The sequence below is a fragment of the Bradysia coprophila genome, unplaced genomic scaffold (assembly GCF_014529535.1).
Source record: "Bradysia coprophila strain Holo2 unplaced genomic scaffold, BU_Bcop_v1 contig_732, whole genome shotgun sequence".
Taxonomy (NCBI): Eukaryota; Metazoa; Arthropoda; class Insecta; order Diptera; family Sciaridae; genus Bradysia; species Bradysia coprophila.
The window spans coordinates 1,821,386-1,876,057 of record NW_023503972.1 but is presented as its reverse complement, the minus strand read 5'-3'; the positions used below and the strand labels follow the sequence as shown (position 1 = coordinate 1,876,057).

The window sequence follows — 54,672 nt, the reverse complement described above, 5'->3', positions numbered from 1 at the left end:
CTGTGGATACTTTCGCTCGTTTCCGGCTTGTCAAAAAGCGTTTTTACAGTACGATGGAACAGACCTATTGTGATGCACAATTATTAATTGAAACTGGTCTATTTTGACATCTATAATTGATATATGTCAAAATACATCAGTTTTACTTAATAATTGTTCATCCAACGCACTTCAAGCATGAGTGGTATTTTTAATAGGGTACTGAAGCTTGACAGTGTGTCATACAACGGTAAAACACTGTAAAAATATTTTCATGGAAAATAGGGTTCTTTCTGCAGCTATGAGCACTTCTGCTTGAAGTGCGTTTGGTTCACCACAATAGGTCTGTTCCACCATTTTTGACCAGCAGATTCTTTTGAAAAACAGCGTACAGAAATCGAACCCACATTGCCCGTTAACTAAATGACCTCAATTAAAAAAAAAAACAAACAATATCACCCATCACTGTCAACTGCTGTGGCTGTGGCGGTAATTTTGTACAGCTTTTTAGCCCCGTACGAAGTACGAAGGGGCTTATAGGATTACGATGCCGTGTGTAATTGATGGAATTCGAAGCAGACGGTAAGGGCAAAGTGTTTGCCTGTGTTCATAGATGACGAATCCGCAATAAAAATTTGGGCCGTCTGTCCGTCTGTCTGTCACGTCGATATCTTGAGTAAATCAAATCCGATTTCAAAATTTTTTTTCCCCTGTAAGATAGTCAAAATAGTGAGGCTAAGTTCGAAGATGGGCATTTTCGGGTCGGCCCTTCGTGAGTTAGGGCCACCTAAGTGATTTAAGGTCTTTTGGTGATATTTATGGCAAAATAAACGATGGAAATGTAAATGACACGGCAAATGATAGGTATTGTCAATACCAATCCAGGAAAAAAAAAGTTTTTTAAAATCGGGTGAGTGGACCGTGAGTTAGGGCCTTAGAAGTGAAAAGCTACTAGGGCCCTATGTGTATTTTACATAGAACTCAAGTAAATTTCATTCGTTTTTCGTAATTTTTGTGTCATTTGGAAGGTAATCAAAAGCCGAATAGAATGTTGTTGAAAAAAAATTAAATTTGGGTCCTCGGACTAAGGCCGCTACCAGGGCCCTATGCGTATTTTACATAGAACTCAAGTAAATTTCATCCGTTTTTCGTAATTTTTGTTTCATTTGGAAGGTAATCAAAGGCCGAATAGAATGTAGTTGAAAAAAATTTTAAATTTGGGTCCTCGGACTGAGGCCGATACTAGGCCCTTCAAAAAAATAAAATTTTAGGGCGATTTGAAATTTTTGTTTCATTTGAAAGGAACGTCGTACGGGGCTTCGTAATTGCGCTATGCGCAATTTGTAAGATGTACATATTACAAAATAATTTTACTTTAACTAGCGTAATACGCATAGGCTTACGGTCAAAGTAGGGTGACAGACGCACTAGGGTCACGTACGCAATAGATATACGGGTTTGTACGGGGCTCAGTCGCAGCAAACGCTCCGACTGTTCTAATGGCTCGTTTTCTCTTTAAACTAGTTGGAGGTCACCCATGAACTTTAAAACAATTTGGACGCTGGTTATGAAATCTGGGCATCGAGTCAGGCTCACAAGTAGACACGAAATATAAAGAAATACTTCCGATTTCTGTAGATTGTTTTTCAAATCAATTCACGAATTATTATTTGTACCTAATATTTTGATGTGAGATTAAGAAACGCTTCTGCTAGACTGGCTATCAATTGTAATAGATGCATTAAATTTAACTGAATTTGAATTGAATACAATGTTGCAGCTATATTACGTCATAACATGGTATGGTATATCTAACTAAATATTTTATTTCAATAAATAATAAAGTCCAAATTGATTGGGTGTTAGTTTCGATAGTGATAACATTGTGCATAAATTTATGAATTAAAATGAGTTAAAACCTTTTTGAAATATTGACGATAGAATGGAATAACGAAATGCACTAAATTTTTCATTTTACCCGTATAAAGTTTGCCATTTTCACACTCGTCCTTGTGTTCTTCGCGAGCACTTAAATACCAGTTTGGTTGTACAAAATCTTATTCCCTCCACTGAAAGTAAGGGTCTTACGACAGAAAAATTTCGAAAAATGTGGTTTACAAAAGTAGTTCGCTATGATTGAAAATGTAGGAAATGTTATGACAAACGTTATGGAAAACAATTTTACTTTACTAGTGAGGTAATGTGGCCTTTCCCACATTAATGAAGAGCCTTTCCCTCGCTCGTAAAGTAAAACGCCATACTTTACACGTGAAATAATTTGATATCTCGTATCTGGATACGAGATATCAAATTACTTCACTGGTATAGTAATGTACTATTTCGTTGAAGACACAATAATTTGAGTAATGCTCAACACATTTGGATGAATTTGTTTTTTTAATACGAGCCTAAGTTCGAATAAGTGGGAACAAGGACAAGAAAGCATAATTTCATCAGTTGATGCCCAAATTTTTGATAGTTTTTTAATCCCTTTATTTTAGCACACAATGATTGATTGAAAAGTGTAAGGAATTTTATGAAAAACGTTAAATCTTTGTAAGCAATAAAAGATGAGTTATTCTCAACCAATTTCTAAATCTTTTTCAATACGAAATTCGTACCTAGGACTAACATATTACACATTTGTCACGAAGAAGTCGAGGCTTGCCGAGACTGATAGAAACAAGTGTGTACTCTATTTTATTACATAAGCGAAAATGAGACAACAACATAGACCTGAAGTGTAATTTTTAGACCCGTACGAAGTACTGGGGTCTTATAGGTTTACGCATACGTTTGTAACACGTCGAATTGGACTCCCTGAGTAAGGGGAAACTTATTGTGGTTGTCTAGAGATGCCAAACCCGCGAAAAAAAAAATGTCCGTCTGTCTGTCCGTCTGTCTGTCTGCACGATAACTTGAGTAAAACGCATCCGATTTTGAAAATCCTTTTTTTTCCGTTTGGTAATGTCAAAAGACAGGCTAAGTTCGAAGATGAGTGATTTTGGATCGACCCCTCCCGAGCTGTGGCCCAATAAGTGCTTTACGGTTTTTCGAAGATATCTCCGGACATTTAAACGTTAAACTTGTAAGTGATACGTCAAATAAAAGGTATTTACAATACCGATCGACAAAAAAAAAGTTTATGGAAATCGGATGACCGACTCGTGAGTTAGACCCCTTGGTGTGGAACAGGCACAGGGCGGCAAGCAGTTTTTGCTTGTAGGTCGGCCACATTTGAACATATTTCGTCTGTTTTAGCTTTATTAGATAGGTATTGACCGTACCAATCAGGGAATTTTTTTTTATGAAATTATGTTCTCCGGAGCGTGAGCTAGGTCTCTTGGAGTGAGCTCTTATCTGGCTACTCGGAAGTACAGTGAACGTGGTGTATTTTGACAATATCTCGAGTAAATTTTGACCGAATTTCATGAATTTTTTTTTGTTTGAAAGGTATTAACGAATATAAAGCGTCGGTACTATTTCCGGTCTCCTAACAAAATGGCTGCCGGCGGCCATATTGGATTTTAGTAAAACGATATAAAGTGGGAAAAATGATGCTTAGAGAGTTTCTGTTAACATGGAAATAATGTGTTAAGTATGAGGTGTTTCAGGGATTCCATATATGGACATCTATATATACCTATATACAGCTATATTGAGCTATATACAGGCATATAGAGCTATATAATAGCATATTCCTCTGTGAAATGTTTATTTACAGTGAAATATAGGTAAATATAGCGGTATATAGCTGTTTTAATAGGAATTTATGAAATTTGACTTCGTACGAGGCTGTCTATATTGCCTCCGGCAATTTAATTGTATATGATAACAAGGCAAAGAGTGGATAATGTAAGTGATTTAAAAGGAAGAATAGTTTTTCAGCAGAGAAGAAAATGAAGTAAGAGAAATGAAGAGTTTCACATTAAAGGCTTTTGATACGAATAGGTGTTTCGTACGGGTCGGCGTTAGCTATGTTTGAATTATTCTTCTAGTTAAGTAATTTTGACATCCGAACACCGTATGTGATAAAAGTTTTTTTAGCATGTACTGCGCGGTAGTTGATTACATTCGGAATCAATTTGTGAACTCGCGAACTCACGCGTGTGTTTTAAGCATCTCGGTTTGAAAACTGTTATTTTCACTTGGGTAGGTGCATACCTCGCCTTCGGCTCGGATATGCAAACTCTACCCTTGTCAAACCTTACAAAATATACACACTTGTGAGTTCCACCAGTATCATTAATTGATCTCTAATGTAGTGAACTACCTCTGCAGCACCCAATGTGACATACTATTCGTCCGTGGTATGAATAGTATTTTTCATATTGGACGGAGAAAAATACTATTCGTACCACGGATCTTTTTTAGCGTGTAAGAAGTTACGAAATGTCTATTACAACTCTCACGAGTATGAAGTTAGTTGAAATCTGCGAAAAATGAACTTTTGAAATGCAAAAAAAAACTCTACCTTTAACATACATTCTACTGTATGAACGATCAAGTAGACTGCACTTAATATGCTTTAACAAATTGTTTCACTTATAAATATATCTTAATAGCCGATTGGTTAGAGGTGTTGCTCGATAAGCATTGAGTTTTGGTGTTGGAAGTTCGAAATTTGGTCAGAGCAGAATTTTTATTTGCTGATAGTGGTTTAGTATGAGTAGTGAAAAGTAAATCCATTTCACCACTAGTAAAATATATATTTAAAAAAAAAACAGAGAAAACAAGACCCTTCGATCGCCACCCAAATCACGCAAGAAAAAGATCAGTTTTCGCAACGCAGTTGTAGAAATGCAATTTTCTCATGGCCTCTTGAGGGGAGAAAATAAGGCAAAACACAACGAGCAAATGAAAAAATAAATTAAATTATATATCGAACTCCTATTATTTTTAGTTTTGATACATACACTCAATTATACGAAAATTTATTTGAAAAATTAAAAAATCATCGGTCCGACATGTTCCCATCTGATTGTAGATAGAGGTGTGCACTTATCGTTTGATAAATTGTATGTTACAGAAAATGGTTTGAATAAAAAAGTACGCTACGCAGTAACAGTGGCTCTTTAGAACTCTAAAACTATGAAAATTCAAGAAGTCCTCAACGTCCTCAGTCTCATTTCTCAAGAAGCCAGACTTATTGAGGATTTAAACAATTGCTTCAACTTTGATCACAATGTGTTTCTGGTGCACTCGTCAGCAGATATCAATCAGTTTGTGATAAACGGAAATCAACCGAGAAGTTTATTCACTTTCGAAAATGCTAACAAAAGCAACGCAGTCTTGAAAAGCCTAGAGGAAATAACGAGTAAGAATACCTTTGTGATTCTCGTTCCGGGGAGTTCAAATTTCGACAGAAACTTCAATTTGCTGAAAGACGTGAAGAACATACAAGGACTGGACATGAATATGAAAATTGGAATATTCTTTCAAAGTTTCATGTCGAAGGACGATTTACGCTTCCATTTTCTATGGTTCAGAGAGCAATCGTTTCCTTACGTATTTGCTGTAACCCACTCAAAGGTTCGACATTCGTTGAACATTTTCGCCTTTCATTTGTTTGAGAAATTCGAAGTGATAAACGTGACACGCAGAGACACTTGCCATGGATTGTTTCCAAGTGACAATTTCAACTTTCATCAACACAAATTCCAAGTGGCGCCCTTTACTAGTACCTTTTACGAACGATTTTGGCTTTCAGTGTTTCAAGTCATGAATGCGACAATTCAAATAGTAAGAACTAATTACAAAACCCCTCTGGAGTACATGCAAAATGGATTTGACATTGTTCCTAGACTTACTTCACTCACCATGAAATCATCGAAGTTTACAATGTACCCGGTCATGTTGCAACACGTGAATATTATTGTTCCCGAAGCCGAGCCATATTCCGGCTTTTACTCTTATCTTCAGATGTTAACGACTAATCTAATTTTCGCTTATTCTGCAGGAGCAATGGCTGCAGTTGTCTCACTGTTAAGTGTTTGTCGCTACATTAAGCGGAAACAGATTTTATTTTTCCAAACTTTAGTGGACGTTGTGAACCTTCTTATCAATGACAACAGTAATATAAAATATCAACGGCTCTATCGTGCTGAAGCACTTTTTATCGGACCACTAACGTTCGTAGGATTTGTTCTTGTGAACGGATACCTTTCAAATTTGCAAAGTTACATCACAAGACCATTTCTGCAGACTCAGCTTAAGACGCTTTCTGATATTTACAAATCACCATTAACTATCACCGTTCCACCAGGGTGGATAGACATAGTTACTGAAGCGGTAACTTCTCGATCAACTCAAGATTGGAGCAATAAAATTATTGCACTTGACATTGAAAGTTTCATCAATCAAATGTTCTCTTTTAGTGCTTCAACATCATACGTGACGGGTGAGTTCGATCTGCTCACTAGGATTCAAAGACAATTGGGCATAGGAGGTTTCTACGATACCGGTATCACAGTCACAAGCAGAATGTCGGTGTTTCCAGTATCAGACTCGATTACATTTTTCGGAAGATTGAACGAAATTATTCACTGGACGCACAGTTCAGGATTGTTTTACCAATGGTTAAAGGAATCTTTTGCTAGAAGAGAAAAGATTATTGTAGACCGCAACCGCAACAGATTAGAATATCTACAAGCTGTCGACGTTGTAGAAATCAATTTTCCAATTTTTATTGTTTACGGCTGGATTGCCAGCATTTTTGTACTTCTAACTGAAATTATGTGGACTAGAGCCAAACCACATTTACCGTTTAAGATAAGAGAGTGGCGAAGATAAAAAGTAGGGTCAGAAATCTTGCAGGTGTTATCCAATCAAATTTATTGTTCTCCCACACAAATTGGCAAAAGTGCCGAAAAATTAGAAGTGCTCTCCCAAAAATTCCTGTCGCCACTGAAACGTATTGTGTGTTTGGTGATATTGGTCTAAGATTCATTAAAGAAATTGGCAGCAAAATTGCAGAGGTTACAAATGAAAAACGTTCAACGTCATTATTTATGCAGCGTTTAAAGTATAGTTTCCACTTAAAAAGAGCACTCCGTTTAGCCTCCGTCTACATGACAGTTGTAAAATAGAACAAAAGAACTGTCACGCAAACGGAGTGGAAATTGAATTTATTTCAATTTTTTACTCCGTTTACGTGACAGTTCCTTTGTTCCATTTTACAACTGTCATGTAGACGGAGGCTAAACGGAATGCTCTTTTTAAGTGGAAACTATACTTAAGTCACAAAGAACTGATAAAGTTGGTAGTACTTTCAGATATTAAACAAATTATAATAGTAGGCATTTGTTGTTTGTAGTTGGAAGATGCGGGAAAAGGCAATAAGAACGCATAAGATTCTATTCAGTACAATTAGGCCGTGTGTCACCGCACATTCTTTAAAAGAATTAAAAAATTCTCAAATAAGTTGACATTTTTAGTCCGAACATTTCTGACAACAAACTTAATGTAAGCCTACACGCCAAATTTTCCAATTTTCAACAAACTAATCCTCGCCGAGTTAATACTGCAAAATACGAATACGACACACAATTTGTGACTTGGACTTTGCCAAACAAAAACAAATTGACAATATAATAGCATTTCAGTTGATCGCTAACAAAAATCGAATACACACAACATTGTGCTACAAGTTCACCACACTAATTTTAACTGAAAGCCAGACTTCCACTTCCAAGGTCTTTAGGCAATATATACCTTGCGCTTTGCGTATTTGTGGGGAACATGCAAAAGTTCATCACAGTAGGCTATTGAACCCACTAAAATCTAATTTTAAATCGCTAGAATAATTCCATAAATCTAAATGTGATACTAAGAAACCACGTGTTTCAATAAGTCCTACGTAATATTACGTAATATTGCAAGGTTCAGTGAGCGAATCTAGCTACTAATACCCAACTTTTTCTGGGTTCAGCAGCGCACTTTGGTGAACTTTTGTGAGTACTTTAAAAGTTCGCAAACCAAAAAATTTTATCTCGCCGATTGGCTTCAGAAATTAAAGATGCAGTTTGTAACGCTACATTACATTACAATGTAATGTAATGTAATGTGCGTGCAATGTTTAATGTAATGTGTAATGTAGATGTAATGTTGGATTTCTTTAGTTATTTAGTGATATTTCTTGAGAGGGCTTGGAAAGCTAAAGTGAACGAAAGTACGCCGTTCATCCCAAAAAGATTAGGTCCATGTCTTCAGGATCGCTCCCAGGATCAAGTTTGTTGTCAGAAATGTTCGGACTAAAAATGTCAACTTATTTGAGAATTTTTTAATTCTTTTAAAGAATGTGCGGTGACACACGGCCTAATTGTACTGAATAGAATCTTATGCGTTCTTATTGCCTTTTCCCGCATCTTCTTGGCACAGCAATAAAGAAATATTTTGATGTTGAGGACAATCTGTTTTTTTAATTCCGAGGCGATAGGTGTCAAAATTTGGTTACGCCAATTTGCACACCTTAAGTCCCAAACTTCCAAGTAACTGATTCCTTGAAACTCTACAATTTACTCTCTTGTTGCCAGGGCCAAAATTTGATTTCCAGTGAGTCCAGTCACAGCATTGCTCCTAGCATGAACACTGAATTGACATATGTCAAATTTGAAGGCTTTAATGATAAGAGCTAGAAGCACGGCAGAGTAAAATAAACCAGGCAGGAGCGGTTCATTTTCGAAACGTCAAATAAGGGACCTAATACATGGGATGAAAATGAACTCAAATGAACACTGACATAAATTGAAAAATTTTATTCGCAAAATATCAAGGGCTACTAGATTATTCAGGTCCCTAGTCAAACAAGCGCTCCTGCCTGGTTAACTTTACTCTGTCGTGCTAGAAGCAGTGCTGTGGTTCAGTACATCCGACAAATTTTCGGCTTGACAGTCTGGTGTCTTGTGCTGTGATAGATATGACTTTTTTATTAGAGATAGCTAGTAGAAAAATGGTATCAACCGAGGGGGAAACAACACGACCGAATGGTGTGACAGTGTTAGGCGAATAAAGGTGGAGAATGAAGGCGAATAATGGGGAAATAATTGGCGAATGGACGAACGGTGGTGCATGATTTTCCAATGTTATCAACTTAACAACTGCTATCCTAATTCGGAAGCGGTCGTTTGGTTGCTACTGATTTCTCCAGTCTAGAATAAAAGGAAGGTATTGGGAGTTAACGTTCTAAAAAAACACGAAAAACGCTGTATACAACTCGGTGTCAAAAGAAGTTACGATGTGTTTTGCCACACTCGGCCTATGGTCACATCTTATGTCTAGAAAAGCATTTAAAAGCACCCGTATAAGCAAGCGTAAGCACTTTTATTTGGTGTTGAGGAATTTGGCGCCGCCTCATTCACAATGATTCACAAAGTGACATTTTCCTTATACAAAATGTGTCATTTTGGCAAATATTGTGAATGACGCGGCGCGAAATTCCTAGCAGCCCAAGACGGCTGCTAGGAATCTCGCGCCGCGTCATTCACAATAATTCACATTTTGACACATTTTGTATAAGGAAGATGTCACTTTGTGAGTTATTGTGAATGACGCGGCGCGAGATTCCCTAACACCCCCAAGACACATAATGCAAGGTTCTTTCAGAACCTTGACATAATGTACGTTTCTCTGCAATGGACAGTACATTGTGTAACATTTAGATTTCAATATTATTTCGAAAAGTTGACTTTAAATTGGCTGTTTGATCAGTTTGTGCATGTTTGCTGTTTTACCTGAAATAGGCGCATGTTTGCATGGAAAAATAATTAATGATAACAGTAATCATGATGATTGTAGTTGTTGCATCTTCTCCATCTCCAAAGGGTGAATGCTCTAATTTAGTAGAATAAATAAGAATTTGGTCCCGTTTTTAATGATGCACCATTTAGCAAGGATCACGATACGCCAAAAATATAATGGAAAAATGAGAGACATGACAACTCGTGATCTTTGCTCATACTTTTTTTTTAATCACGCCCTCTACAGTGCATCACAAGTTCCAATAAATACATGATCGAATGAAGGACTTTGATGGAAATTCAGGCGGACCAAAAACGTTACATTCTCTTACCAGATTGAGCGCCAAAACAACAACTTTTTCTCTCACTATTTCTCTCCCTTTTTTACACTTTTCGTTTCCAGTCACGTCACTTTTCCAATGAAAGTAAATTGATAGGTATGGCCAAACGTTCAAATTTGTTCTAGCCGGAGCACATACGGATTTGCATGGCGCCACCTCAAACGAACTCATTTCTAGTGCAAATTTCCACTAGAAATGAGTTCGTTTGAGGTGACGCCATGCAAATCCGTATGTGCTCCGACTTGTATGGACTGGCCATACCTACTTATCTAATTTCATTGCACTTTTCGTGTCCAGTTATGTAGTCACGTTACTTTTCGTTCCCAGTTATGACAACTTTATTTACTTTATTGAAACAATTTCGGATTTCATTTGTTATGAAGAATTGAGTTAACATTTGCGAAACATTGATTGACTTTGATTGACGACGTAATAGTACATTTGGTACCTTAGGACTAATAGTCTTTTTTAGCGTGTGAGAAGTACAAACAATCGAATGTACTATTCCACTACAATCCGAACGAGTTGAGTCAATAATTAGATGAAAATTTTGCAAAATCTTTTTGATATTGTAGCGAATCAATTTCGTCGATCTTATATTATTGCAGCCACCTCAATCAATAAAGTAGAATTATCCTTGAAAGAACACCTGCATTTGTTTCAGGTTGTGGAGTATGAATAACTAAGTTAATGTACTTCATCTAAAAAATTTCGTTACTTTGCGTCAATCCGTTGTTTATTTAGTTTGTCAGTTATTTACTCTTCAGAATTTTGCGAATGTTTCAATTGAATTGAATTCCCACACGACCGAGTAAAGTTAACCAAAAAAAAGTCAGCAGATGCGATATCCAGGCAAAATTTTGAATTTTTCAATAAGTTTGAAAATGGCGAATTAACTGTTTGCCAATAAATAACTTACGGCTATGGAAAACTCATTAAAGTTTCAATATAAATACGACAGTTGAGACGAACCATTTGTCAGTTGAGTTCATTCTTTAAAATGAATCCAAAAATATCCTTTTTTCTTTGCCCATATTCCAGCCTCCCATTTTTTCATCGCCGCGACCATGGACCAATTGGTCTCCATGAAGATGCAGCATTGAAAAGTTCAAGGTCCTTGACAACGTTTCGATCAAATGTATCGCATACAGTGCTCCAGTACGTTATAACACAATTTGTACTCGCAGCGTCAAGTGTTCGAAAGCTGTGTCAACTGCAACACTCTAATTGCATCTTCGATATTTGTCATAAAAGCGATACCATGACCGTTTGGATTGTTGGTGGCCAAGAGGTGTCTAGTCATAATGTTAGCAATTATATATTCAATCATTAATTGATAGGTAAGCAGAGCCCGCGAAATAATTTGCCTCAAATTTTACTTTCAAATATTTATCATCTTTGGACCGTAAAAGATCGAAAGTTAATTATACAAATTATACACACGACAATATTTTAACCCAGATATGCAGCTGTAGCCTCTACTATACTGTATCCAATGGTGTTATCCACCTTCGGTTTTCTTCGTTTTTTTGGACGATCTGATTTCGGTTTTGGTGGCTTCGAATGAATTTTCACATGACCCCTTAGAGTGGCTCGTTGTCCGAAACATTTGTCGCAAATTGGGCAACGGTACGGTTTTTCGCCGGTCTGAAAGTCGAAGAAAATCGAAATTTGGAAATTTATCTCGAACAAGAAAAGACGAAGTTGCGAGCAGTTAAGCAATTGAAAAACATATTCAGGGAGCTTGAGGAGCTCAACTCTCTTCTAAAACAATGCCATACACCATCAGCTACTATATAACTTACGTGCGTTCTTTCATGTTCAATCCGGTGGTTATTCGACCTGAACCTCTTTTCACAGTAATTGCATCGCACCGGCTTTAATCCGGCATGTTTAAGCAAATGTTTCTCCAATCGTTCTTCCTTACTAAAGTCCTTGCTGCATTGGTCGCACTTGAATCTGCGCTCATCGGGAAACTGAGAATGCGAAAAAATGTCGTCAGTAAGAGTGTCCAGTTGTGTCTTTTGATGCAGCTGCAAAAGTTGTTGAAAAATCCTCAGGGAAATTTTCCCTTTACGAATCGTGCAATTACTTTTGCAGCCACTTCAGGCTGGTGTCCCGTTGCTGTTTTCCGAATGCAAAATTTCGCATTCGCTCTGCTCTACTCACGTGTACTTTCATGTGTTTGACCAGATGACCTTTCTGGATGAATGACTTGTCGCAATGCGTACAACTGTGCGGTCGAATGCCACTATGACCCTTCGCATGCAGCTTCCATTTCTCCTTGGACGCAAAAGTGCGACCGCATTCGTCGCACGCAAACGGCTTCTCATCACTATGGACCCGATAGTGATGGATCAAATTCCGTTTGTTCATCAGTTTTTTGCCGCAGAGGTGGCAAAGCCATTCGGTTTCGGTGTGCACTTTCATGTGGACATTTAGCTCGGCTGTTGGGATACAGGAAATGATATTGAGTTAGCAATCGATTGACCGGTCGATTTTATGACCTCAGACTGATCGTCACATCGCTTGGATTTGACAATAAGCCCACAAATGGTTGGGGAACTCTGTAAGCAAATGCACGATAGAATTGTCAAATCTGAACGATGCAGCCAGACCAATCTAAATCGAGTGGTCTGTTCGTGGAAAGTTTCAACTTCCCGAATTATTCAAAGCAGTAAAAGTGACCTCGGGCAGGGACTTACTTTCTTTGACAAACAAAGTCGAACAAATGGGACATTGGTGGCTTCCTTGCGCAGCCGATTTTGCTTTGGCTTTCTTCTTCTTAATCAAATTGTCCAAATTTTGACTCAAACTGACTTCGGGTCGTTTCTGTGGATGGAAAACTATTGCACTACCGGAAACGAATAAACGACAACCAAGCCACTTACATGGTCTTTCAAATGTGCCTTGAAGTGTATCCTCGTAATAAATACTTTCGAACACTTCGAGCACTTGAACTCCTTTGCGTTCGGTTCGCTGTGGCTCTGTAAATGCTTTTTCAACGACGTGTACCGAGCGAATTCCGAGTCGCACATGCTACACCGAAACTGTTTCGTTTTGAAGTGCGAATTCAAGTGACGAACCATGTTGCTGGCGTCTTTAATCCATTTTCCGCACAGATTGCATTTCGATGTTTTTCCAGTTGTGTGGTAGCAGGTGAAGTGATAAGTTAAATTGCCTACAATGTCGGATGAAGTTAGGTGAGCAACGGTAACGAGACTCTCTCTTAAATAAATATTCCGCTGTTACCCGCCGTTTTCCAGGTCTTGTGACACAAATAGCACTCGAACAATCTTGGGACTTCGGGCGGTTCAATTGCTGTTTCCGCCATAAATGGCACCATCGCCTGAATGCTATCGTTTCTTGCATCTTCCTCTGCTTGGGCACTGTTCTGTCGCATATCATTTACTTCATTCGTAGTCGCTTGCTCGTCATCATCACTATCACTGTACGCATTGTCGTTGAAGTGTTCACCGTCTGATCCGTGCAGCTCTTCCAGTTTTATGTTGACCAAGACGGGTTTCTATTGATTTGTTGGATATGAGTATCCACTTTAATCACATAGCACGTCACAGTGACGCCCTTTTCCTCAAACTTACCACATCCACCAGCTCATTACTGTGCACGAAACTCTTCGTCAATTCAAACACATCGTTAAGCGACAAGTCTTTCTGTTCCGCATACAAATACTCCAGAATCAGTGCATCCAGACCGCAGATGAACTGGTTCAGAACAAATGCCTCCAAATACGTTCCGTAGTCGCATGATTCCGCTAGGACTTTCAGCCGATCGTACCAATTTTCCAATGTCTCATCGCCATGTTTGTTAGCCGAATTAAATTCTTTGCGGTAGCGAATTGATGCGGTTGATATTCGTAGAACCATTGCTTCGTCTTAGCTGCTTATCGTAGCGACGGTATCAAAAGAAAAGAGCCACCAAAAGATGCACAAGACGCAAAATTGTAAATACGAACGCAAAAACAACAAAAATATCCGAGTTGAGTACTTCGTGGATGACAGAACATGACAGACATGGCCAGTACGTTCTGTCAAATATTTCAAACATTTTCGCGCAATTTTTTTTTAATTTCAACGTTTCTTCTGTTAATTTTTAATTGATTCTTTGTTACGGCCTGTTACGTGACCAGTAACCATAATCGTCCTTGCTCAGAATTTTTTATTTTGCAAAATGTGGTGTTTGCCGACTTCCAGTGATGCAAACAGACAAGGCAAAATACAAAGAAGTAGGGATGGCAAGAAATGATTCGTTTTTATCGACAATTTCATTTGAGGATGGCAAAATGGTTGGGGCAGTGATGTTCAGGGATTACCTTCCGGGCATGTTATTGGGAAATTGACGAAAAGTCAACTACATTTACCAAAATGTATCTAACATTTTTAGGTATAATTCAGTTGGTTTTCTGTCAATTTCCATCCATTACCTTTTATCCGTCGCTGAGGGCTAAGTGCTCGTGCTGATATTACGTTTCAAGAGATACACAATAGATTCGTTTAAAAGTTTATTTCCCTAATCAATAAAATAGCTAAATTACAGATAACTATCTCAACAGAGTTATGCATCTGTTGCCTCTACAGTAACTGTAGGGTATGTAGTGTTTCCAATCGAGCTATCTGTCTTCTGCTTCCTCTTCCTTTTCGTTCGATCTGCCGGTGGCTTTGGTGGCCTCAAATGAATATTTCTATGACCTCGAAGAGATGACTGCTGTGCGAAGTGCTTGCCGCAAATTGGACACTCATACGGTCTTTCGCCAGTCTGAAAATAATATTAAAGTAACATTGCAGGTCATTGCATTTGAATCGTACTGTAAAAAAGATTTTTGACAAGCCGAAAACGAGTGAGAGCAACTGCGACGTTTTTGCGAACATTTCGGCAACAACAATTTTTTGGTTATGTTTCTATGGACGACGTTTTGACAGCTGAAATCACCTTGGAACAGACATAGAGGTAGACTCCGGTAACTGACCTATTATAGTTTGAACTGAGAACATAATTAAACGAGAGTCTATACAGTGTTTAAGGAGAGCGAAAACCAGTTAAATTTAATTGGTTTCGGGGTCAGCTGTCAAATATTCATCAATGAAAAAAGAAATTGAGAGTTGAGCCCAGTTTGTATGTGATTTCTCTCATTTTGACGTGTGACCCCGAGACCAGTTTAAACAAAGTGGTCAAAAATCGCTCTCCTTAAACACTGTAAAGGCAAGTGCAAATAACGGTAAATGCAAACATCTGATTGGCTCAAACTATCGCTTGAGAGGCAAATTGAGTTGTTTGATTGGATTGCTTATTCTCTTTTGCTCTCTGCAGTTACGCTGTAGCCACGAGAGTAGTAAAGTGAACAGCAGCTGTGTATGTCGTCTCTCCTTTCTTTACCTATGAGAGTTTTTTGGAGGTGCGGGAAAGCAGGAAAAGTAGGAAAATATGTAGTTTTGCTTGCTTTCTCGCCAATACCTACTGTTGCACAAACCCGATTTTCTCAAAAATTAAATATTTTGTTTCGTCTCGTCAAACCCCTTCATTTAACATATCGCACACCATTTTTGAGCGAAAAGATCCCGAGAAATGCCAGAAAAATTCGTAAAACGCTGTTTTGCTTGCTTTCCCGTCAATCTCTTTCAAGCAAACAGGCAAATACGCCGACTGATTTGTGACCCAACATAAAAAAAAATATGTTTTTACGTTGTTTACCTCTGTTTTGCATGTCCATCTAAATTTCTAGCGTAAAAACGTTGTCTCGACTCAACGGGAGTGCTCCAAAACAGTTTGGAGTCAAGTTCCCGGAACAGTGTTTTAGTTTTGCTTTGCCTGTTTTTCATTTCAAGCATATCTCTGGAAGCATATGTTTTCGCTCGAAAATGGTGTGCGACATGTGAAACAAAAGGTATTGACGAGACGAAAATATTTAATTTTTCAGAAAATCGAGTTAGTACAGAAAGCAAGGAAAACTGCATATTTTCCTACTATCTCTGTTTTCCCGCAGCTCCATAGAATATGCTTTAATCGGAAGTCACTTTCCCATTATTATGCAGACAACTTTCCCTGCCGAGGTTGGTGAAAGTTGATTTATATTCTTCAGCGGGCGAAAGGAGCGGTTCTTGTCGCCAAGGCATGAGAACTACTATTACCCTTTCGTGCAAAAAATTTTTTGTGCATACAGACGAGGAATTATAAGATCCGATCATTTCATCTGAATTTGTTGGATTTTATAATTCCTTCGCCATACTAACGAAATTCTCGGAGTTTTAATTTAAAAAAAAGTTTTCCGCAAATCACTTACATGCTTTCTCTCGTGTTCCACACGAAGATAGTTTGTCTTGAAACTTTTTTCACAAAAATTACATTGCCATGGCTTCGTTATACCGACATGTATAAGCTTGTGTCTGGTCAATTGGTCTTCTTTAAAAAAGTGCTTCGGACATTGATCGCATTTGAATCGCTGATTACCGGGAAACTGAAGAAGAGAAACGAGAGGTAAAAACGCTTCCACTTTGTGTTCATTTTCAGAAATTCACTCCGCCCTCCTCCTTCATCGTATACTCACGTGCACTTTCATGTGATCGGCCAGATGACTCTTTTGGATGAACGCCTTATCGCAATGCGTACACTTATGTGGTCGGTCTAGAGTACCTGCATGGTTCCGAACGTGCCTCTTGCATTTTGTACTGGTGGAAAACCTTTTACCGCATTCGTCACATGCAAATGGTTTCAGGTTGGTGTGCACAAGATAATGAACGATCAAATTCCGTTTGGTCATCAGTTTGGCTCCGCACAGATGGCATAGTAATTTGCTTTCGTTGTGCACTTTCGAATGGGCCGTTAGCTCGCCTGTTGGGGGATAAATTGTTATGCCTACGATCATCAAACAACGTACACTCCTCACACTCAAGGCTCGGAAAAGGTTCAGGTTGACCTGTTTCATCTTGACCTGAACCTGGTTTTTTAGATTCAGGGTCGACCTGAACACGAACTCTTAATTTCTTAGGCCTGATTCAGTTATGACCTAAACCTGAATTCCATTTTCTTATTCGACCTGAACCTGGTCTGGTTTAGGTAACCTGAATTTTTTGCACAAATTTTACACAAAAACTTTCAGGAGCCTTACTCCCACTTTCTGTTGTTGTAAAGTAAACGGAGTGACTGCAATTGCAGCTTAACTCCAGAGACTTACGTTCTTTGTCAAACTGCGTCGCACAGATATCACATTTGTATTTTCCATCTTTGGTCGTTTGTTCTTTCCGCTTGTTAATTAAACTGTCCAACTTTTCACTTAGACTTGGTGCGCGCCGTTTCTGTGGATGAAATAGAAACATAGCTCTAAACTGTCTGAGCACATCCGCAAAGCCTGCAAAGTCTCTATTTTACTTACATGCCCTTCCAAATGCGCTTTGAAATGTATCTTCGTAACAAATACCCTCGGGCATTTGGTGCACTTGAACTTCTTTACGTTCGGATCGCTGTGACTCAGTGAATGCTTCTTCAACGCTTTTAGACTTTTGAGTCCCACATTGCATACATCACAGCGATACTCTTTCTCATCGAGGTGCGAATTCAAGTGGCGTACCATATTGCTACCGTCACTAATCCATTTTCCGCACAGCGTACAGGTTGACGTTTTGCCAATTGTGTGGTATAAGTTGTAGTGATAAAGCAAGTGACCTGAAATATCGGACCAATTTCTAGCATAACTTCAGGCTCTCTTTGTCTGCAAAACGTGTTCTCGTTACCAACAGTGTTCATCAACTTGTGGCACAAATAGCACTCGTACGATCTTGGAGATTCTGGTGACGGTAATCTGATTGTGCGTTTAACAGTGGCTTTCGATGACTTTCGTATTGAGTGACAGCACGTAAAGTGGTAGGTTAGTTTACCTGCAATATGAGAGGAATCCGGATTAGCTACACAATTTCCAATTTGCTGATGATCGTCTTGTTACCGGCCGTTTTAAAAGTTTTGTGGCAAAAGTAGCACTCGAACAGTTGTGGATGTTCCTGCGATTTTCCTGGCTTTTCCGCCAGCAATGGCACAATCGGTTGAATGTTATCCTTTCTCCCACTAATGTTCACGTCGTTTTCCTCGGTTTGAGCATAGTTCAGTCGGGCAGTGCTTACCTCATTTGCAGTGGATTGCTCGTCGTCGTCACTACCGCTGAACGTATGGTCGTTGTAGTGTTCGTTATCCGAAAAATTTAATTCTTCGGATTTTATGGTTACCAAGACCTGTTTCTGTTTTGGAATGAAGTTCATTAAACCACAACATCTCCCGTTTCCTTTTCCACTTACAACATCTATAAGCTCGACACTCTTTGTCAAATCAAACACATCGTTCACTGATAGGTCCTTCTGTTCCGTCCGGAAATATTCCAGAACCAATGCATCCAGACCGCAGATGAATTGGTTCAGAATAAACGCCTCCGAATGCATTCCGTAATCGCATGCGATCGCTAGGACTTTTAAACGGTCGTACCAGTTTTTCAGCGTTTCATCGGCATGTTTGTTAGCCGAAATAAATTCCTTGCGGTGAGGAATTGATGCTGTTGAAATTCGCAGAACCATTGGCTCCTCTGGCAAAACAACAAAATAATAAGAACTAACGACCGAAGGCGTACAACGCTCAAAATATAGCAAATATTAAACATAAACAAACTGTTTAGTGGTGCGTAGCGTACACAGCGTACACAGCGTATAAATGTTAGGTATGACATAACTTGACAGCTGCACGAATACTGTCATTATCAATAGAAAATAATTTGAAATTTCGGCGGAACTAAGGGTGGCCTCACAGTGATTCGTTTTCATTCTATTTTGCCTCCCTTTACGTGACAGTAGTCCTTTAAAACAATGTGCTCTATTGTATGAAATGTGAAATGTCATGTATGTACACGGAATGAAAACGGATGACTGTCAATTCAGAATAACTATTAAAAATCTGATGTGAGGACTTGTTTTCCCTCTAGACCCACCCTCTCCGGACATATAAAACCAGAAGAAATTTGATTCTATAAATACATTAAGAGGCATAATTGTTCCTCCTCAGACACACTCCAACATGATTCTTCTTAACAATTGATACTTGCTCCATCCAATGAACACAACTCAAAACAACTAGGAAATTCGGAAAAGCGCAATAATTTAAATTTGAACACACAAAATTTTGACTAAAATATGTAGATTTTCTGTTATTTATTTACTGAAATCAACTTCTACAATGTATGCACTGGTAATCAGCGTATAATAAAGGCTGAAATCGTTTAAATTATCAAAAATTTATTTTATTATTTAGATCAAAAATTTGGCTGCCCATATGTCCCCTTTACTGAAAGTAGCATTTTAATCGAAATGACATCATTTTTGAAATCATTTTTCAGAAATGATTCGATTTAGTGTGACGCCATTTTATTATATTTTGATAATGATTAAACCTATTGCAGTTTGTTTTTTAACATTTGTGAAATTTAAAGATTTATTTTAAAAATTTGTGACCGCAATTCTAACCGAATCAGTGGCAGGTTTTCATATAATACGCTCTTGTGTTGTGATGTTTTTGGTGTTGTCAGGAAAGTGAGCAGTTTTGTGAAAATTTTAGCTCAAAACAGAGATACTTTAATTTCATTATTTTATCAAAATTTTATTAATTTCTGGAAATGTAAGACCGCAATTCCAACGGCGAAAGTCCATATTACCTTTCTGAAGCATATTCGAATCATTTTATATGACTTCCTAAGAGATACATCGACAGTTTTCGGGTCGTTTTTTCGGGTTTTGTGGTAGGAAAAAGTGCCGATGCCTCTTAAAGCTAATTTTAGGCACTCTAATCACGATACTCGACCACATATTTAATTCCTTCCTCAAAATCTTTTTAGTTCTAGGTTTCCTATCAAAGTAGCTACAAAAATATCGTAGATTGATCTTGATCAAAGTAGCTCTTTGTCTTGTTTTATCATAAATTGTTTGCTCCTTTAATTTTATTGAAAATCAAATTTCAGAATAAACAATATTGTATTTCTACATTTTCAAACAAAAGATGCTGCGGTATTGCTGTCTGCTAAAAGACGCTGTAAAAAGGACGTATTTCTTGCTAAACTCTTGCATAAATTTAAACTCGTGTGAATACGGCCCTCGCTTCGCTCTGGTCGCAAAGTTCACGATCGTTGAAATTTTCTGGATTATAAGACTTATTTAGTAAATAATTCTAAGGGAATATTTTCGTTCGACAAAGTTGTTCGTGCATGGAAATAATGTTTTCTTCCCGGTAACCAAGTCAAAACTTCCCGGTATCCGAAAATTGTGACAAAAATTTCCCGGTGAGTTGACTTCCCGGTGGCGCGAATATTATTTCCCAAGCCCTTTCTAGCCTTTTTGTGCAAAATAAAGTTGAACATTAGTTTTTACAGTGCTATAACCTTTTCGTGACTTTCATCTGCATGAACTTTCACTCATCAATTTGTAGATGAGAATGTTTGTAAAGATAAAACAGATATAAACTCATTGGAATATTATCTTCTGCTCTAATTTGCCAGATATGTTGGGCATAACAACCTTTCGGAAATTCTGATTTAATTTACTTAAATATATAAAAAGAAATTTGCGAGCGGAGCGAGTAAAATTTTTTGAAGATTGACTTTTTATGATGCAAAAATAGTATCATTCTTTGAAACTGTAAAAACTCAAAATTCTAAATGAAACTTTAATTTGAGTAAAAGCGCCGCAGGCGAAGTTATTAAATTCTTAGGTCTATGCACCCTATTAGGAACTGTTTCACCAGAAGTAGTAACTCATCAAAAGTTTAGTTCGTTGAAGAGAATAATTCATCGGGATCGGGATAGTGACGAAAACTTCTTGATAAACTTCTTCCCGCTGATAAAAATTTCCCGCTGATAGAGACTTAACACAACACTGTCCTCTAACAAAACAAAATTTCCCGCTGATAGAATTCCCCTGTTAGAAACTTCCCAATGAGTTCTTCCCGTTGGTAGAAACTTCTGATGATAGAGACTTCCCACTGAACACTGACAAGAAAAAAAATTATCGCTAACAGAAACTTACCAAGAAGTACTTCCCCCGTCGGTAGAAACTTCTCAATAAGTTCTTCCAGCTGATAAAATTTCCCGGAGAGTTCTTCACAGTGATAGTTATTTACGATTTCCCGGTCCCGGTGACAGCTATTTCCCGGTTAGTTCTGAATTCTTCCTGCTTATAGATACTTCCAAGGGAGTACTTTCCGCTGATAGATATTCCCCGTTGTGAGTTCTTCCCAATGATAGCTATTTCCGATTTCCCGGTGACAGCTATTTTTCGGTTAGTTCTGAATTCTTCCTGCTTATAGATATTTCCCAGTGAGTACTTCCCGCTGATAGATATTTCCCGGTAATAGATGTTTCCGATTTCCCGGTGACAGCTATTTCCCGGTTAGTTCTGAATTCTTCCTGCTTATAAATATTTCCCGCTGATATACATTTCCCGGTGAGGTCTAATTTTTACAGTAAAAAAAGAAAAGGCTGAATTTCCCGGTATCCAATTTTTCGCCCCGACGACTTCCCGGTATCTAGGATACCAGGATACCGCATTATTTCTATGCACGAAGTTGTTGTTGGTTTATGTAATTGAAATGATCAAGAAGCCTTCAAACGGTATTGGTTTTAGTATGCTTACTTTGAAATTGTTCATTTATTCATCCTGAAATATTTTATTTTATACGGAGGACGCATTTTCTAATCGCTCTCAAATAAATAATCCTCCCCGGAATCGCGCATAATTAACAGTTGTCAATCGAATCAGTGTACCAGGTACACTGTACCTGAATGTTTTAAATTAAACGGCAAATATTTTCGATGTTTTACCGAAAATTGGCCCAATTTGCTTATGAACAAGGTATGCAACTCGTGTGATTACGGCCCTCGCTTCGCTCTGGCCGCAAAGTTCACACTCGTTCATTTGTTTTTTAGCCCCGTACGAAGTACTGGGGGTTTATAAGATTAATATGCCGTTTGTAACACGTCGAATTGGAAGCAGACAGTAAGGGCAAAGCATTTGGCTATGTTCATAGATGACGAATCAGCAATAAAAAAAATGTCCGTCCGTCCGTCCGTCCGTCCGTGACCCCTCTAGCTTGAGTAAATCACAACCTTTTTTCAAAATTCTTTTTTTCCCCGACTGGTATCGACAAAAGTAAGGTCAAGTTCGAAAATGGGCATGGTAGGGTCGGCCCCTCCAGAGCTAGGGCCCTATAGGTGTTTTTCAGTCTTTGGACGATATCTACCGAAATACGCACGCAATAGCTGCTTGTTATATATCAAATGAAAGGTATTGACGAGTAGAACAAAGTTGCTGAACATTGTTTTTGGGTAAGATGCAACGTGGGCTTGTTGGGAGGGCTCAAAGGTCGTTACTCGGCCCTAAGTGTATTTTGCACATAAATCGAGTAAATCTCATCCGATTTTGCTAGTTTTTGTTTCATTTGAGAGATAATTGAATGCCGAATAGAATGATGGCGAAAAAAGTTTCAAATTTGGGCCCTTGGACTAAGGCCGCTACTCGGCCCTAAGTGTTTTTTGCACATAAATCGAGTAAATCTCATCCGATTTTGCTAGTTTTTGTTTCATTTGAGAGGTAATTGAATACCCAATGGAAAGTTGGCAAAAAATTTTGGGTTTCTAAAATAATGTCGTAAATTGTTGGTTTTACTTGAGAGGTACTTCGTATGGGCTTTCGTAATTGCGCTATGCGCAATTTTAAAAATGAACAGTTTCAGTAAATTTGACAATGCCCAACTTATTGACTTGCATTTTGGTATCAGACGCATTAGAGGGTTGTAGACGTATTAGGGTTCCGGGCTTATTAGGGCTACGGACGTATTATGGTTGCGGACGAAATAGGATTACGGGTTGTACGGGGCTAAGTCGCAGCAAACGCTCCGACTGTTCTGATGCCTTGTTTCTAGCATAGACAGTAAGTTTTCTCGTAATAAATCACAGATTATTACTCCAGTATTTTCAATTAACGAACTTAGCCCGAGTAATTTCAGTACAAAATTTTTTTGGAAAGCTGTCGAAAATTACTCCGTTTGATAAGTAGACTATATAGACAGATGATCTGGTTTCCCTCACGAATTTCATTCTTAGTGTCATTCTTAGTTTCATTCTCAAGTTATCGTGCCATCAATTATTTCTTTTATTACCTATCTTCGATCTCAACCTCAGGAATTTAATTCCTCGTCGGATAAAAGAACTTTTTAGAAATCCGTCTAAAACTACTCGAGTTATCGTGGCATCAAGCGACGAGCCAAAAATTCTTTTGGGAATATCTTAAAGATCATCGGTTCTTCATAGCCCATCTTTGAACTTAACCTGAAGAATTTAATTCCTTGTCGATTAAAAAAAAAGTTTTTGGAAATCTCAAGTTATCGTGGCATCAAGGAATGAACAAAGTGTGACGAACATTTTCTGTATTTAAGGTTTTTGGTCATACATTCCATGTATTTTCAATCATAGTAGTGATGTGACAAACATTTTAGAGTGTTTATCATTCGTAAGACCCATGACTTTCAGTCAAGGGAATAATAAAGGAAAAAATCGTGGAATTACTTCGAAAATTCGTGGGATTGTAGAAATTAATTGGAATTATATTAATTGAATGGCGAATCCGGCAAGTATTGGTGTTAATCCGGTAATTGAAGTAATAAAAGGAATTGAAAGCAATTAAAAGGAATTAGTAATCAATTTGCCACCATTTCGGTCAGTCGGTTACCCCTCGCCAAATCCGGTTCATTTACTTTTGTACAAATCGAATGACTTTAGTACAAATTAAATTCTTTTTTGTACACAAAAAATGACATTTTGTACATACAGTTTCCATTTTGTACCATCCATTTTGTACTGAAAGAAAACCATTTCGTACTTAAAAATTATTTTATGAATACAAAATGTAATTGTTTGTACACTGAAAAACTGGCTGAAATGTGCCACAGTGTACATAAAAAAAACATTGTACCCAAGGTTGGGCTCTCGGACTAAATAACTCCGGACAAAATAACCCGGACATAAAAAAACTCGGTCATAATGGCTGTGTCTAAATGGAACAAATTTATATTTTGCCTTCAAGCTTTCTTCAAGCAGCACACTGATAAAGCGTGTGAATAATCCTTTGAACATTCAAGGGGGATACTCCCCCTTGACCCCCCTCTGCGGGGGCTGCCGCCCCTCGACCCCGCTTTTTTATTTTTCCATTTTCTTCACGGCCTGCGGCGCTGATTCTCCCATAAAAATAATAATATTATTCACATTTGCGATGGTGGACTTATATGCATCAAGTGATTTATAATTACAACCGATTTCTATATCTTCCAATTACAATCGAACTTGATATGATCTAAGCTACTCGATGTAGTCGAATATACCCGGATATAATCGAAAATACTTGGATACAGTTGAATAGTCTCGGGTATAGTCGAATAGTTGAAAATACTTGGATATAATTGAATAGTCAAATATACTCGGATACAATCGAATAGTCGAACATACTCGGATACAGTCGAATATACTCGGATACAGTCGGTTAGTTTGATACAGTCGAATAGTCTCGGGTATAGTCGAATATACTCGGATACAATCGAATATTCTGATACAGTCGAATAGTCGAATCAATACCCTCTCTAGCAACCAAACTTCGTTTTGACGCAGTCAAAATGCCACCTTATTTTGACAAATGTGTCACTGACTTTTTCTCGTAATAGAGTTGCCGTGCCGCGCTCTTTTTTAAAGCAATATTAACGTGACACGAAAAAGACAAACTTTAAACTTTATTTCATTTTTGCACACCAAAATAACGGAACAACACACCAAAAAACAAGTCACAATCACAAATTATTCATTTTCGAACGCCAAAATGGTTAATCAAGACGTAATATTTTCAACACAAAAAATGAAATCGCTGCTCATACTTCATTTAATTTATTTTTAAAAGTGTAAAATTTTCTATGACAGAATACACTGTAAAGTTTTACCACCTTAATTTTCCTAGTTTGGTTGCTAGAGAGGGTATTGGTCGAATACACTCGGATACAATCGAATAATCGGATACAGTCGAATATCCTCGGATACAATCGAACAGTCAGATACAATCGAACAGTCGGATACAATCGAACAGTCGGATACAATCGAACAGTCGGATACAGTCGAATATACTCGGATACAATCGAATATTCTGATACAGTCAAATAGTCGAATAAACTCGGATACAATCGAATAGTCAAATATACTCGGATACAATCGAATAGTCGAACATACTCGGATACAGTCGAATGTCGAACATACTCGGATACAGTCGAATATAGTCGGATACATTTGAACAGTCAAATATGCTCGGATACAGTCGAATAGTCTCGGGTATAGTCTAATAGTTGAAAATAGTCGGATATAGTCGAATAGTCGAATATACTCGGATACAATTGAATAATCGAAAATACTCGGATACAGTCAAATAGTCGAATATACTCGGATACAATCGAATAGTCGAATATCCTCGGATACAATCGAATATTCTGATACAGTCGAATATACTCGGATATAATCGAATAGTCGGATACTGTCAAATAGTCGAATACACTCGGATACAATCGAATAATCGGATACAGTCGAATATACTCGGATACAATCGAACAGTCGGATACAGTCGAATATACTCGGACACAATCGAACAGTCGGATACAGTCGAATACACTCGGATACAATCGAAGAGTAGAATATACTCGGATACAATCGAATAATCGGATACAATCGAATAATCGGATACAGTCGAATACACTCGGATAGTCGAATATACTCGGAAACAATCGAATAATCGGATACAGTCGAATATACTCGGATACAATCGAACAGTCGGATACAGTCGAAAACACTCGGATAGTCGAATATACTCGGAAACAATCGAATAATCGGATACAGTCGAATATACTCGGATACAATCGAACAGTCGGATGCAGTCGAATAGTCGAATACACTCGGACACAATCGAATAGTCGAATACACTCGGACACAATCGAATAGTCGAATTTACTCGGATACAATCGAATAGTCGGATACAGGCGAATAGTCTTGGATATAGTCAAATAGTTGAAAATACTCGGATATAGTCGAATATACGCGATGTACTCGAGTATACTCGGGCATACTTAAATATAGTTGGATATAGAATTTGTTTTCTGATGTTTTCAGCTGTGGCCAATTTTGCCCATACATATACACTGTTATTTTTTATGTACACTGTGGCACTTTTCAGCCAATTTTTCAGTGTACAAACAATTACATTTTGTGTTCATAAAGTAATTTTTAAGTACGAAATGGTTTTCTTTTAGTACAAAATGTATGGTACAAAATGGAAATTGTATGTACAAAATGTCATTTTTTGTGTACAAAAAAGAATTTAATTTGTACAAAGGTCATTCGATTTGTACAAATAAAATTAAACCGCCAAATCCCTGTTCAGCTACTAAACTCACTATTAAAGCCACTGATGAAATGATGAGAATTTAGAGCAAGAACAAAGTGAAAGCTGATGTAAACATGATTATAATGAAAGCATTCGAGAACGTCAGATTTATTGAAAGCTAAATGACAGACATCTGCGTAGCAGTAGCTTGGATTTTCACCTAAAAATATTCTTCGAAACAACTGTTTTTTCCTTAAATCCTTATTTTTCTGCTAAAACCTCCTTAATTCCTTAACAGTGACCAATGTTTCATAAACTATTTAAAGAAATAGCCGCGTAGCGAAATTTTTTATTTAAAATTTTTCCGAATCTATAAAGATTTGCTAAAAAGAAATTTAATTAGTTACATGAAAAAAGAGGACAAAAGAGGACATTTTATGAACATCAATTCTTAGAATCTTTGCAAAAAAGAATAATTCAACGAAAAAAAGAGAACGCCTGGGAACCGTAGATTCTCGACACATAAAAAACACGTCCGGCTTCGGTAGGAACAAATCAAAATGCACGTGTTCTCATGTAGAATCAATAATTTATTTTTTTATTTTTTCGAATACAGTGGGTACTGTAGCCGAGGCTTATGGAATACATTCAAAATACTTTTTTCCCCATTTTTTTTCTTTCTTTTTAAATTAAATTTTACAAAAATAAAATGCTCCCTGGAGAATTATTTACAAAGCAATTTAATAAACGAAAAAGAACGAACACGACCGAATAACTTGGAATTTGTTTGGAACTTTTTTAAAGTGCCCTCTATATCTTGGCTGTTTTTATTCGATCGGTTGGGTTCGTTTGCATGTCTTTTCTCGGTTATCCAATGTGTTTCATAAATTAAATTAAATTCTCAAAATACAAACAGACTAATCAATTAGAACCTAATTTGAAACAACAAAAAAAGGAGAAATTTTTTTTCTCTGCAAAATAGATAAACACACGAAACGAACTCACTTTCTATCACACATAGTCCAGCTGAATTGTAATTTGTTTAACGCCGATCGCTTCGAATATCATACGCGTATGCGACACCACATATTTCGGATCGACATTTTTCGACACTTCCAATTTAATTGCACCTATATAGACATCACTGCACAGCGTCCAAAAATGCGGTTCCTGCACACTGTACACACCAGCCAGCCCTGTCACTTTTTGATAGCACTGCGGCAACGACCGATCCAGAGCCGCCGGCTGACGTTGCAGCAGAATCACAATCGATTCCTTTATCAGACCGAACACACTCAGCGCAACCAATATGGCGATGAACATCGAACATATCGGATCGGCACGCATCCAGCCGAACATTTGCATCAGCACAGCCGACACAATAACACCGAGCGATCCCAATGTATCGGCAAGGATGTGTAAGTAAACGCCGCGCATAATTTGTGAATTGCTACCGGTTAAGTGAACGTCTTCGTGGCCATGCGAATGGCCATGATTGTTGATTAGTGAATGATGATCGTCGTCATGATTGGAATGGGAATGTCCATGACTGTTACTGCCGCCATGCGAATGACCATGACTGCCACCGCCACCGTGTGAATGGCCATGACCGCCACCACCGTGCGAATGTCCGTGGCCATGTTGAAATGCATAAATGCCAATTAAGTTCACTATGAATCCCAGCACGGACACGACGAACAGGCGCTCATGTTTCACCTGAAAGGAAATGATGGACATTTTTGATTTAATTCAGTTGATTTGACACGAACGTAGGTACAGCTCTTCTTAACACCGTAAAAGGAATGCTCGCAACGAGTTGAGTTCGGGCTGACCGGAACCCGAATCTGAACTCACATTTCAGGTTCGACCAGAGCCTGAAATTTTGTAATGTCATTCAGAGTTGCAGATTGTTTATGTTTCCTACTGTTTTAGGGGTGAATGGGTCCTAAAATCACCTCAACATGCTTACGCAATAGAGTGTTATGTTGAAAGAGTAGCAAATACTTTGACAAGTACCCCAAGGCAAGTTATAATTAACTAGTCGTCGTTCTTCTCGCTCCGATCATAACACTCTTATGGGACTGTTAGAGAACTCTCTTTAAACGTTTAACTCTTTTTAAGATGACTTTGGTTGTGTAACAAAGATTCACCTCTTGGTTCACGTAATTTACAATTTAAAATCAAAATGTGACGCAAACAAATTTTTTATCTGACTCACACGTTGTTCCGTCATTGTGTAACATAAATAAATTAATTTCCGAGAATTGTGTCAGAAATATGGCAGGTGGCACGAAATTTATTCCGTTTCTCATCTCTGTATCTCTTTTCAATAGTCATTTTTACATAGCATAAGCTTGTGAAAAGTTCGTCGCATCTCGGCGTCGGCTCGGATCAATAAAATTCACACGAACACTGTCCAATTTTTATCCAGAGTTATGCAAATGTTCTTAAAGACCGAAGACACTGAAGTGATGCATAAAACATGAAACGCACTGCTGCCAGGTCTTGATGTATGTAACCGAGAAAAAGGATCAGTTTTTGGAGTGTAATAATTTATGCGTCGTATACCATCTACTATGCTAATAATTTTCTCAGTTAATTATTTCACTACAGAGGCTGTTTTACGCTTCGCATAATAATTAGGCTCGATAAGAAATTAAGGTTTGCCACACGAACCCAATTTGTTGACACAGAAAAGTGTCGTCGAAATAAAGGTCTCGAATTTTTAATTCGTTTACAATGAATTGTAAATATTTCACTTGTTTACTTGTATACAAAAGAGATGTATTATTGACAGTGCAAACAAAATTTTGAACTTTATGCGTTGCAGATCCTCCATTCGCAATTTCTGAAATTCTAAATTTTTAGTAGAAAAATGGTTACGACGGACGGGAAGAAGAAAAAGAAATTGGACTGACCTTCACTGTGATATCAGATGATAAGGAAAACGGATTGAATTTTTTTTTTTTGAGCCTTGTGAACCTGATCGAAATTTGATGAAACTTTGGTGGAAATATTTGACTCTTTCTTATTATTGTATTAATGTTGTCATTGAGTCACACAACGATTCTCTTTTCTCAGAGACACAAAATCTTATCAGAATAAACTGTGAACTTTTGAACTTATCTGAACAGTTGTAGTGTATAGCGTGCGCTTAGAAGTTATCATCATTAAACGCAGAGAAAAGAGCATTCAAATTTCTTCAACAAAAAATGTGAGCCTCTAATGATATTGCATAGTAATTCTACAGAACACGCTTACCACATCGAGAGAGATGGTAACAGTAGATATGTCGACAATAGAACAACGAAAAATGTTTACATTCACAAACGTCTCTTACCTCCGGTGGTTCGACAATCCTTTCGACCGCCTCGGACATAATGAAAAAGGCAATAAACAGCAAGAACAGACTGTTTCCAAAACCGACTAGGACTTCCGCCCGCACATATCCGTACGAGAATTTATCGTTGGCCTTCCATTTCGTGATCATCGACGCAGCCAGACCAAACAAGAGACCGGTACAATCGAAGAACATGTGAAATGCATCCGATATAAGACCTGAAACGAGCAACAAACGATAAAGCAAACAAAAATCATAAGGAGAAACAATCACATGGGGGAAACTTAGACCGAGTTTTACTGTTTCCACTTAACACATTTTTGAGATTTTTGTACCCAGCCCTGGGCATAAGGAATATTTTGAGTTACGAAAATACGATAATCGGCACCCTGTTCGAATGTCGTCGAAACTTTAGGCAACATCGAATTCTAATAACTTCAATTGACACCAGTCAATTGCCGAAATTCTGTGGTATTCCATGGTATCTAAATGTTATTTTATAACAATTTCTATGTTGAAGTGTTATACCTGTGAAAACAATCCACATTTTACACCGACATGTCGGTAGTTAATCGATCGGTGTAATACATCTGTAACAATTTATATTGAATTCAAAACGGTAGGTCGGCATGTTCCGTACACAATTAACGAAAGAGTTAACAAAGTTAACAACGTGTGTAACGAGATCGAGCTTTGATATCGAAAATTTTACGGAGCCAATTAATTTGTCGTTTCGCTTTTTGTTCTCTACTCGAAAAATGATAACGAATCGCGTCACTTGATTAAGCGATTGGGTAATTTGGCGTACACCATCAATATAGATAACACACAGACACGATTCAACTATCCCAACAGTACAACTAAAGATGTCAATATGGCCCGAATGGTCTCCCAACTTACCTAAACTATTTGTTACGACGCCATAGAATAATTCGACAAAAGCAAAGCTCAGGTTCAGCAATAAGAACAGAAACAAATTCCTGGAATTTTTATCCGAAAATATCAGTCGCTTCCAATCGTGCAATTTATTCTTGATCCGATAGCCTAGGCTTCTGTTGTCTTTGTGGGTGAGTGGCAGCATATTTGCAAGTATCCTGAAATGACAGAGAAAAATGGTCCTTTGTGAAAATCACACTCCACACACACCGAAATGAGTTTCGATATCTTCGTCTGAACTTTTTTTTTGGGATTTGTTTATTAGTATGTTGTGCATACGTGTAAGAATTTTCATGTTTTTCAATAGAATCGACACACATAACCTCAAGAATTCTAAGCTATAACGGATTACCAGCAACATAAAAAATTGGCTTGAATTACTTTGTATACCGAGTCCTGCGCAAAGACGTTCAATTTTGTCCAACTTTTCACTTAAGCGGTCAATAAATCCATTTCGTTAAAGTTTTTATTTCATTTAATCAGCAAAAAACTAAACTAAACGGCAGACACCAAGATATAATAAAAAAAAAAATCAGAAACGTCACCGCTTACACCAGCAGAGAGGGAGAGAGAACTGTTTAGTGTCATCAAAAGTCGCCCGAACATCAAACAATGTAAACGCTGTCAGTTCAGTGGATTTTTAAATTGTTTGTATTGTTTTCCAATTTAAATTTTCTATAGTCCGATCATGCGTTCGGCATTTTTTGAATGAAATGTATTGTATTGTACGTTACCGTACGAATTGCTGCTGAAATACGTAAAGGATGGATTTTTGACGATTACAATCACTTGGATCACTTTTTAATTCCACAAACTCTTCTTCATTTCGAGTAACGACGATGTTTTCGATTAAATCAGAAACCATGATTTGAACAAAATTTTTGAATTTTTGACTTTAATTTTTTCACGAAAACATCAACAATTTATGGAACTATAAACCACCTTCACCAAATGATTTTTAGCAACTGGTGGGAAGGACAATTGAATGTTTTATCGATTTTACATACATTATTTGAAAAGAATGGGAACAGGAGTCACAGACAATTTAAGTTTTTGGTGATTGGCTACAGAAATGTTATGGATCTAAGAATATTTAGGAAGTTTTCAATAAAAATTATTACTTGAGTGAGATGAATTAATTGGTAAATATTCTTCTCCTCGACAAATCATGACTACTCGAAACTGTAATTTAGAAATAACGTTATCTATGGATCCAGCCGATCCAGACCTAACGCCTAAAGATTTGTTTTTATTTTAAATATGTTGCTTTCTGCACTGTTTACCGGAGATATTGGATTGACAAGGGATGAATGCAGGGCCTATTTTAAGGAATTTAATTTCCAAAATTTCACAAAAATTCTTAAAATTTTGCTTTCTGTTAGATCTCATTCCGAAGTAATCAGTTAAGCTCAAAGACATGAAAAACAACTAAAAAGGCAGTAAAAACAATATTTACAATGCAATCTGTTGTGTTTTTAGATGAAATGACGAAAAGTGATGGAAAAATTTGAGAATTTTTGGAAATTTAATTTCCTTAAAATAGGCCCTGGATGAATGGCATATCCTTGTTTTATTTAGAGTCGAGGGATGACTCGAAGGCTGATTTTTGCAGCAGTGACGATAACAATTTCCACAATCTATACAACATGTTCATCATATTGTACTCGTTAATGTAACCACCTATCTTTTGAAAGGAAGATATTTGAATTGAATAACTAAATGCAGAACATGTCCAATTAGCGAATTATAAGAAAAATTAAATTTCATTTGTTTAGCTTCTTTTCGAATGGTCTGATGATCTCTTTTTCTTTGAAACTATTACATCTTCTGTTGACATCGAATTGTCGATTTCAATTTTGTTGTATTATATTAGACAGCTACACCTCCAGCGGAAACTGACCAAAAGTGATCTCAACTCACAAAACTGGTCTCTCTCTATCGATTGAAAAAGTTTATTGTCTGTAGAGTGTTAGGCTCGGAGCGAGACGACCGAAGACCAGTTTATTATAACTTGCCTTGGGGTACTTGTCAAAATATTTCTGTCTCTTTCATCATAACACTCTATTTGAAAAAGGTTACACACAAGTGAAAATCGTTGCGAATGACAACTGCTGGCAACACTGTGACTCGGTGCACGTTTCCGAAATGTCAAAATCATAACCTAAAACGTAAACAAACTGTACATTGTGACTACGTTAAAGACAACACAAAAATGATTGGAAGTGCTTCAAAAACGATAAAAAAGTCAAAGAAATTGAGTGAGTTTACCAACTGGAACATGCCACGAGTGGTTGACAATAATTTTTCTTTCTGTTTTTCAGCGAAAAAGAGGAAAATCGACAAAACACTAGATGTCGATTACTCGTCGGATTCGTCTCCTGAACACGAACCTCAAGATGTAGATGATGAACGGTTGTCTGATGACGGCGATGATGCAAATGTTAGTCCACCCACCGAAGAATCGAAAAAAAGCAGAAAAGCTGCAATTCAGCTCGGCTTTGCCAGTGCTTTCGCCAAAGTGATGAAACAGGAGAAACCGAAGAACAAAAAGAGTGTCTTTCTGTCCAAGTCAAAGAAAACCGCCGACCTAGTGGATGAGAAAGTGGACAAAGTGGATTTCGAAATCGATGGCGAAATCAAGGAGGAGAAACCGGACAAAACTCAACTGGATCTGGACATCGACGTGAAGGACAGAAAGAATAAAACGCTCGCGTTGCGCATGAAACCGTCATTGATGGACCGGGAACGGGAGAAAGCTTTCAAGAAAATCGCCACCAAAGGCGTTGTACAGCTGTTCAATGCGGTGCGCGTTCAGCAGAAAGATTTGGCCCAGAAATTGGACGACGTTGGGCCGTTGGATCACAGGAAAGACGCCGTGCTCAATAACATTAACAAGAAAAAGTTTTTGGATGTGCTGATGGGTGGCAATCGGGCAAAATCTGAGCTGGTCGACAATCCCGTTAAAGATGAGGTGAAAGAGGAGAGTGAGGATGGTGATGATGGCTACACAGAAACGGATCGGCCCGATGCATCGAAGTCACAGTGGAGTGTTTTGAGGTGAGTGGGACGGTCACTGCCACTGATGACATTTTTAACAAAAAAAAACTTTGCCTCCGCAGGAACGATTTCATGACCAACAAAAAGATGACCAATTGGGACAAGGATGACGACGACGACGATGATGATGATGAAGGCAACGCAAACACTGATGACGCCTCGGATTCGGATTGATAACGGTGTATATTTGTGAGGTTCTCTTTTTTGTATAATAAAGGAAGTTGCGATGGACGACGTGCCTTTTAGGCTTCACTTTATGATTAACGAATGCTTTCCGGACTGCTGAAGGATTTGCATCGGTGATGTTGGATACAGTGTGATTGGAAGATTCCATACCATGGTTTCGATGGGAATGTCAACCGGTGCCTGCCAATTATTTTCGTCTACATGAAGCGGTGTCAGCGACTCACTCGTGCTCGTCACAAATTCGAAGTGCAGTCTCCATCGTACGTCAACTACGCCGAAGAGAAAGAAAAATGCAAGAATTGGTTACAGAGCCCACAAAGTGACACCGTGTCGTGACCTACCTAATGGAGTTGAAAACGAAGGCGTAACATGTAAAGGAACCGGCAAAATCATCTGAGTCTGCAGCAGTCCCACACACACTTCGTGGTGTTTTGTGAAATTCATAATTTTACCGCTAACCTCAGCCGTTTGCTGTGATGAATTGCTTGAATCGTCGGTCGATTTCGGTGTCGCTCCACCTTTCGATTGCTTCGACAACAAAATCTCTTCACACTGAAGCGTTACAGACACCTGAACGCAACGCACAGTTCGACAAGTAAAGTCTAACGTTCCCACAATATCTTCGCCCAATTTGTAAACCGGTTTGAATAGACAGAATCGACCGACACGGCCGCGCTTATTCGATATCAAATAGAAATTCGGTCGTCGTCGTGCCGTTATGTTCTGTAGATGGTGCAGAGCGATTTCCAGTTTTGTTTCGGTTTTGCGCTTCTCCAGAAATGGATTGGTCGGTGCCAGTTCTTCGTTGGTTTCGTTGCACAGCGCTGGCACATCATCGGAACGAATGACGGTCGGTAGTGACAGCACTCGTATTGGAACGCGTAAAATTTGCACCTTCGATCCGACCCGCTGGGTTGCGATGGTGAGCTTGTAGAAATATTTGATGCCAATGCCACGATATGTTGGTGGGCTGGACATAGGAAGCACTTCTTTGAACAAATCTGAAAGTAGGTCGAATTTTCGTTGAAATTTCATTTCAAATTGGATTGAGTTGACAGTACAAGATTTTGATTCGCCGACCGCGAGACGAAGGTCGCAGAATAGAATTTTCGGTTCTGTGGCCAAGACCACGTTCCCTTGTCCATGACTTGATGCATTTAGAGCTGTTTCGGCAGAAAATATTTGCGAATAGTCGGTTGGCTTATCCGTATCGGTCGAGCTGCGGTAGCAGTGTATTTGACCTGTCGCCCATGCTAAGTTCTCTAGAATGTCACTGAAATAATCAAATTGAAATGTGAGACTCATTTTGTTCAGGAATGTTCAAGCGATTCAACGGGTCTTTCGTTCACATCGAAAGATGAGAGAAAGGAAGTTGGTTTCGTGATCTGATTTACTGAGATCGTCACTCTCACCAACCTCCAGGTCACTTAGTGATAGTAACTGAGCTCCATAATGCATGACATTGACCTGTTTCTTGACTCTACCATTTATTTGAGGGCAGTCAATAACACCAGAGCAATTCCAAACTTTCGTGACAATTTCAATCAGATAACACGGTGTCAAAACTTACTTATTACTCTGGGCAATTCTGTGCTCTGCCAACGATGGATTCGTGAATGATATAAACAATTCGACAGATTCACCACACAAAAATACTGGAGTTTGTTCGCGCACCAATTTTGCCACAATTTCGATCATTTTTTATGCAAATTAAGAAACGAAAACAAAAAGTTTTGATGTTTTTAACAGAGAGAAGAGTGACAAACATCCAAACATATTGACAATTTACCCGACAGTGAGCGTGATTTTGTGTAAATCTTTACTCTACTCTGCTTACTATTATAGAGTTCCTTCGTAGTCTTCGTTGAATCGTCGACTTCGAGTATTTGTAGTGCCTTAAAAGGTCGCAGCCAACTACAATAACAATAAATTTGTTCCAAAGTCATTTCGAAATGTCAAATTTTATAAACCTAACCTCAACTTTCAGATTGACGAAGGTTTTAACGAAAAATTTACAAAGAAATTTGTTGACGCTTAGGCTATGTTCATCTCTGTGGATGAAATCGTTGTCGTTTGTGTTGTAAAAGTTCGGGCTACTGAAAATCTCGAACAACGCAAAGTGAGCGGATTGACACAAGCACTTGGACGACAAAGGATATTCGATATCAAGTGGCCTGGAATTGTCTACTACAGTTATCTCATAGACTCGATAATGTACAGTAAAGTCAGGTTGTTTCGGGTCATTTGAATATATTTATTCGGGTTCGGACTTTAGTTTTGGGTTGGATTGTGTTTCTAAAAATGATTTTGACGAGCTGGGAGAAGTTTTCAGGATTCCAACGTCTGCCCGCACTCATTTATAGAGCCTTATGATGAAAGAAAGAAATATTTTGACGACAAGTAACCCAAGGCAAGTTATAATAAAGTGGTCTTCGGCCTTCTCACTAACCTCATAACATGCTGGAAGAGAAGCAAATACGTTGACCCCAAGGCAAGTAATGCTTACTTTCCTCTTACCAAAAAAGTACTCCGTGTGAGAGTCAAAATGGTTTTTTTTTCAATTTTTGCTCTGTTTATTTGACAGCCGGGTCTCTCACGGAGTACTTTGCGTTGAGTGGAATGGACACTTGAGGCAATAAATGTTCTTCGGTTTTCTCGCTCTGATCATGACACTATACAGTGTTGAAAGAGAGTCGAAATTTTGAGATATCACCCATCGAGATCAGTTGAATTAACTGTTTTTTCCCCCTTTTTACATACAAATTTTGACGTATGATGGGTGCATCGAGCTCAGTTAAATTAACTGGTTTTTCTCCTGTTTTTACGCTCTTCACGTTGCCGGTTATTGCGACTTGTCAACTTTAGGCACACCGGAAAGTGCTAAGGGAGTCGAGGAATACCTCCAAATAAATTTCTAAAAATCAAAAATTTCACTTTTGATTTTTAGATTTGGAGGTATTCCTCGACTCCCTTAGCACTTTCCGGTGTGCCTAAAGTGCCTGCTTGAGCATTATCCCCTACGTGTTAAAACTGAGTAAAGGATAAGTGCAAATACTATCATTTGATTGGCTCAAACTCTCTCCTAAATGGAAAATAACGTTTTTTGATTGGTTAGCTTATTCTATTTTGCTCTCTGCACTTACCTTGTAGAGTGTTAAGTGAGAGCGAGTTTTGTATAGACTGTTATGATCATAGCGAGAAAACCGAAGACTAGTTATTATAACTTGCCTTGGGGTACTTGTCAAAGTATTTGCTTCTCTATCAACGTGGTACGTTAAGAGCGAGAGGACAGAAGACCAGTTTATTTTAACTTGCCTTGGGGACTTGTCAAAATATCTTCTTCTCTTTCATCATAACACTCTATAACTGGTCACGGCGTCATACGTCAAAGAGCTTGAAATTGCAAAAGTAGTACATTTCGTACTTTCATACATATTCATCCATACTTTCGGGTGAATATAATTTTCATAACGTTGGACACAAGTAAAATCGAGTAAAATTCACATTGTTAGGTTGCATCTCAATACTCAACACAGCTTAGAGTAATTATACCTAGAGAGGAAATTACGAACAGAATTACGTAAAATTTGTGGGCCCGACATGAAATACGTAATATTTGATAGTGTTGGTTTTTCCCTACTAAATTGGTGGGCAAATTAGCGCAAAAAATTTAAATGTGCCTGCGAGAAGGATTCTTTTTAAAATGTGAACCTTTTACATACCACTGATATGAACTGATATCAACAAACACATTGTGTTTAACAGGTTTAACACAACGAAAATAATAGAAATTGACCCGTGTTGTTTTATGCAGCAAATTATAGTTGGGCAATCGGTCTCTTGAAGGAAAACTAGAAATCAACAAACAGATGCAACTCGCGCAATTTTTTATTAAGCGCATAAAATCACCGGAAAAATGAACAGGCATTGCCCTTGACTCCTTTACTTTGGCATCCCGTAATGAATCACATTTGCACCATATTTAATTATTATTATTGCGAATGATTTCAAACAAAATTTCAAAATAGAGTTACGCGATTTAGAAAATACAAAACTGACAACTATCAAAATTGTCAACGCCTACATGTGTTAGTAAAAGCTCTACGTAAAATTGTACGAAATGTGAATCTTATACAAACTGATGTCGGGACCACATTTTATCGTACGAAATACCTCTCTAGGTATAATTACTCTAACAGAAAATTTTACACTGAGCAACACAGTTCTGACAACATTATAACGCCAAACATTCCAGATGCAACATGATAATTCTTATATTCACCCGAAAGTCGGGATCCGTATTTCTTGCTATTCCCTGAGGGTCTGCGGTACCTTCAGTGTTTATAATACTTTGCTTTTCGGGTCCTAGGTATAAAAAATTTATTTTAATTTGAAACGGAGTCTGACTTTCAATTTTAGTTTTTATTCAGGAATTTTTGAACTGTGAAATTTTAGAGAGACGTGCGTCCTGGTTGGTAATTTTGTTAGCTGACCAGTTAAATTAAAATGTCATCTGCTCTCACAATCGCTCAACATCGTACGTTACGTACTCTCATCAAATAGTACATTGAATGACAAGGGGCGAAAGTAAAAAAATTCAACCGTGTGCGAGAGTTGGAGCCCGCGCCGAAGGCAAGGGCTCTAATCGCACAGGTTGAATTTTTTTACTTTTGGCCCGAGTCGTTCATACTATTTTTTTTGATACCAACATTGAAAATTGATACGTATCGCAAACATCGCAACAAAATGTTGAAATAAAAAGGCATTTAGCCAGAAAATGCGGGGGTCCAGGGGGCGTCAGCCCCCTGGTATATGAAAAATTTAATAATTTAGCCATCACAACAATAACACACACAAAAATTAAGATATAACTAACAAATCATTCAGTAACAAAAAGTATCAACTTTGTATGCTAATTTCAACAAGAACACTGGCGCACAGTGTTTTACAATTTTGATCAAAGTATTCTGCATAATATGAGCGGATTTTGTTGACAACTCGACTCATTTCTCTCATTTTCTGTGACGTCAGTCACTTTCGCTGTTCGTTCAGTTGCGTTCGCTCTTCGTTAAGTACTTTCTCCCCGTGGGATGCATTTTTTTACTTTCGCCCCTCATATGCGGGGCGAAAGTATCATTTTTCAATGTTGGTATCAAAAAAAATTGCACTCACCCGCTTTATGGTACAAATTTGTTGTTCTCAATGTTCAAATGTCAATGATGTGGCGCTGATGACACCATTTTATTTCACAGATGTCAGCAAAATCGCCCAGCCGTTTTATAATGATGCGATGAAAAAAAAGAAGAAGAGAGAAGAAAAGGAGGAATTCTACCCAATCCACTGAACCAAAAAGAAAAGTTGAACTGTGAAATTTTTGTGTGACGTGCGTTCTGGTCGGTAATTGTTTTAAAGAATGTAAGTAATTCAGATAATTCAACCATTTTTACATAATATCATTCGTCAAATGGTTGGCTACGATTTTCAATTGTTAACAATCGAAAATTGTGACTGAATTTGTGGCTACGGCAACGAAATCCGAACGGCCACACACCAGTGCTAGGTCAACACATTTGGAGGAACCTTTTTCCGTGTGTCATGGCGGTGCAATTAATATTATAACGTATATATAAATGTCACACGTCAAATGTACAGAAAAAAAAGAAATTTTATTTTTGATTGTGGAATTTCCATTTGAAATTATAATAAAACCAAAACCGTACCGGATGGTGGTATATTGTCCATTGTAGAGGACAAATTAATCGCAGCATCACCGTATATATGCCGCTTTGACGGAAAATGTACAGATATTTTTCAGACTACAAAAAAAAATTCATAATTCCAAAAGACCCGGGTGGAATGACCTTTTGAAAAAAAAAAAATTGTATGAAGTTGTTATGTTTCTCCATTTAAATTCTCATTTTATGATTTCCACATAGTATAAAGTGTTGTGTATGCATTAAACCGAATGCTAAAATGTTACATACTACCGACAGAGTGGTTAGGACATACAGACAGAACAAAAAAAAAAATAAATAATCATTTTATCAGTCCGGAATTCATTTCTTTCAAATTAAATGACTCCGAACCATAAATTATTGTTTACGAGGAGAATGAAACAATTTTTTTTTGTCTTGTTTTAGTTTAATATACCAATCACACGATGACATCATGGACAGTGTAGAGTGTGTAATTAACGATTTAAACAGAGAGAATTATTCAACAGTTTAAATTATATTTAAAAAAACGACAACAAAATCCGAATTAAATCTAAATTAATTATTATTCGTTCAATTGAACTCTCTCCTGTCGGTCTGACTGACATTAATTTAAAATGCGATTTTTTTTAAACACAACCACCACATTAAAATATTCTTGTTTTTTTTTTTGGTGTGGTGGAACGGTAATGGTATGTGATTGCATTTTTATTAAATTTTGTGACTCTTCATTTCGCCGCTACCATTATATTATCAGCCACTTATTGGGAACGTGTTGAAAAAAAAATTCGTCTTGTCGACTGGAATTGTAAGAATATATATTTCTAATCGGTCGTCCACACCGCTTGTAGTCCATAAAACATTCGCTTTTAATAATAAAAAAATTATTGCGATAAAATGATGTAGCGGCATTTTTGTTACCATCCATATCCATCCATATATTTATAAGCAAACCGCCACGTCATTTTATTTTGATTTGCTTTAAACTATTCGGACGGTCGTTCATTGGTTGTTATAATTTTTTGCATTCTCATAAATTCGACACTTTCTGCATAAATTTAATTTCGAATTTTTGCTGGCTTTTGGACATTTTTTTCTTCGTCAATTTTGTTGGTTTTGCCGGGTTTGATTTCTAAATTATTGACATCTTAATTACGATATATTGTAGTGGTTCACGGTTCGATTTTATTTGAATTTAGAGCTATTTGAGATTGGACAAATGGGCTTAGTCGTTTGTGGGCTTTTTCGAGAATTGGTGGTACATAATTGAATAGTGGACTTGATGCCCAATAGCACAGGCGGACCTTGTACACTCCGCCAACATAGCCATAAGATCGCATGAAAATTGTGTGGATTGATAACAAGTAGTGTTGAAGTGGCGAATTCTCACATTTAAATCAGTTTGGTCAACCGACCGATGTCACAGTGACGTGTACAAAATATTCAACACTCATAGGTATTTTTACGATCTTTGCAATCTCTTTCTCTGAAATGATTTCCATTTCATTCGTCTACCCATGATAGCACCGTATTTTGTCATCCAAATGACTCAGTGTCGTGTATCAATTAAACTCGAGAGTGTCTCGTTATCTGCTTGTCGACGGTTCATTCATTCATTCATCAAAAAACAGAATCAGCGCAATATTTTGTTCGTAATAGCATTTCATGTAAAGTGAAGTGTTTATGCGATGTCAGTGTAACTCTAAATCACTTATAGTGCTCTACTGGACGAGAATGTGATAAATTTGAACTGTAGAGTTCAAATCGTTATGCGACTTTTTTATTGTTATTACTATTTGTGTGTAGGGTTGAACGGTTAGTGTTATTGAATTAAGTTGACTGAATGTGAGTGCGTGGAATTGGTTTAATCAGAATTTGTCGCTAACTCGTAGAGATCGGTGAAGACGTATATTTACCGGCGTATTGATTACTTAGCTGCAGTTACGTGTTTAAGCTCTTAAACAGGGCGGGGGGATGTTATTAGTAAATTCGGTATACTTTTCGGAAAATTTTCGGTAAATTTTGGTACATTTTCGGTCTCGGTAAAATTTCGGTAATGTTTTGGTAAATTTCGGTAATGTTTTGGTAAATTTCGGTAATGTTTTGGTAAATTTTCGATAAATGAATTTACCAATAATACGCCATGCATTAAAGCAGTTAGTCTATTCAGGAATCCGAATTTTGAGTGAACTTTCTATTGCAATGGTCACAAATATATTGGAACATCTAAGTGTGTACCTTATTGAATCATTGACGCTTTTATAAGCCGCCCTGTCACTACACTGTACTTCTATTGTAATTTATAAAGCATGACAGGATTAAGGCATCAACACATTTCTTAGATTGAAGTAGTAGATTTAAGACGTTTTGTAGCTTAAGTACTCAAAAACACCTTTCTTTAAGATTGTTGGGCTAATACTCGTCTTGAGTGGTGCCTATGAGCGCCACTTACTTTGCTTACTGAAGTGAATGTGCTTACGTTCATCGTCACCAACCATTCATCGTCTGTTAGTCTCCTTTATACTATCCAATTTACCTTTCCTGTCCATTATCAGTTATAGTATTCCCATTGTTCCACCTATATCTTTAAAATTCTGATCGGTTGAAGCCCTTGGGGCTTCGTTCAGGCATAGCCGCTCCCTTCAAACCAATTATCGATTGATTTTATTAACTTTGCTCTTTCCGCTCTTTTCCAGATCCGTCTAAAACAAGTCGCCCAGCTGAAGTGTATATTCAATTCCATCCAAACTGGTTGAAACGAAACGCAATGAAAATATGGATCTATTAATGTATTTTGTATTTGTTATCATATTTTGTCTGTCCGTGTTTTCGTTGATGTACATCAACAGTAAATTCCGTGTCGGCAAAACGTACGAAGAGGTGCAGGCAGAAAAGAAGCAATTTGCTGACAAATTGTTTGGATCCAGTCATGGCAAGAATCAGAAGAAATCCAATCGTAAAGTGATTAACAAGAAGGTGAGCACATCGACAAGCGTCCACTTGTACATCCCTTAGCAATGACAAGCCAAATATTAATTTCTGTCGTTTGTTCAAACAGGGAAAGGATAAGGAACGAAAACAGAAAGATCGAAAGGAGCAAGAACCAGAATCTCAAAATGATAGTGATGGCCATTCGGATAGTGCGTCCGGCGAAAGTAACAACAGTCCGGTTCATGCAGCCAACAAGGGACATGTCGAATTTTCTGAAGCCGAAGTGATTGGCGAAGATGTCACCAATACTAAGGTTTGTGATTCGACAGATTCCGTGCCATCTGACTTTGAATTTAATTTATTTTTTCCATTTGTTGAAACAGAAACCGCACGGCAAGCGCAATCAGAACCGTAAGAATAGTGCTTCAAAGCCGCCAGGAACCAGCATTCTAACAAACAAGTCTGATGCGGTTGTCGTCGCACCAGGCACCAATAACACCGAAACGTTGAATCATTTCGAAGAGATCCAGCCGAAGGATGATTTAGAAATGAGAAAGCAAAAGGTCGAATCGGCTGAGAATGTGAAGCCAAACAAAAAGGACGGGAAGAAGTTGAAGAACAAGAAGGATGTACCGTCGCCGAAGACCGAGAAACCGAATCCATCGGTAGTCGAAAATGCAGTCGTCGAGAAGGAAGTGGCTGTCACCGAGTCGCCGAAGATTCAATCGGTGAAGGAGAAGCACAACAAGAAGAAGAAATCGGAACCGGCAACCGTTGCACAGCATTTCAACGATGTCGATTACGACATGAATGTGAGCGCAATGATTGGCATGCTGGGAAAGGTGGATCTGACCCGTGGTGAAATTCAAATTCTCATCGACTATCTGCTGAACAAGCAACAGGACACCATTGTCAATCATTCCGATTGGAGCGATGACATTGTGCAAAAGTTGCGCAGACAACTGGAAGATAAGGACCGCGAACTGGCTGAAGAGCAGAAAGTTACCATCGGCTTTCAGAATAAATTCCGTGAATTGAGGGCCGAAATCATCAGCGAACGCACCAACAGCCAAACGAGAATCGCCCTGTTGACCGATGAACTTCATGCGAAAAAATTGGAAATTCAGACCATCCGACAGGAGCTGACCTTCCAAGCGGAGAAATTCGCCAACGAGCATAAAGTTATGAGCAACAGTATCCAACAGCTGCAGACCGCTCTATTCAAAGAGAAACAGAACCATACGCAAGATCAGAACCAACACCAGCAGATGATTGACGACAACTTTTCCAAAACTCAAATCATGAACGACTTGCAAGAGAAATTCCATCAATTCCAAGGCGAAACGACCAACAAATTGGCCGAATACGAGCAGAAGCTGCAAGAGTACGATATGATCATGCGTCAGAATGAAGCCGATTTGGCCAATTTGAATGCGGACAATCAGCGGCTACGGGCTGAGGAACAACTGTACATCCGACAGAAGTACGATCTGGAGCAGTTGAAAATTCAGGTGGCCGAACAGAGCAGCAAGGCGAACCATTTGGATGACAGTAGCAAAGTGGAAATCAGAAATCTGCAGAACGCACTGGATTCGTCCAAAAAGGAGCTGGCTCTGTGCCGGAGTGAGGTGGCTGATAATAAAGCGAAGATGGACGAGTGCAACAAACAGATCGCTGAATTGAAGTCTGCGTTAGAGTTGTCGAACAACAAATTGGTGCAACAGGTGAAACAGGTACGTGTTGTCATTGGGTTTAGTATTTTGGGTATTTGCTTCCGCTTTGCGCGTCGCGACTACTTTCGGGATTGTATTTTTGAGCTCAACAAGAGTTGTGTAGGAAGCCAGGAAAGTGTGGCGCTTCGCCATCTGTTCCGTTTGCATTTTTTGACGGTAACTTTTGGTGAATTGTTGATCTTGAGTCTCACAATAACTACCGACAGAATTCTAGATGAGGAGCAGTCGCTCATCCAATCGGACAATAATTTTCAAAAACAATTAACACTCAAGCGGAAAGTGGAAACAATTACCACAGGGCAACCATTTAAAACCGATACGATGTCCACAGACGGTCTTAGATAAGGCTCGGTTAGGGCGTATCGAATTTTGCGATTTTTTGTAAAGGAGTTCAGCTACTGTTATGGAATATTATGTATACTTACTCTCCATTGTGTCCTCGACTCAGCAACACTGGTTGCAGTGTCTGCACTGGCTTCGTGTGCGACGTGGGTACACTTAAAAATTCCATTCAAAAATTCTGGTCTCAGGTGAATTTCTGACCGGGACATGCCTAGTGTACTAGTAGTGCTCGACCTCCCCTACCAATTACAAGCTAAACATAATCATTTATCTCTCAGGAAACAAAAGTAAAAAACCAAAAGGTCAGATTTTCGATGTTAGGCAATGTCGGCATTATCACCTTTTGGACCATCGGTTCCTTCAGTAGTTTTGTAGATATTTTGAAGCTCTACATTCCACTAGATAATTGTTTTCAAAAATACTCTATACTTTCCGAGTTATGTCCATCGGAAACTAAAAGTCGTCCAGGGGCTCCACTGGATCAATCAACCACATGTCCGGACACACCTTTCCATGATCTACGTTTTCCGCACAAAGACTATCGCGGACCTTGAAATTCGCAAAATTCAATACGCCCTCGGTCACCTTCATTGGTTCAAGGGAAACATTTGCGTAAAATTGCGGTGCAGATCAATTTTCCTTCACGAGCTATGGAGTTGTTTTTTGGGCTCACAGCACACAGGTGACCTGTTGCACCGTAATTCGCACTGATCCGATCACTTTTTTAATTATCATTTGAAGCGACTGTCACTGGATCAAGGGATGTTGAGAGTGTTCTTTATACTCAAGTTATCGAGCCCAGTCGGATCGACTATAAGTGGAGCAAAATCTCGTCTTTTGCCAATTTGTAGAAATTAATCCCCAAGTTTTGGACCTCTCTGCATCGTACACAGCTTCACAAAGTTCTATTGTCTAACATTTTTGTTTTTTCTTTCTTTTCATTTCCAGGTGAACGACCTAAATTCAGCCTTAACAAATTATAAGAAAGAAGTAGCCGAAAAAGACTCCAAACTTAGTGATTATCAGAAACAATTACAAAGTCTTACAGGGAAAGAAGATGAATTGTTTAAGCAGATAGCTGACTATAAAAATAAAAATAACGTAAGTACCGAACCACTCACACCACTTGAACACTATACTATTTGAATAATGAACTTTGGTTTCGCGAAATTGTTTGCATTCCGTTTTTAATTTGTGACGGTGACCTGACCGCAAAAAAATCCGATAAACTATTTTGCGCATTGAAATTTAAATCATTTCGTTTACAATTGCAAATCGATCTTGCTCGCACATAAGTCAGCGAGCTATATTTTACACTCAACTCAGCATACAAAACGATCAATTGTCCACACACAATAGCAATTTATGAAAATTTGTTGAAGTGGTCGCTAACGAAGTATTTGTCATTCAATTAGGCACGTTTCGGTAAATTCGCTACTGTCTGAAACGCCTTTTTTTTAAACTACAAATCCACTACCAGTATGCAGAACATACCGAAAAATCTGCTAATTTTTGTCGCAATTGCTTCGTTGATGGTCTGTACCTTTTACATGTTCTGTCATTTCACCCTCTTAAATATCCCGATCCTGATATTTTAAACTGCAGATTCAACGACGCCAAGAGTCATTGTGGTCATTAAAAAGTTACACGCACACGAAGGGGGATGAAGAGTTATCGACAATGAATTTTACAATGAATGAATTTTAAACCCAACAAGACCCCGTTTGCCCCGAAAGAACATGAAATTACCTTTCAAATGACACCTCACACGACTTTGTACGTTCCGTGTAGCCGGATGCGACGCTATAAGAAAAAGCGCATGCTTTGGGTTTTGGACCACGTCTCACTAGACGTCGACAAGCATCGAAGAATTTTCACAAAAAAAAAATAATTTTGGGTTCTAGGGACCAAAATCTAGGCACGCATAAAAAATTTCGTTCCACTCCTTTTCGAGCGTCCACTTTGAGAGAAAATCCTCGGGGAGAGAAAAAGCGGGTTTTACCTTTAAACATTCTAAAGTCTCCTAATTTTTCCAATTCGCACTGACTCCTAAAAGTTTGGGAATCAGCATTTAGCTTGTGATGTCGATAGCAACCATCAGTTTTAAACGCAATGCACCTCACGTATGTATTTCCATCATAGTCATTCATTTGTTCACTCAGATTTTAACACCGGCTTCACATAAATTCATGACATTAGGACCCGATTGGTCCACACCCTGGCAAATGAACCGTGATTCGTTTCTTTATATATCGTTTAAGTCCTAAGATTAGTTTTTGTTTTGTTTTGTTGTGATCTGATGTTGGTTCCATTCTTGTCCATCCGTAGGAATTGCGTACTAAAAACTGGAAAATAATTGAGGCATTACGAGCGGCCGAAAGTAAATTTCTGCAGAACAGAACAGCTGACGTAGCGATAAGTTGATGAAACACAACAACACAATTCCATAATTTGTCCAATGTGCAATGTGTGGTGTGTATTTTGGTTGAATTTTCATTTTTAAATTGAAAACTTATGCTTCCATTTTTGTATAGAACACAAACATTTATGTCGATTTTAATTGTACAATTCAGTTTATTACACGGAAAAGAATTTCAGTCTTTTTTTTGTTGTTGTCTTTAATTGGTCGTTTTGATTGCAGCCCATCGATCAGTGTCTGGAGTAGAGAACATAATTTAACAATTGAAACACAAAATTTCACTTTCGTTGGAACGTTACTGTTTTCAGAATCATTTTTACTCTAGGTAGAGCAGCAGATGAGATGATATGTGTTACCGAAGAATGTCTAACTATTTGTACAGTGAACAAAAATTGTTAGAAATTTTTTCAGTTTTTAACCGTTCTTCAAATTACATATACAATAGGGAATGTCAGACTGTTCGAACAATCTGACGTTCCCTAATCCATCTAATGGCGAAAGTCAGATTTTCTGAACAGGGAATTCAAACAAAAACACAAACGGAAAGGGCAAGTTTGACAGATGTCACTGAAAAGTAATTAAATTCTGACTGCGAGGATTTTTATTAAACAATAATCTCTAATATTAGGGAACGTGAGATTGTTTGACCAGAAACGGAATGTCCAACACAAACGGCACAGCTAATTTGTCCCAAAAAATTGTTTGTGTTTCAGTTTGTGTTGGACATTCCGTTTCTGTTCGAACAATCTGACGTTTCCTAAGTAAATGGAAGCAGAGTTTTTGTTTGTTTTAACTACTGGCCAAAAACTCTGCCCCAACAATTCCAATTCAATTTTGTGATTCCCAAAAATTGCACTAAATTCCTTTCAATTCCAAAAATTCTGCGGGTTGAGAAGTGATAATATCAAAACAAAAAGGCAAATAAAGTAATGCCGGTCAAGGTCAGTCAAATATTTCTAAATATTCAATTTAACCTGTTACAGACGGCAAGCATATGACCGATTTTATTATCGGGTCTATTACTTCCATAGATCAAAGTATTTTTAATCTGTTGATTTCAAATCTTGTACTTCAATTTATTTAACACGCATTTTACAATATGAAGAACAATATTACCCAGAGCTTGTCATTATTTTTGTCGTCGTTATCGATAACAGCTGAATATTTCCACAAAATTCCGCTCGAATTTCCAATATTTCCATTGGTCTGCTCGACGGTTTTTATAGGTATCCGTTGATCTTTGAAGAAATCAAAGAGAAATGCTTTAATAGCATGACTCTACAAGAGGCTACACACAGAGTTATACGATTAGTATGATTGGTGCTCATCACAGACCTTCAACTACTTCATTTGTTGTCGGCTAAGTTGGCTAAGTTGAGTTGGGGTTTCGGTGCATTTTTGTTAGATTTTTCGTTTTTGTATGGAACTCTAGCAAAATCTTCCTCGAATTTTAGGATGTCGAGTTGTATAAATTCAATTCTGATTCGGAAAACCTCGACTCGCTAATCTCCAATTGATTGGATTGATGATGGCAATTAGCTATAGCAACAAATGAAAAATTACAAATGAGGTCTAGTTAATTGATGTTTGTTGCTCTAGTAGAACTTATTTATTTACTTAGTTTCGATGAGTTGCCATCGTTAATTTAAAGATAATTATCGTTCCATCTAAATTCTGTTCTGCCGACGACATCAACTAAATTGATTGCGAGAATGAATGCCATTGAAGGTTGATTTGATTTGTATTGAGGAAACATCGGAACGTCCGTCAATTTGGGCCTGTTATTGTCGCATTGAATTCAATTTCAAATAATATGCTCTGCGACTTATTTCACGCTCTCTCACACGTAATACAAGACATCAAGTGTTTTGGGTTGAGCTTCAAACTTTGCTCTTGCTTCAGAAGGAACGGGCCTAGCCAGTAATTCCAACAATAATAATAGATACGTTGGAGCATGGTTTCGATGATAGGCGTTTTGAATTTCCCTAATTTACCTCACTTCACCTAAATTCGCTTAAACTCGGATTAACTTGAACTGATACCAATCTTATCTTTGCCTAATTGAGGAAATTCAACCGCATTAAACAAGATTAGAGCAAATTGCATCTGAAAATATCTTCCACTTAATCAGGTGACGATTTTTTTACGAGTTTTGTATTTGGATAGCTAAAAATGTTGACAGGGAACATGCCACATTAACGAATTATAAGAAAAATGAAAGTTGAATTTTTACTGCATTTTGGTTTTCGATTGAAAATGGTAAATGTGTGTTACACGTTAGAGAAATTAGTAAAAAAATTGAATTTCATTTTTCTTACAATTCGCTAATGTGACATGTGCTCTTTTTGAATTTTACTATTCATTTGTTGTCCAAAAGTCCAAAGTCCAAAAACAAACTACACCTGCTTGCTATTGGTTACTTGTTCACCCCTGCTATGCACCGCTGAAACCAAAGTTCGCGAACATTCATCCGAAAACGTTTTGCACATAAACCGTCGCTCTGTGTGCTTGTAAATTCAATGTATTTCATGACAACGAAAACCATTTCCCTCTTTCAGCATCCACCCATTCAGCAGCAATTCGAAGATGAACAAATTAGAACCAAACAAATTTTAGAGCGCCTCTTTCCCGATTGTCCCAAAGGACCAGCGGACTATCATCAGTGGATGGATCACATAGCCACATACATCGAGCAACGGAATGTGGCGCAATTGAAACAACAGAATAACAATAGTGCTAGTAGTGAAATAATATCAACTAAAAATCATATAAACAATAGTGATACGCATAGTGATTCAACGGGGACAGCGGCCACGGAGGATCTGATATTGCAAAATGCAAAGTTGCAGGCAACTGTAGATGAATATAAGACTATCGTTGCGGAAACGGTAAGTAAAATCGCTCGATAAATTCACTATTTTATTGATGGGTGCGGAACCGGATAGGTAGTCTGATAATCGAAGCCCTTATCTACGACGAACTTCTCATTGTAATATGAGAGTGTCCACATTTTATGTCAATACTAGGGTGGTACATAGGCTTACAAAATTTTTTGAAGCGGCTGCAGTGGAACCACAGACATCATTGGCACCAGGGGATGTGTGTTTCATACTCAGAGCACCGAGCCACTGCAAAGCACTGTGCCAAAAATTGTATAGATTTCGAAAGTGTAAAATGGTTTCCTAGTGGTATCAGTGATGCCGAGTATGCGGAGGCGAGGGGACAATTTACTCTCAAGGGAAAGTTTGTGGGGGGCATGAAATGAGAGAACAATTTAAACAAAATTTCAAAGTTTATCGACCATAACCGATATCTAACATTGACCTTGACCTCAATGGAGTTCCGAAAAATAATCTTGCAAAAGCGACGCCTCTGTAGGTTATAGCGTTGCCTTGCCATCAAAGATTACAATGATTGAACAGATACTGAACCGAATCTAAAGGTTGAAATTTGGGACCATAGATTTAATCCATCCGTCAGTGCAACGCACTTCAAGCATGATTGGTAAGCACGAGTGGTAATCTAAATAGAGTACTGAAACGGCACAGTGTATCATACAAATTTTGGCACTGTAAAAAAAATCTGAAACACTGGACTGTCACTCGATGCACTTTTGCTTGAAGTGCATTGATCTAGTGCAAACATTTTGAGAGCAACTGTAAACCACAATTTGTTTTACTTATTTTCTCTTCAACAGGAAAACGTTTTAAAAAATCTCGAACGCAAAGTCATTGAACAAGATGCCTACTGGCGTGACGTTGTCAACACAAAAGATACCGAATTACAATCGCTCAAGACTACCACCACCACACAGAACTCGAATCCTATTTAATGGTGTCGATATCGCCGTATACTATATACCGTTTATGCAAAAACAATTTATTCATCCAACACTCACACTCCCCCAAAAAATCGTGATCGTAATTCTGCAATAAAAATTATTTAAACAAAAAGAAGAAGAAAACACACAAAAGATAAAAGAGATTAAGCCGAAATTGATCGAGAAAAAGAGAAACGGAAAGAAAGAGACAAAACAGTGGAACAATATTTATGAAAAGATAAAAAGTTGAAGCGAAAGAACGTAATTTATAAGCGGGAAGATTTGTAAGTAAAAAAAGGAAAAACCTTTTCGATTTTTTTTATTTGTTTTGTTGATTTGATTTATTATTGAAACCAAGTTTTTTTTTCATTATTTTTTTTTTTTGTTCTCTTCAAAATTGGTGAATTGGGTAAATTAGGAATAATTTTTCTTTTCCTTCAAATTTTTTACCGAGTTTCAGTAAAAAGAATTATTTGCCTTCCAATAGATATTGCAAACAAAACACAAATGGAAAAAATTAACGGACAAACAGAAAATCGTTTTGATTTCGATTTTTACAAATCAATGGGTTTTCCATACTCAAAAATGTGTTGTTTTTTTCGGTGGGTCAGGGAATAAAAAAAGTTCTATTGAAGATTCTAAAACAAAGTGGAAAATCCAATGAAATCAAAATCTAAAGGCCAAATTTCCAATTCAAATCCAACTATCTCAGCAACACAAATTAGGATAAATAGAAAAACAAAGCAAAAAAAATCTGGAAAGAGAGAATATAAAAAGAAAATGTTTTAAACTCAACTCAACATATTGATTAGCGATTGAGCTCTTTAAAAGAATGAAACAAAGAGAGAGAGAGAGAGAGAGAGAGAGAGAAAGAAAATGAATTTTTCTTTTTAGAATTATATTCAATTCAAATATATTTTTTATGCCAACCATATTTGGGCTTATATTGTACATGTAAATTTGATATGATTTATCCATTAAAATTTATAATAAAATTCTATGATTTTTTGTAGTCGAGATTAACACGAGAACAAATAAAAAAAAAACTAAAAATTATTGAAATCCACAATAACTGTTGTTGTCCATAGCCCAACGAATATGGGAGAGAAAAATGTGAAAATTTCTGAGAATAACAGAAAAGAAGCGAAAATATCAACAACGGTCAATCGTTGTGAAAATTTAGAAGAAGATAAATTTACTCAAGAAGTGGCATGATGGTGCTGTCATTCAAAACAAGAAAATCGCTGCGCTAAGTTCGTGGGGACGCCGCTAGATTGTTTTTTTGGTGTCACTGCCTTCATGATCAATTTAGAGTTGTCTGAACCGTTTCTTTCAGAATGTAGTAAACAAAACGCACTAAAATAAAATGACAACAGCGCCGCCATGTCACCTCCAGAGTGAATAAATTCGATGATTGTCAGTCACAATTAAATACAAGAAAAACATTTGTTTGTGTTAATCTTTAAATTTTTCTGTTGCTCTCGCACTTGCCAAATTAAGGTACAAAAGAGAAAACCGAAAAATGTCGAAACTCAAAACATTTTTGTATCAACTAAATTTAACCATAAAGAAAATCTCTGTTTTACTAAAATAAAACTAATCTAAATAGGAGACGATGACGATGTTATTTAACCAACCACAAAAGGAAGTATGAATCGGTTGGACTGGTTGTTTGGCTATCCGGTTACACATAAAAAGTTCAACGAAACTTTCGGGAAATTTTGGGTGATTTCGTAGGGGTTTCTTTAGGTCTGGCGAAATTTCATCAGGATGTGCAATTATCAATTTTGAGAATTTCGTTCCGAATATTAGCACTATTAGCATTAGGATTCACCATCCATTCCGATTGGAGATTCTTAAAATTAATCGTTAAGATATCATCACAAATTGTGATGCCACTTATTAACAGGTCTTATCGAGAAGAGAACGTCTCAGTAAATTCTCTTTCTCTGACATTAAACTTAATTAAAATTCAAGGAAATTGGGAAATACTTTTATTCACCAATTTCCTTGAATTTGAAGGAAGTTTCTGTTGTAGTCCATTGAATCTAGGAGAACATCCTTCTTTGAACGTGGATGGGAACGCTCTGAAAGCCGAGCTTTTAAAAGAGATCAAAGAGGAAGCTTTATCTCGCCGTATTCAACTGATGTTGCAAAACATCTAATACTTGAATTGCTTGTTCCTCCTGTCAAAAATGACAGTAGTACAAAAGAAAAATTTGGACTAGCTCTCGTTCACGTTTCTATATGTAGCTAGAGTAGCACAGCAGTTCAATGGCGAGCATTTATTTTCAGAAATTCAGTCATATTCTCTTGTGTTTCCCCATTGACGACAACTTTACGTTCACCCATTCAAAGTAGAATCGTTCAAGCACCAATCGAGACCTATTTTAACGGAATCAAATTTTTGGAATTTCTCACGAAAGAAATATTTAGACTGAACTGAGGTCCTCGTCCGTACTAAATTGACATGCTCTCATCCGTTCATATAATCTCGTGATTGTTCTGTCATCGAGCAGAGCAGTCTTGGAGAATGGAAGAAGTGTAATAGCAAACGACCATGCTAACGATTCATCGATTATTATTCAAGCTTATCAAATGTTAATATGCCCCCGTTAAAAGTAAAAGAAAAATATTTTTTGTTTATTTTAATTATTTAAAACAGACTAACCCCTCAATCCTTTCAAATTACTAACCGAATTACCATTTTTGATGTTAAGATGTATAAAAAAAGGCATAAAAATATTCGTATGACACATGGCTGCAAGCGTCATGAGATTCTATCAATTAAAATAAATATCTTTTTGTTTGTTTGTTTTTTATACGAAAAAAAAGGGAATTTTTAGACTTTAATTTAGCGCAATATAATATTTAACGAACGAAAGAACATTTTTGTCAATTTTTTTTTAGTTAAAATATTTTTTTTGTCTTTTATAATTTTTAAAAACGATTTTTTTATGAGAATTTAGCATTTTTCATTAATAAAATTTTCCATTCCTCTGTCTGAGTATTATTAGCATTAAAAGTGCAATAACAAATTGAAAATAAAAAATAAATGAAAAAAAAGAAAGCGAATGAAAAGCAGAAAAACAAACATTACAAGAACAAAAACACACACACACTAACTAATTATGTTTACAGTTAAGTCCGTCGCATGGTAAACACATGGACGAATTATATAAAATACAAAAAAAAAAATGAAAATATAAATTTGAAATGAAAATGGGAAAGAAAAACTACATTGAATCGAATAAAAATTAATATTTGAAATAAGTGAACGGCGTTTGGTAATGTTAACCCTCAGCGAATCAGAGAAAGTACGGCTCTAGACCAAGGCTGTATACTTTGAGGAGGTCACGCAGACCGCCATTTTATTAGATACGCGGGAACACACCACTTCTGATGATTTTACATGTAATAAAATTCACCACATCATCAAGACGACGAGAATCATCAGAGTAGGTGAATTTTTGTATGAAATCGGCCATTTTATCATCAACCGTGGTGTGTAACCCGCGTATCTGTATCTGCGTGACCTCCCCAAAGTATACAGCCTTGCTCTAGACTACACGTACATTCATTTTTTTTAACGTTGGCATGGTCATATTTTCTTATGAATAGTGTTGTTACACCTGCGAAGTTTGTATGGAATCGAATTCACCTCACCAATAGCAGCAGCTTGATGCAAACGAATT

General features: G+C 37.6%; 5 protein-coding genes across 10 annotated transcripts; 2 read left to right on the top strand and 3 right to left on the bottom strand.

Moving 5' to 3' along the window:
- Positions 1-11,430: 11,430 nt before the first annotated feature.
- On the bottom strand, positions 11,431-18,744 carry LOC119084449 (zinc finger protein 616-like). The gene is made up of 15 exons (XM_037194430.1): positions 18,358-18,744; positions 18,012-18,300; positions 17,803-17,946; positions 17,445-17,734; positions 17,247-17,367; positions 16,620-16,903; positions 16,356-16,529; positions 14,635-14,833; positions 13,660-13,952; positions 13,310-13,583; positions 12,949-13,238; positions 12,763-12,889; positions 12,227-12,504; positions 11,863-12,033; positions 11,431-11,704 (listed from the first exon to the last, which is right to left on the bottom strand). Exons 1-15 carry the CDS (start codon positions 18,628-18,630, stop codon positions 11,510-11,512), a joined length of 3,402 nt encoding a protein of 1,133 aa, XP_037050325.1. The 5' UTR covers positions 18,631-18,744; the 3' UTR covers positions 11,431-11,509.
- An 8,324-nt stretch (positions 18,745-27,068) lies between these two features.
- On the bottom strand, positions 27,069-31,770 carry LOC119083981 (zinc transporter 7). Of its 3 annotated transcripts, none has more exons than XM_037193792.1 (4): positions 31,510-31,770; positions 30,740-30,933; positions 29,840-30,057; positions 27,069-28,215 (listed from the first exon to the last, which is right to left on the bottom strand). In XM_037193792.1, the coding sequence occupies exons 1-4, from the start codon at positions 31,638-31,640 to the stop codon at positions 27,511-27,513; spliced, it is 1,248 nt and encodes a 415-aa protein (XP_037049687.1). In that variant the 5' UTR covers positions 31,641-31,770; the 3' UTR covers positions 27,069-27,510. The 3 variants fall into 3 exon arrangements, with proteins under 3 accessions (XP_037049687.1, XP_037049688.1, XP_037049689.1); XM_037193793.1 differs by lacking the exon at positions 31,510-31,770 and adding an exon at positions 31,157-31,343 and having other exon boundaries at positions 27,177-28,215; XM_037193794.1 differs by lacking the exon at positions 31,510-31,770 and adding an exon at positions 31,128-31,289 and having other exon boundaries at positions 27,177-28,215.
- Positions 31,771-32,880: 1,110 nt separating this feature from the next.
- LOC119083985 (RRP15-like protein) lies at positions 32,881-34,063 on the top strand. The gene is made up of 3 exons (XM_037193799.1): positions 32,881-33,033; positions 33,097-33,832; positions 33,895-34,063. Exons 1-3 carry the CDS (start codon positions 32,988-32,990, stop codon positions 34,004-34,006), a joined length of 894 nt encoding a protein of 297 aa, XP_037049694.1. The 5' UTR covers positions 32,881-32,987; the 3' UTR covers positions 34,007-34,063.
- Positions 33,992-35,811, bottom strand: LOC119083983 (RAB6A-GEF complex partner protein 2). Its single transcript, XM_037193797.1, has 4 exons — positions 35,589-35,811; positions 35,080-35,291; positions 34,360-35,019; positions 33,992-34,287 (listed from the first exon to the last, which is right to left on the bottom strand). The coding sequence occupies exons 1-4, from the start codon at positions 35,714-35,716 to the stop codon at positions 34,082-34,084; spliced, it is 1,206 nt and encodes a 401-aa protein (XP_037049692.1). The 5' UTR covers positions 35,717-35,811; the 3' UTR covers positions 33,992-34,081.
- A 3,472-nt stretch (positions 35,812-39,283) lies between these two features.
- Positions 39,284-54,249, top strand: LOC119083977 (ribosome-binding protein 1). Of its 4 annotated transcripts, XR_005088979.1 has the most exons (8): positions 39,284-39,433; positions 42,429-42,708; positions 42,791-42,976; positions 43,047-44,396; positions 45,687-45,839; positions 47,067-47,210; positions 49,716-50,045; positions 50,855-51,975. XR_005088979.1 is itself a non-coding variant. In XM_037193785.1 (7 exons), the coding sequence occupies exons 2-7, from the start codon at positions 42,508-42,510 to the stop codon at positions 50,987-50,989; spliced, it is 2,355 nt and encodes a 784-aa protein (XP_037049680.1). In that variant the 5' UTR covers positions 39,284-39,433; positions 42,429-42,507; the 3' UTR covers positions 50,990-54,249. The 4 variants fall into 4 exon arrangements, 3 of the variants coding, with proteins under 3 accessions (XP_037049680.1, XP_037049682.1, XP_037049681.1); XM_037193785.1 differs by lacking the exon at positions 47,067-47,210 and having other exon boundaries at positions 50,855-54,249; XM_037193787.1 differs by lacking the exon at positions 47,067-47,210 and having other exon boundaries at positions 39,379-39,664; positions 50,855-54,249.
- The last annotated feature ends 423 nt before the right edge of the window (positions 54,250-54,672 follow it).

Coding starts and splice junctions, on each gene's coding strand:
- LOC119084449 (XM_037194430.1), bottom strand. CDS start 18,630: ATGGTTCTGCGAATTTCAACAGCATCAATTCCTCACCGCAAGGAATTT. Junction 17,947..18,011: donor CAAAACTTTTAAAACGGCCG/GTAACAAGACGA, acceptor CTCATATTGCAG/GTAAACTAACCTACCACTTT. Junction 11,705..11,862: donor TTGAACATGAAAGAACGCAC/GTAAGTTATATA, acceptor TTCGACTTTCAG/ACCGGCGAAAAACCGTACCG.
- LOC119083981 (XM_037193792.1), bottom strand. CDS start 31,640: ATGGTTTCTGATTTAATCGAAAACATCGTCGTTACTCGAAATGAAGAA. Junction 30,934..31,509: donor TTTCAGCAGCAATTCGTACG/GTAACGTACAAT, acceptor CTGTCATTTCAG/GATACTTGCAAATATGCTGC. Junction 30,058..30,739: donor CGTCGTAACAAATAGTTTAG/GTAAGTTGGGAG, acceptor TGCTCGTTTCAG/GTCTTATATCGGATGCATTT.
- LOC119083985 (XM_037193799.1), top strand. CDS start 32,988: ATGATTGGAAGTGCTTCAAAAACGATAAAAAAGTCAAAGAAATTGA. Junction 33,034..33,096: donor AAAAAAGTCAAAGAAATTGA/GTGAGTTTACCA, acceptor TCTGTTTTTCAG/CGAAAAAGAGGAAAATCGAC. Junction 33,833..33,894: donor TCACAGTGGAGTGTTTTGAG/GTGAGTGGGACG, acceptor TTGCCTCCGCAG/GAACGATTTCATGACCAACA.
- LOC119083983 (XM_037193797.1), bottom strand. CDS start 35,716: ATGATCGAAATTGTGGCAAAATTGGTGCGCGAACAAACTCCAGTATTT. Junction 35,020..35,079: donor GGTCGGCGAATCAAAATCTT/GTACTGTCAACT, acceptor ACCTACTTTCAG/ATTTGTTCAAAGAAGTGCTT. Junction 34,288..34,359: donor TTCGTTTTCAACTCCATTAG/GTAGGTCACGAC, acceptor TCTTCGGCGTAG/TTGACGTACGATGGAGACTG.
- LOC119083977 (XM_037193785.1), top strand. CDS start 42,508: ATGGATCTATTAATGTATTTTGTATTTGTTATCATATTTTGTCTGTCC. Junction 44,397..45,686: donor TGGTGCAACAGGTGAAACAG/GTACGTGTTGTC, acceptor TTTCATTTCCAG/GTGAACGACCTAAATTCAGC. Junction 50,046..50,854: donor AGACTATCGTTGCGGAAACG/GTAAGTAAAATC, acceptor TCTCTTCAACAG/GAAAACGTTTTAAAAAATCT.